Source organism: Canis lupus, chromosome 8 (assembly GCF_048164855.1).
Source record: "Canis lupus baileyi chromosome 8, mCanLup2.hap1, whole genome shotgun sequence".
In the NCBI taxonomy this organism is placed as follows: Eukaryota; Metazoa; Chordata; class Mammalia; order Carnivora; family Canidae; genus Canis; species Canis lupus.
The window spans coordinates 46,358,643-46,419,716 of NC_132845.1; the positions used below are offsets into that span (position 1 = coordinate 46,358,643).

General features: G+C 49.4%; 1 protein-coding gene across 2 annotated transcripts; it reads right to left on the reverse strand.

Annotated features, from left to right (window-relative positions):
- Positions 1-7,777: 7,777 nt before the first annotated feature.
- On the reverse strand, positions 7,778-38,172 carry LITAF (lipopolysaccharide induced TNF factor). Of its 2 annotated transcripts, none has more exons than XM_072835808.1 (4): positions 38,070-38,172; positions 17,153-17,377; positions 14,031-14,187; positions 7,778-10,252 (listed from the first exon to the last, which is right to left on the reverse strand). In XM_072835808.1, the coding sequence occupies exons 2-4, from the start codon at positions 17,370-17,372 to the stop codon at positions 10,144-10,146; spliced, it is 486 nt and encodes a 161-aa protein (XP_072691909.1). In that variant the 5' UTR covers positions 17,373-17,377; positions 38,070-38,172; the 3' UTR covers positions 7,778-10,143. The 2 variants fall into 2 exon arrangements, with proteins under 2 accessions (XP_072691909.1, XP_072691908.1); XM_072835807.1 differs by lacking the exon at positions 38,070-38,172 and adding an exon at positions 32,738-32,830.
- Positions 38,173-61,074: the final 22,902 nt, after the last annotated feature.

Here is a 61,074-nt window from a genome sequence, read left to right on the forward strand (position 1 = left end):
TCGCCTGGGTCTCAGTTACATCACCCACACCTGCTTGCAGCCCCGCCTCCTCCGGACCCAAGCACACCTGTCTGGTATTCTAGTCACACCAGCTGCCGGGCCCTGCAAGGTAATAAATGAGCTCCTGCGAGGACTGTACAACCCACGTCCAAGCATTTCTTCATTCCTGCTTCCAGGGAATGGGCTCCGTTAATCATGACCCGAGAAAGAAACACCTTCCTTGAGGTCCATGAATGCAAAAGAGACGTTCCAATGATGGCCTTTGCAGACTGCAGGGGAAGCGGCCCCCCAACACCTGTAAAGGGATGTGAGGGCCTCCCAGTGACCTGCAGAGGTGGCCGCTGGCTCCGTCCTCACGATGCAGAGACTCACACTCGGCAGTCGATGGTGGAAAGGGGACCCACGGGGTCAGTTCTTGTGGCCGAGTCTCACCTGCTTGGCTATTCCAATCCTGCTCATCAAAACTGAACACTGCCTGGTCCTAATGGAGACTTACTGCTTGGTGCTGAGCATGGGTCTTGGGAAGTTTCCTACCTTGCCCCTGATAGGCCGAGAGCATGTTCCAGCCTGTTCTGGAATGTTCCATAGCCTTCCCCTGGACCTGCTGCCCATTCCCCAGGACAGACTCTTAGAGCTGGAAGGATCAGCCTTTTTCTTTTTAGAGAGGAGAGGAACTTGGCCCAGGGAAGTTTAAATGACTTGCCCCCCAAAAAAACAAACAAACAAACAAAAAAATGACTTGCCCCAACCACACTGCACATCGTAGGCAACTCAGCCTATAATGGAACTGATGGAACTGCTGCTTTCATTTCTTTTTCCTTCTAAAGGTCAACAAGCCTGTACTACCCCCCTTCTCTGCACTGTCCTGGTTCCAGAGACGCTAGTACAGAGGTCCTTGCTTTTTACCCTTCACTTTCCAATATTATTGATTGTATGTTATACTCCTATTATACTTTTTAATGGTTATGACCTCACTTAGATGACCACTTTAAAAAAAATTATTTATTTGTTTGTTTGTTTATTTATTTATTTATTTATTTATTTATTTATTTATTTATGAGACAGAGAACAAGCAGGGGGACTAGGAGAAACACACTCCCCGCTGAGTGCAGAGCCTATCTCACAACCCTGAGAGATCACGACATGAGCTGAAATCAAGAGTTGGATGCTTAACTGACTGAGCCACCCAGGGAGCTTAGAAACCCCGCCCCCCCATGTCTTTTTTTTTTAAAATGCATACTCCTGGGCAGCCCAGGTGGCTCAGCGGTTTAGTGCCACCTTCAGCCTAGGGTGTGATCCTGGGGACCCAGGATCAAGTCCCACGTCAGGCTCCCTGCATGGAGCCTGCTTCTCCCTCTGCCTGCGTCTCTGCCTCTCTCTCTCTCTGTTGTCTCTTGTGAATGAATAAATAAAATCTTAAAAAAAAAAAAAAAAAGCATACTCCTGAGCCCCTCCCAGGCCTTCTGAATCTGAATCTCCAGGCAAGAGGCCCAGGGATCTGTATTTTAGCCAGCGGGAGATAATTTTAGGACCAGAAGGAGTTGCTCGTTATGGATTGTTCAGTGGCCCCGGATAAATCACTTAGTCTGTGTCTCCCTTACTGTATCTGTAAAATGGTGATGAAGTTTTTCCTTTGCCTCTGGAAGCATGCTTGGCAGGATCGGTGAAGACAATATGCAAAGAAGTATTAACCGATAAGATAACCTTATAACATGCAAAGCGATCCTAAAATGATAGCATCCTTATTTAAAACCCCAGGAGCAAAGCAGCCTGCATCTGTTTGCTCCTGTGTCCCTGGAACATGTTACACATCCAGTAAGCACTTACTGAGTGAAAGAGGCACGACAGAGTCTATCACACCAATGATAGAGCTTTGAAACTAAAACCAAACCCTAGACCAGGGTCTGTAACCTGAGAGCACACGGAAGCCATGTGCAGACATCACTGGGCTCCTCCCTTCATAAAATTATATCCAACAGTATATTTGGGGGTGCCTGGGTGGTGCGGTCCGTTAAGCATCTGACTCTTGGTTTTGGCTCAGATCCGCTGAGAGTTTTCTCCCCGTCTCCCTCTGCCCCTCGTGCTCTTGCTCTCTCTCTCTAAATAAATAAATCTACTTTTAAAAAAGTGCATTTTAAGACTGCCTTGGTAGAAAGAGGAATATAATCCAGGTCGGATTCATTATTATGTATTCATTATTATTTGCAGGCTTTTCCCTTCTGATTAAAGAAAAATAAAATCAAAGCATTCCCTGAGCCCCTACAAGTATCATGGGCCCCAGTGGGGAGGTGACTGGAGGCCTGGTTGGTTGTACCCCTGGAGATTCTGATTCAATTGGTGTGGGCTGTGGCTCAGTGGGGTGGGGGGGATTCTGAGGGGCAGCCCCCCGTGTGGGAGGTGGTGGAGCACAATCGCCAGGGCTGGTCCCACTGTGGGGGTCTCAGTAAGAGTCTCTCCCCACTGGAATCCCCAACCTGAAGCCTAAGAGGCTAGCGATGGACGAGGCCCCAGGCCAGGGAGGCCAGGAACGTCCATGCCCACACCATATTCCAAAAGGCTTAAATATAGGGAATAACAATCATTCTGGCCCTTTAGTCCTCAAGATCCCCCGACTGGGGGTGGTTGGTCTGAAAGTCCTTGCAGGGCTCCCAAGCTAGAGGACTAAGGCGCATCCAGGAAGCCAAAGCAAGGGATGGGTTCGGGGGTTGGGGGGCAGCTCCACAGTTCCTCTTTCCCTGCCTACACCAGGAGACACACTCAGAGCCAGACACAACAGCTGGTGGGACACCCAGATGCCACCCTGCAAACACCACAGACATACCCACCCGTGCACCAACACACACATACCCAGACCCCAAGCACCCTCATTGAGGCATGCACACTCCCATGCACTCACATACACACACTCACACAGGCACGCACGCACAGCACATGCATGCACACACATGCAGTCTGGTCACTGATAAACACCTGACCTGATCTAAGTCTTTAAGAAACAAAGGTAGCATGATGACAACGAAGGAGGTTTCCAAGTTAGAAAAGCAAAAAGGGGTAGCCTGGGTGGCTCAGGGGTTTAGCGCCGCCTTCAGCCCAGGGTGTGATCCTGGAGACCCAGGATCGAGTCCCGCATCGGGCTCCCAGCATGGAGCCTGCTTCTCCCTCTGCTGTGTCTCTGCCTCTCTCTCTGTGCCTCTCATGAATAAATAAATAAATATTTTTTAAAAGAAAAGCAACAAAGGAGGGGCGCCTGGGGGACTCAGTAGGTTAAGCATCCGACTCTTGATTTCAGCTCAGGTCGTGATCTCAGGGTCATGGGATTAAGCCCCACATCCTTGAGCTCCCTGCTCAGCAGGACATCTGCTTCTCCCTTTCCCTCTGCTCCTCCCCCTGTGCTCACTCTGTCCCTCGAATAAATAAAGTATTTTTCAAATAATTAATTAACTTTAAAAAGCAAAAAGGCAGGGAAAGTTAACCAGTACAACCACAAAGAAAGGCTCTCAGTGATATGGGGAAAGAATCATGTAATTACATGGTAGAGATGCCAGCACATGCACACACACATACACACACACACACACACACACACACACACATACACGGGAGCTCCATGCTGTGCTAGCAGCTTTGGGGTTGAGAAGGTGCAGAAGGGCGAGACCCCAGCCCACAACCTCTCCACCAGCCTCATGATGAGGATTTTTTTTTCTACCATTTTAATTTCAAACATGAACAAGAAAGGTAAAATATAGTTTCGAGAGCTATCTTAGGGAGGCCTGGGTGGCTCAGCAGTGGAGCGTCTGCCTTCAGCCCAGGGCGTGATCCTGGGGTCCTGGGATCGAGTCCCACGTCGGGCTCCCTGCATGGAGCCTGCTTCTCCCTCTGCCTGTGTCTCTGCCTCTCTTTCTCTCAGTCTATGTCTCTCATGAATAAATAAATAAATAAATCTTTAAAAAAGAGAGAGAGAGAGAGAACTATCCTAAGATGCTGTGTGAGTTCTTACCATACATGCCCTTCCCTCCTCTGTCAGCCTGGGGTGTGCCGGGAACAAAGCAATAGAAATCCCCCCCTTCCCCGATGGAAGTTGAAAGTGGTCATCAAATGTTTCCCACAATGTCTGAGGATGGCAAAGTCTGCTCTGGTGGCCCAGCTTCAGGGGGAAGTCCCCACCCTCAGGGGCAGACACCTAGGAGAATGTTGCAGCCCTGTGGGCATGTGTCCCACTTTCTGAGGACCACAGGCAGGTGGGCAGAGCCATGCCCCACCAGAAGCCACCCCATACTGGAAGCCGCACAGAACAGCAAACTTTCAGGCCCCTTGGGCATAGAAGTCCAAAGGCAGGGAAACATCGGAGGGACTTGACCTCTAGAGGATGAGGCACCCGCCCCCCCCCCAGCGTGGGCCTGCACTGTTTCCCCGGCCTTCTCCCTCCTGGCTTCAAACAGTTTGCAACGTTAGGTTCATTTGCTGTCTCTCTGTCCCCTTCTGTGGTCAGCTGCACAAGGGAGGGGACAATGCTCGGCTTCACTGCTGTATCCCAAGCAGGGCGCACAGGTAAACAAGTGACCAACAGCACCTGAGAACTCTATTTTGGAACCTGTAGCATCTTCTCAAAAGAGGGTCCGCTGAGGGGCAGCACCCACCCCTCCTCATTTTTCCAGGCTTATCGAGAGCCCCAGAAGGCCTGAATAGGGTTCACATCGGCCCAGGAGTCGGGACGGGCCAGCCCGGGGTGCAGGTTGCTCCGAATCCAGGTTCTGTGGTCACCGGGCTGCTCCAAATGGCTCTTGCAGCAGAAGATGACAAAGTTCTCCACGCCAGGTTGGTTCAAAATGGGGATCTTTGGCTAGATGCAGCTTTGCAGTAGGAGACAGTGCTTTTTTTTTTTTAAGATTTTATTTATTTATTCATGAGAGACAATGAGAGAGAGACAGAGACACAGGCAGAGGGAGAAGCAGGTTCCACGCAAGGAGCCCAACGCGGGACTCGATCCCGGATCCCGGGATCACGCCCCAAGCCAAAGGCAGATGCTCAACCGCTGAGCCACCCAGGTGTCCCTGTAGGAGACAGTTCTTTAAACCAACTGAGAGGTTCCTCAAAAAAGTTACAGGGAATTCACATAGCTCAGCAATCCCACTCCTAGGCAGATCCGCGGGAGAATCGAAAACCGCCGTCCACGCAGAAACCCACAAACGTGAACGCCAGCTTCCGTGGTTCATAGCGGCCCGAGCAAAATGCGGAATAATAGCCCCATACCACAGTGTTTCTCAGCCAGTAGGAGGGTGAAGGGCCGACACATGCTACAACCTGGATGGCCCCCCAAAACAGGAGGCCGACTGACAGAAGCCAGACAGGAAAGGCCAGAGATCATATGACTGCATTTATGTGAAATATCCCAAAGAGGCCAATCCAGAGGCACAGGAGGCAAATTAGAGGCTGCCACATGCCGGGAGAGGGGCGAAGGGGCGTGAGCGCTTCACACAGTGTGGAGCTGTATGTGGGGCCCATGAAAATGTTTGCAAGTTGGAAGGGGCGATGGCTGCGCAGCACCGTGGATGTTCTAAATGGCACGGCATTCGACATTTTAATGGAGGAGAATTTCAGCTTAAAAAAAAAAAAAACAGGGGATCTCTGGGTGGTCCAGAAGTTTGGCGCCTGCCTTCGGCCTGGGGTGTGATCCTGGAGTCCCGGGATCAAGTCCCACGTCGGGCTCCCTGCATGGGGCCTGCTTCTCCCTCTGCCTAGGTCTCTGCCTCCCTCCCTCTCTCTCTCTCTCTGTCTCTCATGAATAAATAAATAAAATCTTTAAAAAAAAAAAAAAAAGAGGAGGGATGCCTGGTTTTGCTCAGGGCATGATTCTGGGCTGGAGTCCCAGGATGGAGTCCCATGTCAGGCCCCTTGTGTAGGGCCTGCTTCTCCACCTGCCTGTGTCTTTGCCTCTCTTTCTATGTTTCTCATGAATAAATAAGATCTTAAAACAAAAACAAAAACAAAAAAAAAACAACAAGCCACCAGAAATATGGGCAGGGCCGTGCTGAGCCCACCACTCACACTTAACCAGGCAGGGCTGTGTTTGGCACCCCAGCTGTACGAGGCCCCGGGTACAGCAGGTGTCGATCCATGAGAAACAAGGCCAAGACCACACGTGGCAGACCAGAGACTCCCAGATGTTGCCCTTTGTGCTCACTTTGAACGGTGACCCCCCCCCCCACACACACACACAACCCTACAAACAGGTTCACCAACACTGTGCTATTAGAACGCAGTCACTCCCCACGCCCCCACACCAAGCTGATGCTGCCTATTTGGGAAACAGCTTGTGGCCACTTAGGGACGCTGCCCACCAAGAGCTTTAGACCCCCTCGAATGTGTGGTACATCCGCACAATGGAATACACTCGACACAAACGAGCTCTCAAGCCATGAGAAGACAGGGAGGAAGCTTCAATGCATAATGCTAAGAGCAAGGAGCCAATCTGAAAAGGCTCCGTCCTGGATGATTCCAGCTCTGAAACACTCTGGAAAAGGCCAAGCTATGGAGACAGTGAAAGGATTCACGGTTGCCAGGGGTTAAGGAGGAGGGAGGGATGAATCCACAGGATGGATGGACCACCGGATGTCCAGGGCTGTGAAACCAGTCTGTAGGATCCTTCAAGGGCAGACACATGGCATCACATTTTTGTCCAAACCCATAGAAGGTGCACCGCCAGGAGTGCACCCTGTTGGAAACCCTGGACTTTGTGTGTTGATGTGTCCGCACAGATTTATTCTTGGTAACAAATCCCCTCTGCGGAGGGGGCGGGTGGGATGGGTAGGGGACAGGGGGTGCATGGGAAATCTCTGTACTTTCTGCTCAGATTTGCTGTGAACCTCAAACTGATCTCAAATAGCTTATTTCAAAGGGAAATAAAGGCACTTAAAAGCATGAACATTTTCCTAATATTGTGGAGACTGGACACAAAACGGTTAAACACGCAAGCCGGTACACTTGGCTGTTAACTGTGTGTGTGTGTGTGTGTGTGTGTGTGTGTGTGTGTTAATCTGAGCCTCAGAATCTTGTTTCTTTAAAATTCTTAGACTGGGGAGAAAAAGAAAAAAAAAAAAAACACCAACTGAAAAAACTCCTGGTTTCTCTCTTTCATCGCCTGGCTGGATCTACTTAGAATTCTCTCATGCGCCTATGAAAAACAGACGGCTCATTGTAAACATTTGAGTCATACATGCAGGAGATAACTTTAATAGGATCAAAAATGCAAATCAGAATTTGGGAAGTAAAAATTCTAACATCTACATTTACTCCCAACGGAGATCTTTGAGCCCAGAAAGTCAGAGGAGGATTTAACATCCTGCACATGAGACACTGTCGCTGGGGGAGAAAAGCAAAGCCAAGCTGTGTGAGTATGAAGCTGCACTGATGAATAGCTCGGCGCCCAACAGAAGAGCTCTCAGTAGCAACTGGGAAGCCAGTTGTCCCAGAGAAAACATTTTCATGGGTAGCGCCGTGGTCAGCCAGGAAGCAGTCATGTGCTTCCAGTTGGCTCTAATAGAAGCTCTGTCTGAATACTTTTTGTTAACGAGACACAAGCCACCACTTCTGGAGAAGCCCACCTCTCCCAGACGGACTCACAGTAGGAAAAACAGGACACACAGCCATTTGAGGCTTAAATTGGTAACCCTCTTCGTTGAGGTCCAAGTAGGTATAAAGGTCTTGCATCACCTGAAAGTGGTTCCATGTTAACAAACTTAACTCTGAAAGCCCAGATGAACAGAGACTAAACAAAAGATCCTTTTTTTTTTTTTATTTCCAAAAGATCCTTTTGATTTGCAACCATATAGGAGTAAGCCTGCATTCTCAACAATACAAGGGAATGATAAAAAATTAAAAAAAAAATACAAGGGAATGAAGGATGGAGGCTTCCTACTCTGGGCATCTGACTTTATTTTTAGTTCCACAGAGTAGGTTTTATGGTCCTTGAAATAGGGCTGTTGTTTTGCAGACTCTGCATATGTAATTAATAACAGCTTGAGACCATTTGTATACCCCCATCTGAGCAAAACTGCTAAATATGCATGGCCTTCATTTTGTCAAATGAAAAGGAAAAAGACACAAACAAGATCGGGTGAGCGGCAATTTTGGGGGGACTGTGCAAGTTGGGGTCTAAATGACAACGTTAGCCACACCAAGATGATGGTCTTCTCCTGTGCCTTCTGAAAAATGAAGCTTTATCGCCAGGTAGGAAAAGGATTGATGGCATTCACATTCCCGGCCAGTTACAATGCCCCCTTCTAGCATCTCACAACTGCCCCGGATCAATTAACAAAGCATGTTTTGTTTGCAGAATGAATGAGGACCGCTTTCTTCTGTGCATTTTCTCAAAACTTGAAAGCTGTGGCCTGCTGCCATAGATGATGCCTGGTGGGTTCCAACAGCCTAACGTCCCAGTCGGACTCGCTAGCAATCCACCCGAATCAACATCGGTCATCTTGACATCGAAGGATATTCAGCGAGTCTGACGTTTTTAATCACGAGAGGTTTTCTACCCTTATGGAACAAGTAAAGGTTCTTTGTGGCTGGAAAACACAAGATTTCCTTCACATCATAAGAACTTATAAATAGTTCACCGAGTGAACCAAAGATTTTATTTTTTAATTTATTTTTTTTAAGACTTTATTTTTTAAAAGCAGGTAACACCAAAGGACTATGTCGTATCCGTATTCATTGCAAAAATAATTACTGGGACTTTCAAAATATCAAAAGAATAAGCTGGATCACTGGTTACAACTATAATTTTCGGCCAATATACACATTTGTGTGTGTGTGTGTGTGTGTGTGTGTGTGTTCCAGGTCTAGGCTTCCTTTCTATGTATTATTATTCATGTGCATTCTCTGTGTCTATTATCATCAAAATGGGGACACTTGTAACTCGAGCCCAGTTTTATCTTGATTTCAAAGCTGATGCAGCAGCTAAACGATAACTCTGATTTGCTGATTGAGTCCTAGAAATCATGTCTTCTGATGTCATACAACAAATCGTATCTCTGAAAAATAAAGTCAGAATTCAAACTCCTTTGAAACAGGTAAGTCCCCAAGCTCTCCAGCACCATGGTACCTGGATGCTCACACTGTGCTTTCCTCTGTTTCTCTAAACACACCACTGGGAACCCCAAAGGGGTCCCACTTGAAGAGTTCCATTATAGAGGTTTTTGTAGAACTGCACTAAACCCACATAGAGGCTATGGATAAAAATCATCCATTGCTTTTTCTGTTAAGAACCAAAAAAAAAAAAAAAAAAGAGTGCCTTCCGTGGGAAGTAGGAAAGTAGTAACAATCCTACAGTTAAGAAAAATGGTTCTATAAATCCCTCCTTCCAAACTTATGTTCAAAGGTGTTTAAGACCCAAAGGGGGTCATAAAAATGGTGAATATAAATGACTCCCCTACTAGAAAAAAAGCCCTTCGTGCAAAGTGGCTGAGGGTCTGGTGCGGAGAACCAAGGAAAAGATCCATGGTCAAGACCCGACCCTACATGTTTCTAGCATGTATTAATGATCTCAAGGGTGTAAATGTGGTGGGTGTGAATTGTTCCTCCTTATGCTGAAAGAAGGAATGAAAAAATCAAAGTGAATTTGTGTGCTAACGAAAAGGCTCTGAGAGGCAAGCCCTTTGTTTCTAAGGCAAGAGTTTTGTCATCGGAAGTGGGAACAGATGCACATGGTGGCAGGCACTGAAGGTGGGGCCGGCCGTCTGCGGGCCAGGACAGTCTCAAAAATAAGGCAAGCCGCAGCTTCTCGGTTTGAGACCACCCCCAGGAAGGCCCACGGAGGCCAGTAAACGAAGCTGGCCCATGGCAAACCACCCGAAGATATTCAGACAGGGGCGACAGTCACAGTTAAGGTGGGGTGCCTTGGGGTCACGGCAGGCGGGAACCAGCATTCAAGGTGAATGTCTTTGCATGTCCTGCGCACGACTCCAAGCAGCAATCTCTGGGGTTTTTGGAGGTGTGTTACTTTTTGCGATATATTTTTTCCCCAAAAAGAAGACACGAGGGTGGAGCCCCTGGAGAGATGAGGCCACCAAGGTGGAACGGGGCCGGGTGAGGGTTGCAGAGCACTCTGGGCAGCACGCAGCTTCCTCCAGGTCTGGCCGAGTCCTACAAACGCTTGTAGGTGCCCAGGAGAGCTTTGCAGTTGGGACAGTAGTGGTCCACGTCCTGCAGGGCGTCCACACAGAAGGGGATGAAGCAGCAGCCCGCGATGCACCTGAAGAATAAAAAACAGCCACACACGGAGCGTGTTACTCTCTGTAACAGTTTCAGATGGTGGCCACCAAAAAGATAGGTCAGGTGTCCTGACCCCTCTGAACCTATGGCTCTGACCTTACTTGGACTCAAGGTCATTGCAGGTGTCATGAATGAGCTCAAGACGGGATCCATCCTGGGAGGTCCAGGTGGGCTCCCTCAACCCCATGACTGATGTCCTTCCAAGAGGAGGGGACACACAGAAAGACAGGAGGGGGCAAAGAGGCAGATTGAAATCTGGCAGCCAGGAGCCAGGGACCACCCAGGCCACCGGAAGCTGGGAGCAGTAAGGAAAGGATTCTGCACTCCTGAGAGCCTTCAGGGGCAGCGCAGCACCTTGCTTGGGACGTTTGGCTTCCAAAATCCGGAGAAGATAAATCTTGGTTGTTTTAAGCCGCCAGGATTGTGGTTTTTGGGAATGGCAGCCCGAGGAAACGAAGCCACCAGCCAATGCCAGGACTGCTCTCGGATACACTGCCCTCGGTGTGTTTTCAAATCTTGGGTCATCTGAGCATCTGTCACTCTTAGATTGGGGTCAGTGACCTTCTTGCGTAAAGGGCCAGCTAGTCCACATTTTAGGCAACACAGGCCTTGTTTTGCCGAGGCCTGCACACTGCCATAGATAATCTGTAAACAGATGGTGCGATATGTTCCCACAGAACTAAAATGGGCTGGAGTTTACTAACCCTGGTGTCTAGACTGATCACTCTTCCCGGTGTAGAAGCTGCTTCTGACAGCAACGACGGAACAAAATTCCCCAAATGACTTCTCTTCATCTAGTAACCCACTATCAACACACCCAGGCAGGACCTGCAGGTGGCCTGTGGTAGAAGACAATAGATCTGATCTTTGTCCCCAGTTCCCAGGCAATTAGTTCCAAAAAACTCTTGGAATTTCCTGAGCTGACAGGTGAGCCTTCTGTTATTCAAACCAAACCCCTTTCAATTACACCTGATTTTATGCTAATAAGGCCACCAGGGCAGAGGAGAGAAAATGAGTGGGAAAAATCAGAGGGTAACACAACATGAGAGACTCCTAACTCTGGTAAACAAGGGGTAGTGGAAGGGGAGGTGGGCGGGGGGTGGGGGTGACTGGGTGACCGGCACTGAGGGGGGCACCTGATGGGATGAGCACTGGGTGTTATACTATATGTTGGCAAATCGAACTCCAATAAAAAAATACACAAAAAAAAAAAAAAAAGGACAGGGCTGGTCACCAGAAAGACCCTTGGTTCACGGTGGTTCGAAGGTTAGAACTTTCAGCCCCAACCACAGACCGCAGGGAGGGAACTGGGGCTGGGATCGGGTTATAAACCCTCTTGAGCAACTGTATTCGGACAGCTTCAGGATTGGTAAACACATCCTTATGCTAGGAGAGTGGTGCACCCCAACTCCACGGCGACAGAAGTACCTGCATTGGGGACCCCTCTGGACCTCGTCCTATGTATCTCTTCATCTAGCTCTTGTTTTATTTGTATCCTTCATAATAAACTGATAAATGCAAGGAAAGGGTCTTTCTGAGTTCTGTGAGCCATTCTAGCAAATTATCAAAGGTGAGGAAGGAATAACAGGACCCTCCATTTATAGCTGGTCATCAAAAGTGTGGGTGACCTGAGGCTTGTGACTGGGGGCACCCCCACAGCCTTATGACCAATGTTTGCCCAAATTTTTTAAAAATCAACATTTTAGGGGTGCCTGGGTGGCTCCATCATTTAAGCATCTGCCTTTGGCTCAGGTCATGACCCCAGGATCCTGGGATCAAGCCCACATCTGAGCACATATGGGGCTCTCGGGCTTGCATCTGGCTCCCTGCTCAGTAGGGAGCCTGCTTCTCCCTCTCCCTCTCTGCCTGCCACTCCTCCTACTTGTGCTCCTTCTCTCTCACTGTCAGGTAAATGAATAAAATCTTAAAAAAAAAAAATCAACATCAGCCTAGGGAGTATAATCAATAATATAGTAATATTTATATGGTGACAGATGGTAATTAGACCTATCATGGTGACTTCATAATGTATAAAAACATCAAATAACTATCTTGTATATCTGAAATTGATAGAATATTGTATGTCAATTATAATTCAATTTTTTTATTATAATTCAATTTTTTAAAAATCATCTATGTACAGGAAGACATTGATTTACAAAAAGCAGAAACAGGATGCAGCCTGACCAGGAAACAATCTTATGAAAAGAATTTCCTCCTACTGCCTAAGTTTACCCAAGTTCAAGAAAGGGCAGCCACAGTGCCTTAGCACTAATCCTTACTTGGCTCTCCTGCATTACAAACACAGCTCCATGATACCTCCAGCTTTCAGGGGAGGGAACTGGAGCACAGAGAGCTGAGGTCACTTGCCCAGTCACACACCAGTGAGAGGTAGGATTAGAACCCACAATACCATATTTAAGGAAGAAAAGAAGGGAGGGACAGAAAAGCTGCCTCGATTTGAGAGCTGGATCGTTCAATAGTTCTGACCCTCAATAGCTCTCATCCTGTCCTTCCCCAGTTTTCAAAGATAAAAATGAGTTTTAATACAAAAATGTCCCAGGACGATGAACTTTTATTTCACATTTCCTGCCCAGGGGCTGAAGAAGTCAGCCATCACTGCAGTCCCGTGGGCAGGACGGGGAAACAGGTGCCAATAAACCTGTTTGGTCTCCTTTCCACCCCACTGAACATGTGTCTTCAAGGAAGCTAAGCTCTCCAGGGCTTTGAGCCTCTCTCTTCGAAATGAGGAAGAGAAACACCGTTCCTTCTAGAGCTAAGCCACCAATGAGGAACACGCCAGTTGTACAAGAGGCCAGGGCTCCTAAAAAAAAAAAGATGCACAGATACCGTTTCCTTCGAGGGAGAAAAATAGAGCCCATGTGGTTTTTCTGAGTGACTCCCAGGCCAGGAATAAAGAGGCTGCCTTTATCTGTTTGTTTGTTTTTTTTTTTTGGGGGGGGGGCGGATAATTAAACTGCGTTCCCTCAAATCTCTCCAGAACAAAAACCATAATTTCTTGCAATATACTACCCTTGGTGCAGACATAAACATACACTTTCCCTGTGTAGACAATGCGAAAAATACTTGGAGTCATAAAAAGATAAGTTTCAAAGAGAGGGGCGCCTGGGTGGCTCAGTTAGTTAAGTGTCTACTTTTGACTCAGGTCATGATCCTGGGGTCCTAGGATGGAGCCCCATGCCGGGCTCCTCACTCAGCGGGGAGTCTGCTTCTCCCTCTCCCTCTGCCTGCAGCTCTCCTTGCTTGTGCTCTCTCTTTTTTTTTTTTTTTTTGTTGCTTGTGCTCTCTATCAAATAAATAAAGTCTTAAAAAAGAAAAAAATTTCAAAGAGATCGCTATCAAGTATTATAACGTGCACGTTGTTCAAAGCTTCTCTCAGAGTCAGGCAAACATTATTATCATTAACTCGGTTGTGAAATCCTTCCAAAAAAAAAAAAAAGACACTGCTCAGGGTATCACTCGACAGATGCAGGGGGCTGCTGTGCTAGGCCCTGCACGCAGGGAGTGGTCTGAGCAGGCAGAGGGGGGACAGCAGCTTCTAGGTGCTGGTGGGCTCAAGAGCAGTGGTTCCCAGAAGGGAGGGGTGGGTGCCCTGGGCATCAACGGCAGAGGTCAGGGGGTGCAGCTTGCCAACCTGCGGTGCTGGGGACAGGGGTGGGGGGGCAACACAGATAGATGTGATACAGATTGAGAGGAAGGAGGAGGAGCCTGGGGTCCGTGAGGGCCCCGGGACTTACCCCAGCAGGCACAGGCTCCCGCAAGAGAGCCAGGTGAGGGCACCGGCATTATAGGACAGCTGGGTCACAATCATCTTGTTGCAGGAAGGACAGCACATCTGGATCGGACGGTCAAAAAAGGAGATGGGCTGCTGCACGTAGACGGTCTGCACGGCGACTGGCGGGACAGGTAGAGGCGATCGGTGAATGGAGAGAGCATCCGCTAGACGACCCGGGATGGGGGGGGGCTGGGTCCCCACGGGGGCTGGTGCGCCCACCACTTGCAGGAGCCAAAGGGTGGACGCCACCCAGGTGCCCGCGGACAGGTGAGCAAATGGCTAAGCACAATGGGATCTACCCACGCGGCGGAGGCTCGCTCAGCCTTAAAAGGACACCCTGACCCGCGCTCCAACACGGATGAGCCGTCAGGATGTTGTGCTGAGTGCCACGAGCCAGGCATAGGACAAGGCCTGCACGATTTCACGTATGGGAGGCACCTCAAGTCATCCAATTCACAGAGGAGATGGTGGGTGCCAGGAAGGGGTGGGGGGGGCAACGGGGAGCTGCTGTTTACTGGGTCTGGAGGTTCAATTTTACAAGATTTAAACATTCTGGTTGGGGGGGGTGCTGGGTGGTTCCGTCCTTGAAGCACCTGCCTTGGTTTGGTCATGGTCATGATCTCAGCATCCTGGGATCGGATCGAGTCCCGCATCAGGCCCCCTGCACAGCAGGGAGCCTGCTTCTCCCTCTGCCTCTGCCCCTCCCCCTGCTTGCGCTCCCTTTCTCTCTCCCTCTCTCTCTGATGAATAAATTGTAAAAATAGGGGGATCCCTGGATGGCTCAGCGGTTTAGTGCCTGCCTTCGGCCCAGGACATGATCCTGGCGTCCTGGGATCGAGTCCCACTTCGGGCTCCCTGCATGGAGCCTGCTTCTCCCTCGGCCTGTGTCTCTGTCTCTGTCTCTGTCTGTCTCTGTCTCCCATGAATAAACAAAATCTTTAAATAAATAAATAAATAAATTTTTAAAATATCTTTAAAAGTTCTAGAAAGAGATGGTGGTGACAGTTTCAAGACCACTTCAATGTGTTTAATGCCATTCAACTGTACACCAAGAGACACTAAATTTAGGTGACAAATTTACCTTATGTGTGCTTTACCAAAACAGTGGCAGATTTCCAGCATTATCATTTGGGGGGCTTGCATGCCCCTGACCCCCTTGCCACATGAGATGGGGAGGAGTTCCTGGAGCGGGGGTCTGGCTCAGCACGACCAGGCTTTCAAACTCACTGACCACAGAATCGGGTGGGGAACTTACTGCCAATGTTGCCAATGCAGGTTCCTGGGCCCTATACCCACCCCCAGCCCCTACCGCTGAGACAGGCTGAGTCAGCAGGTCTGGGGCAGGGTCCCCAGAAGGCTCTTTAAGCTCCCTGTGTGGTTCGATAAAGGTGGTCTGCAGATAGTAATTCCAGAAACAGTGATATTATAGGGTTTTAGCCTCAATTTTCTTCATCCATAGATTAGTGGTTGCCAGGGACTGGGGGGATGGGGAGGGGTGGCTAATGGGGACGGGGTTTCTTTCTGGGGTGATGGAAATATTCTGGAATTGGCGCCGATGCTTGCACTGACACCATTGCATCAGACACCTTCAAAGAGTGAACCCTATGGAGTTAATGGGAATTGTATCTCAATTTAACTCTTTTATTTTTTACAACTGGAAGTAACACGGTTGCTGCCAGGGTCCCATGAGAGAAGGATAGTAAAGAACCTGACACTCTGGGTCACAGCGAACCCAGATCAAACCCTCGATGAAACACTCCCCTCCTTTCACACGTGGCTCCGGACTCCTTAATAGGTCCAATAGGACAGGGCTGGAGTTGGTACCAAGCCGGGGAACACTGGCCCAGGCTTTGCAACGAGTCCGGGAATCGAGCTGATACATGAAACAAAGATATAAAATAGTGCTAAAAAGAGCAAACTATGTGAAAAACATGTACAGGCGTTCCCGGTTACCAGAGGAGAGCCCAGAGTGATATAAATCATGAAGTCCTTAAGCATTCAGAATGTTTTTGCGTTTTGGCAAAGTTGCTTAAGCTCATATTTCTGTCAGAGTGACTCCCTTCTGTTCCTCTCTGCGGTGCTGAAATGCCGTTTCTATAATCTGTGTATTAGGGGAAATTAATTATTGTACTAGCTCTCAGAACTTAATTGTCCTAGAAAGACCTAGGAAGTCTTTCCTTCCAGAAAAAGCAGTATTTGAGCATACTATAACACCTACATGTAAACTGTGTAAAAGTCTTTTTTTTTTTTTTTTTTGGTACAGAATGAATTTTTGATCAGAGCATGATCTGAAGTCACTTGTTCTCTTCTGTGTGATAGCGTCAAAGTTACTCGAGCCCGGGGACAAGAGCTCACTTTTATCAAATGACTCCTCAGAGAACTTCATTTCATCAGAACAACCCACTGAAGGAGTTACCTGATGAGCCCTATTTTACAGGAGGGGAAACTGAGTCACCAGGCAGTTAGGTGAATCCAGGCAGTCTGACCCACTGGCCTAGTCTCTGAGCTGGCTATTCCCTTCTCGGTTGCTTGTGATACTGAATCACCTATGCACCTGGGCGCACCTGGGCGCACCTGGGCAGCGGGAAGTCCCCAGGGATAAGGCCATGAAGAAGTAGCTAGAAGGCAGGGAAGCAGGCTGGGACAGCACCTGCTCAACCATTCCTAACTCCCAGTTGTTTCTGCTCCTTCTCCCACTCCAGCCCTGGCCTCGGGGCAGGGTCTGTCCCAGGGAGTGTCAGCAGGAAGGGTAGGGGCCTTTGAACGCAAACTCCCATTCCCCAATTCCTCTGGGATGACTGGTGGGCAGTTAGCACCAAAAGATCGGTTTGTGGCTGATGTGGGAAAGCTCATAAACTGTGCTTTATTGGGGAGAAGACATGAGCCCCCCACCCCCACCCCAGAGGTGGAACCCAGAAGACTAGAAGTGACATTCCAGGGCGAGGGGTCAGGCCAGACTGACTGGCACTTCACTTGGACTTTAGGCAGAGTCACCTCTGTGGCTCCCCTGATTCTCGCAGGGGCCCCAAGGCCAGGGTGGAGGGCGAAGAAGACAGGTAAGGGGGCGCGGGAGGTGGCACGTACTTGCATTGGCGTTGGGGACGGGCACTGGCTGGGTGTAGTAGGCTGGCGGATTCATGCCCTTGCCATCCGGGCCCGTCACCAGCCCCGTGGTCGGCCCTGGCGCAGGGGCAGGAGGCATAGGGAAGTAACTATTGACGGCCACCGTCTCTTCATAGGATGGCGGCGCAGTTGGCACCGAGGAAGGCCCAGCGGCCGCCTGGTAGGATCCTGGAACAGACATTTTACCTAAAGCAAAAGCAGAAGACACCAGATCAGAAATACAAGTGACACCTCTCTCTCTCTCTCTCTTTTCCATACCAATCTTCCCAATTTCTACCAAATGGAAAATAGGAAGAAATGGCTCGCGTGCAGCCTTGTCCAAAAACCAGAAAGGGAGTTAGCATCCCTCCTAGACCCAAGCATTATCACCGTAACGAAGGATTCCCTAAATAAAGCTAAAAGGTAAACAGTTACAACCAAAAATCATCAAAACCTAGAAGGTCCCAAAGGCACACATCGCCCCAATCAGAGCAGACGCTTCTCTCCTGGCGCTTTGAAACTACCAACCAACGACGGCCCCGTCTTTCACATCGAGTGTCGTCCTCTCCTCTTTAACCACTGTGGGTTTTTTTTTTTTTTTTACTAAAAGCATCTTAGGTGCCGGAAAAGACAAAGGTGTTCCAAGTCAACCACAAACTATGTCACTGTATCTGCGAATATAGTGGGGGGCGGGGGGGCGGGGCAGAGGAAGTCAGAGGGCAGAGGCACCCGGTGGGATGCCATCTACACCCAGTTCAGAAGCAGGCGAAATGAGTCATGAGCCACCAGTCAGGAAAGCAGTTAAATCCTGAAGGGGTGGGGAGTGGTGGCTGGAAGGGGTGGGGTGGGAGGTGGGGAGGGGGGGTGGGGGGTGTTCTAGGGGTTGGCCCTGTTCTTATTCTTCATCTGGGGGTAGGCTTGGGTGGTATGCACACTATGTGAAAATCCAAGTGACGCAATGAAGATGTGTGCACTTTTCTGCTTATATGTTAGTTTTTGAAAAAGTAAACACACACACCACACACACCACACACACACACACACACACACACCAGCTCCCATTTTGCAAAAGGAGTATCAGAGCAGCTAGGCACGTATTTCCTTCTATGAGGCCAAAGAAAGGGCCCCCTCGCCACTGCCTTTCCCCCCACACACACTCTGGGGTGGGGGGCAGAGCTGATGCCCGCCTAGAATTACGTGGCCTGTACCCAGGGTGTGTTCCTGTCTGCAGCCCCGTGCTCAGCAGCCCCAGGGCAGCTGGAGAAGGACACAGTGCTGCCCTTTGTATGGCTCTGTTTTTCTAAATGGGCAGGGCTCACGCTGCCTTAGAAGATCCATTCAAACCTGCCTCAGGAGAAATAGGGAAATGAGCTCCCAGGGCGGTGTGCCATGGTCCATGGTCCGGGGACTTAGGCAGGCCTCTTCCCCCACATGCTGCCCCCGTGGGAAGCGGAGGCAGCAATTAACTCTGCCAAGGGAAGAAGGAGAGACTCCTTGGAGGAAGCTCTGCCTTTAAGCGGAGACCAACAAAGGAGAATGAGATCTCCAGGTGGAAAGAGAGGTTCCACCTCAAAGGGGAAGGAGAAGCATGGGAAAGTGGACACATGTAAAACAAAGTCAATAAATAAAGCTAGACAGGTTGGGGCCGGGTTGTAGAAAATTTGAAAGCCCTATGGAGGTGTTTAGGCTTTATCGAATAAGCCTGCCAGATGGAACCTTCTGGAAGGATGGAAACCTTCTCCATTTGGGCTGTCCAATATGACTGCACGCGCACACGTCTAATACTGCATGCAAACTGTTAGAAAACTTACATAAATTGACAGAAACTTACCTAAGTTTTCCCACATCTCCAAAGGGCACCTTGGCTATGTGAATCTACTTTTCCAAGAGCAAATTTAATGAGCTCTGAATCTATATCAGGCGTCTCTGACAAAATATTAGCATCCAATTTGGGATCTGATGTCAACACAAAACACACCCTGGATTTTGAAAAACTGTAAGACATTCACGTGAAGTACTTCATTCATAATTTTTTATACTGACTGTAAGTGGAAACGATGATATTCCAGATAGGTGGGGTTAAGTAAACTGTGTGTCTATGCACTTTTTAAAATGTGGCTACTGGGACGCCTGGGTGGCTCAGCGGTTGAGACCCTGCCTTCAGCTCAGGGTGTGATCCTGGAGACCCGGGATGGAGTCCCACGTCAGGCTCCCTGCATGGAGCCTTCTTCTCCCTCTGCCTGTGTCTCTGCCTCTCGCTCTTTCTGTGTCTCTCATGAATAAATAAATAAAATCTTTAAAATAAATAAATAAATAAATAAATAAATAAATAAATAAATAAATAAAAAAAATGTGGCTACTAAAAAATTGTTAAACTGCCTCTGTGGCTCACAGTTTCTGCTTCTACAGGTCAGCAGCACTGTGGAACAAGGGGAGCCATGCAAGGTGATAGAGAAGAGGAAAGGTCTGACCCAAGAAAGTGTAGATGGAGCAAGTCTGTAAGAGAAGCGCGAAGCAAACCTTAGAAGGCCCCTATGCGTGGGTGGAGGGGATGGCGGGTGGCGGCTACGTTCAAGTCCAGAAGAGACCGTTAATCAGGAAGGCAGAAGGGCAGCTAATGAGATTGCAGGGCATCTTTGTGCAAACGGGTCCGGGGTTTAAAAAAAAAGAATGATTGTGAAGGGGCACGTGGGTGGCTCAGCGGTTGAGCATCTGCCTTTGGCTCCGGGCCTCATCCCAGGTCCCGGGATGATAGGTCCAGCATGGGGATCCCCATGGGGAGCCTGCTTCTCCCTCAGCCTGTGGCTCGCTTGCTCTCTCTGATGAGTCTCTCATGAATAAATAAATAAAATCTTAAAAAAAAAATGATTGTGAGAAGCGGTTATGGTATGTTGTCAGTTTCCTCTGACACATGGGAACAGAAAAGCAGAAGGAGGAAAGGAGACGAGCACAAACAGCAGCCCGGGACACTTCGTTACCAGGTTCACCCCCCAAGCTGGATGATGTTCCTTCCCCTTGAGCTCCAGGAACCATTTCCTCCTCCTCCGCCTCCTCCTCCCCCACCTCTCCCTCCTCCTCCTCCCCCTCCTCTCCCTCCCCCCCCCCCCCCCCCACTCATCACCACCACCACCCACCTCCCCGCAGCTGCTTCTGGGCCCGGCCTGCGTGTGCAGACTCTGGCTGGGGCCCAGCAGGCCGCCTGGGTGCTCTAGAGGAATTTGCGACCTCACCAAACGTCAAGGACTCGCTGTCCCTTCCTGTCTCAGGAAAGGCAGACAGACCCCCGGCTGCCTACACAATTTATTACAAAAAACTGACTCACAACAGAAAACCGCAAGAGCCGAGAACACCGGTCGGACAGAAGGCCTAAAATAGCTCGGTGTGCCGCGGTTTGCAAGGGCGGCTTGCAAGGGGAGCGCTCCGGGAGGGGGAGAATGAGGTCCTGGGGCACCCTGAATTGTGCAGAAAAAAGTTTGGGTTAAACCGCTTGGGAAACCATGACTCAACCCATGCCTCCACTTCAAAACCTTTGCTCCCTCCTCCCAAAGTGACCAAAGGCAGCCAGAAGCTGTGTTGTCAAGAGCCAACGGGGAGGGTTTGGGGGTGGGGACCTCCTCTCCTCTCAAGGAAGGAAGGGCCCTCGCTTCTGGAAACCCAGGCTGGCCGGGTTGGCCGGGTTATCGTGCAGGCATCACTGGTCTCCAGGCCGCGGCCTAGTTTCCGAGCTTCAGGACGCTGCCTCTTGGGAGCATTGCTGTTGTATCCAACAGCCACGTCAACACGCTTAGAACTCTGAAAAGGATACAAGAGCAACAGGGCTGGGGGAATAAAAGCAAAACAAAACCCATAACCAGCTGGTCTGAAGGCTTTCTATAGAAATTCCAAAGCCTCCCTGCCCCAGGCCCCAGGCCAGGAAATGCCACATCGCTCGGGCCTATTTCTCTTTCTTTTTCTCCCAAAGCTCCCCCATTTCTTTTTAATTTGGTTTCCCCAGGGGGCAGGAGGCCCACCCCGTCAGTGGTAAAGGATCCGATCAAGATCAACCTGCCTCCACCTCCTGGTCCTCACCCCCCAGCGCTCTCCTGGCAAGTCTCTCACCGCAACACCCACACGCACAGACACGCACACCGTGGTGCAAGACACAGAAATAGACTACACGCGCGCACACACATGCACACGCTCCCCAGTCAGCACAGAACCCTCCAGATCAGGCCACCTAAGTGCTGCGGCGCGAGCACAGTTCCATCTAATACCCTGTGGGACAAACACCAAAGCATCTCTGGGTTCCACACAAGAGCCAAGAGCGGGGCCACAGCTCCGCCACATAAAAGCACAGCCTTGAGAATGCTTTTGGCGACAGTGGCCCTGGGAGGTTGGGGCAGTGTCTGCGGTGCCAGGTTGTCATGGTTACTGGGAGCCTGGGGGGGGTGGATAAAGGAGCAAACGAGGGGCTCTCCTTCCTCCCTCCCCACTTGGGTTATTAGGCCCCTGAGTGGCTTTTCTCTACTGCCTGCTGGAAAGGACACATGGAAGGCGATCTTCCACCCAAGTTCTCCCCACCCCCACCCCCCCAGTCCCCCCAGAGATCAAGGAAACGCTCAGGGTTGGGGAGCTGCGCGATGCCCATCTCTGAATGGCTCTGCCATTAGCCACTTCCAAGTGCTTCCAAATCCGCAGGCAGGCATTCCAAACCCATTGTTTGAACCGGAAAATATGACCAGGGCTGCCTCCCTGGGCTTGTAGCCTTTGCAGCACCAGGCGACCCGGAGACAGGGCTCAGCCCATGGCTCTGCTGCTACCTTCCTGAAATTCTCAAGACTTAGGGAGCTGGGCCCCCAGGTCACGCAGCCCAGGGTGACCGCAGGGCACAGGAAAGAGAAAGGAGGCACAGGTGATGCACGAAGATGCATTCCTAAAGGCGAGACGGGATGCGGACCTGGAAATCTCACGATCCTGGCCCCCACCTTCTCACCTGTAAATGCGCCCCTTGGAATCCCAGGGTCCCTAGCTGAAAATTCCCTTTGCTCCAAGTCTCCACCATTTCCTCCACGAGGGAGCCTCGCTCTTAAATGGGCAGCGAGGGAGAGACGGGATATTTATTCCTGGGCTTTCGGGACCGAGACTGGCAGTTGCTCGTTCATCCAACCCAGGTATATAGAACAGGATTTCTCCGTCTTGTTTTCATTATAGCTGCCTCCACCACCACCACCACCCCCCTTTGCCCCTGAGGAGAAAAATTAAATTATATTTAAATTTAATTAATTAATTTAAATATAATTTAATTTCTGCCTAACAAGAGAAAATGAAATACTAAGAAATGAGATTTCGTTGGAGAGGGCTGAGTTTGGGAGGGCCACACACCACTGTCATCTCTAAGACTTCTTCTTTCTTTTCTTTCTTTTTTTAAATTTTTTTTACCTCTCTCCTAACCCAAAACTGACTTTCGCTCCCCTGGGTCCCCATTGAGAATGGGAGAGGGAGGTAAAGGGGATGAAGTATTTGGGTGCCAGGGAGTTTTTCAAATCACCATCCCTTAGTATGCCCAGAACGTGTCTCTCCTTGATGTCATAAATGCAGTTGTCCGAACAAATTTTAACCTTTTACTGACCAAGTCCTGAGGTCCCTTATACTCGTATGTTCTTTTCCGACTATGCCCAGCTCACTCACAATTTAACCTAATGGGCCGCAACCAAGGGAGGTGGGCAGGGGGAAGGGGCCCAGCCCGGGGAAGACGCGCCTCTGCCTAACGGGCCCACGCAGGATCGGACTGGCCGGTGTCCACTCCCTCTGCAGCCAGCGTCCTCTGAGTCTTGAATCCACATGTAACCTGCTGGATCCTCACGCAGGAAGAAACCGAAGGGTACTACGGGTACCAGATAACCAGGCTGTTTGTTTTTTTCTTTTTTTAAAGATTTTATTTATTTATTCATGAGAGACACAGAGAGAAATGCAGAGACACAGGCAGAGGGAGAAGCAGGCTCCCTGTGGGGAGCTTGATGTGGGACTTGATCCTGGGACTCCAGGATCATGCTCTGGGCCAAAGGCAGGCACCAAGCCGCTGAGCCAACCAGGCTGTTTGAACCTTCCTTGAGACTCTTGGGAGTCCAGAGGTCCTGGGGTGAGCAAAATCCCCTACCCATCAACTACTCCCCACCCCTGCCCCCAGATTCACAACTGTGTTAAGATGAACCGGCCCCAGCTCTGTACTTCACACCCTCACATGCGTCACCCCACAGTCCTCACACCACTGAGCGAATCACTGTTAACATCCTCCCATCTCACACACGAGAAAGCTGGGAGGTCAAGCTGCTTGTTCAAAGTCATGCAGATGGAGGAGGGAGGGCTAGGGTTTGAACACCTCCCAGGTCGGCAGACACAGACACAGTCAGCAGCCTTGTTTTGCACACCTTACCCCCAAATGAAACATGAAAATGTTTGATCCACACATTGGAAGGCCTTCCTCTCTCTCTCTCTGCCTCCCTTACATGTGTAAAAAGATGCATTTACTGCAGACGTTCAAGCCAGGGTGAAAAAATACCTATTGTGGATTCCAACTGATTTTCTCAACTGATGACAGGTCATGATCTCAGGGTCCTGGGATCAAGCCCAGAGTTAAGCGAGGAGTCTGCTTGAGATTCGCTTTCCCTCTGCCATGCACCCTCCCCGACCCAACAAAAAATAAATCTTTAAAAACAAAACTAAACTGCTTCTTTAATAAGACCAGGGAACCCAGGACCTTAATATCAACCAAAAGCAGATATCCACAAAGCTCTTCCTTCTCATTCTGGAGGAAAGACAGACAGAAGGGGAACCTCCCTGAGATACAATGCAAGTCCGAAGCTGCATAGTTAAAGGACCTTGTGGTGCCAGGCGTCGCTGCCACCTGCTGTAACATCCAGGTGGGAAAGGCAAAAGTCCCTTGCCAGCAGAGTCTCAGAGCAGCTCAGTCCCAGCCTTTTTTTTTTATTTTTTTTTTTTAATTTTATTTATTTATTCATAAGAGACAGAGAGAGGCAGAGACACAGGCAGAAGGAGAAGCAGGCTCCCAGTGAGGAGCCTGATGTGGGACTTGATCCCAGGGTCCTGGGATCATGACCTGAGCTGAAGGCAGACGCTCAACCGCTGGGCCCCCCAGGCACCCCAAGCCCCAGCCTTTTAATATGGCTCTGTTGAAAGAGAAGGAAAGTGCCCTCAAAATCCTGGAGAGAAGCCACGCTGTCAGGCCCTGCGATCCTCACATCCTGAGCTGAGATGAATGAATCGCTCCTGAGACCTCATGATACTGAAATAAACCCAGAGAGGCCTCGCTTTCAGCTGCAGATCTCTTCCTAAAAAGTTCAGCCTGAACGGTCTCGGAATTCCCTGGAACACCCCACCCCACTGGGGGCTGCTATTGTAGGTGTCCGCCACTGCTTTGGGGACCAACCTCCTGGTTCTGTGCCCGCACAGATGTGTGACCCATGTTTGCGGAGGTGAGCCCTGCAGTGCTCTGCCTGGAATCCTAAATTCCCAGGGAAAGGGCTGCCCCCTGGGAAGTCTCTGACCTCTGGGAAGTCTGGCGACAACCAGCACACCAGCCTTTCCGCTGCAGACTCAGCCCCGACAGATCGCCGGGCGAAAACGTGATGCCAAAGGACAGAAGCCAGATGCCAAGATCACACAGGGTATGAGTCCATTTCCATGAAATGCCCAGAACTGGACACCCAGAAGGTCAGTCGGTGCTGGTCCGGGGCTGGAGGAAGGGTGTGGGGAGGAAATGGGGGGGGGGGGACTGTTAACGGGCATAGGTTAACTGGGGTGATGAAATGTTCTGGGGGCGCCTGGGAGCTCAGTCGGTTAAGCAGCTGCCTTCAGCTCAGGTCATGATCCTGGGATCGAGTCCCGCACTGGGTTCCTTGCTCAGTGGAGAGCCTGCTTCTCCCTCTGCCCCTCCCTCATTGTGGGCTCTCTCTCTAAAAATAAACAAAATCTTTAAAAGAAAGCTCCTGGAACTTGAGAGAGGTGATGTTTGCACAACAATGAGAGCGTGCGTGCTGCAGGCCACTGAACTGTACACTCTGAGATGGTGAATTTTATGCAATGCAAGCTTAACCTCAGTCGAAAAGGGGGAAATAAAGGCATTGCTAGAAACCTCGAGCCGTAGTCCTCACAAGCCAAGGCCGAGCCTCCAAATTCACCACCAGGCTTATCAGCTCAGCCCAGCCTGTGGTTCCATTTACCTAAAACCAAAACCACTGGGGTCTTTCGGACGTGCCCTGTGCCCCCAAGACTAGAATGACCGAAGATCCTGAGTTGCCCGGGATGGAGGGGGTTCCCAGGGCACAATGAACCCCCACCCCCAACCCCGCCTCCCACTTCACCACCCACGATGCTGCACATCTTTGATGCGTCTGCAGCCTGGCTTCGACGTCCCCGGGCACGCTCTTGCCACTGCCCTGGCTTTCCTTCCTTCCCGGGGCGTTGAAAATTCCTCTCCACTGTCATCCTCCAGCTTGCACATCACCTCCCCGGAGAGTTGATCTTTGGCCTCCCCAGGGGAGAATTAATTCCTGCTTGAACCTCTCCACCATGTAGAGATCAAGGGTGCCAGACTGCATCTGGTCAGATGGCATGCCTCACGGCATGACTTTGGTGCCTCAGTTATCCCATTCATAAAATGGGAACACTGGTAGTGTCTTAAGGCTCATGGGAGGATTAAATGAATCCACTTATAAAAGCACCCAGAATGGAACACCTGGGTGGCTCAGTGAGTGAGCACCTGCCTTTGGCTCAGGTCGTGATCCCGGGGTCCTGGGATCGAGTCCCGCATCGGGCACCCCGCAGGGAGCCTGCTTCTCCCTCTGCCTGTGTCTCTGCCTGTCTCTGTGTGTCTCTCATGAATAAATAAAAAAGCACCCAGAGCAACGAGCGGCACGGAAGCACTGAGTATGTGTTAGCCGTGACTAGCACTTTGTCACAGAGCACTGTGTTTGGCTTGTCTGGCTTCCCGATCAGTCTGTGGGTCCTATGAGGACAAGGATTGAAATTTCTTAGAATCTGCATCCCTAGCACCTAGAACTAGGCTCAAAACATCACAGGTGCTTTTATTGAGTGACCCACGGGGATGGAGGGGTTTCCTTGGATATGGGATTTTGGTGCTCACCCTGGGAAAGTTCTAGACAACTCAAGACAAGCTGCTCACCCTGACGCTTCAACAGATGTGAGGAGAAAACAAGACCCATCTTGGATGGCATCAAGACTTGGAAGCAAATGTAAATGAGAGGCTCTTATCCTAACACCTCCGCTTAGAAGCCAAGAACCGTTTTGCAGGAAGATGTTTATACAATGACAAGCCTCAGTAACAGATGGTCTCCTGGTTCAGCTCAAGGTAACACGAGTATTTGGCCAAAGTGTCACCAAATACGCTCCAGAAGTGGAGTCACTTAATTGGGTCTGAAATCCTTCATTTCCCCCAGGATTCCTGAGGAGAGTGGTGTTTCTCAACAGGGCACCCCAGGATGTCAAGGCGGGAGATCGAATCAAGATGTGGGTGGAAAGGGAAGTGTGGAGGTGTGCAAACATGAACAAGATAGAATCAGAAAGAGAAAGAAAGAAAGAAGAAGAAAGAAGAAAAGAAAGAAGAAAAGAAAGAAAGAAAGAAAGAAAGAAAGAAAGAAAGAAAGAAAGAAAGAAAGAAAGAAAACCCCACAATCTCTGAACCTCAAGATGGGCTCCTTTCTACTCCTTGATGCAAGTTTATGACGCTGCTGGCATCCGCGCTCTGCAGCAGGTGCCCTGGTTTGTGCCGATATCTGCTCCTGGTTCTGCTCGGGGTTACCGAGGAGGGTGGGGAGGGGTTCATCCTGCGACAGTATCATCCATTCCAAATCCAGATTCATGGGCAGGCTCCTCACTGCCATCACCCCAAACTCACAAACACCTGTCCCTGCATGTTCGTTACCTGCTCTTTGGTGTGGCTCTAGAGCCACTGGGTCTAAATGGATGGTGTGTCATCCTTTCTCCAGAAATGACAATCTGTCTTTTGTCCACAGTGTCAAGAAAACTCAGAGGCCCTAACTATCCTGTGCCCCAAGATGTCATAAATGTCAGCAACCTCTGCTGCTGCATGTGGACAGGAAAGCGGGGGACAGAGGTCACACCTGTGCTGGCATCTCCATCCCCAGGGCATGTTTATAACCCGGATACTCTTGGCAGATGAGGGACTCACAGAGTCTCAGGTCACTTTCCCTCCCTACTCCTATCCCTTTTTGAGATTTTATTTATTTGGGAGAGAGGGAGAGAGAGCACAAGGGAGGGGAGGGGCGGAGAGAGGGAGAAGCAGGCTCCCCGCTGAGCAGGGAGCTCGATCCCAGGACCCTGGGATCATGACCTGAGCCGAAGGTAGATGCTCAACCCACTGGGCCACCCGGGCACCCCTCCCATCCCTTTCTGATGAGATGACCACCAGGCAGCCCCAAAAGCAAAGAAGGACGTGAGGCCCGATACTAAGAAGTGTCATTGGGCAATGGCGCATCACGGGCTTCCCTGCAGAGTCCAGGCCTCGGAGGCCATGGCCAGCACCGAGCTCAGGGATGGGACAGAGAAGCCTGGTGCCCTGGATACAGTCACGCGTGGGGTTTCCAGAAACACCTGCATGCACTCCCCAGTCATTTGCAGGAGTGGGTGGGTCACTAGGCAAGGCACGGAAAGGAGACCAAACAGCTCAAAAGAAAATCGATATGGTGGAATTCATTTCCTTTTTTTTTTTTTAAGATTTTTTTTTATTCATGACACACACAGAGAGAAGCAGAGACACAGGCAGAGGGAGAAGCAGGTGCCCTGCGGGGAGCCCGATGCGGGACTCGATCCCAGGACCCTGGGATCACACCCTGAGTCAGAGGCTGATGCTCAACCACTGAGCCACCCAGGCGCCCCTGGAATGCATTTCTTTTAAAATGATGCAATTTAAAGGCCGGTCAAACGTTGGAGAGCAAGAAACTCTGGAACTAATAAGCTCCTGTGGTTCGAATGCCACAACTCCGCCACTTCTGGGCGGCGTGAAGTGGGGCAGTCACTCAGTTTCTCCATGCCTTGGTTTGCCCATCTGGAAAATGGGCTAACAGTCCTCATACCTCAGAGAGGCACAAGTGGGTGTGCTCAGAACCCCGGGCACGAGGAGGACTACAGAAGCGTTAGTGCTCGTGACTCGGGGAAGCAGACAGGGACCGGGGAGGGGACCGCTTGGCCGCGGTGGCACAGAGGTTCCCACTGCCAAGATCCAAGCGCAGACCCCACTGCACCACGCGCTCCTGTTCTGGGGCCACTACCTCCATGGCTTTCCATGTTTGCCTAACCCCCCCACCCAGAATAGTGCCCCCTAAAGGTGTCCACATCCTAATCCCTCAGAATGTGTGAATCCCTTAAGAGGGACTTTGCAGCTGTGCTTGTTAAGAGAGGAGGAGGAGGCTGTCCCCGAGTACCTGGGGAGTACCTGGTGGGCCCAACGTAACCACGAGGCTCCTCTTAGGAGGGAGGCAGGAGGACCTGAGAGGAGAGGAGGTGCTCCCCTGCTGGCTTTGAAAGTGGAGCAAGGGGCCATGAGCCAAAAAACGCAGATGCTTCTGGAAGCTAGGGAAAGGCAAGGTGATGGATGATCCCCGGGAGCCTCCAGAAGGAACGCCAGCTACACCTTGATTTTAACCCCGTGACACCCATTTTGGATTGCTGACCTCCAGAACGGTGAGCTAATGGATGTGTGTTACTGTGGCCACTGAGCGTGTGGTAATCTGTCCCAGCAGCCGTAGGGAATGAACACACCCACCTCACCACTGGGTCGCCCAGATTCCCCACCTGTGGATTCTCGAGGGGGCTCCCCTCCCTCCCACGCCTCTGCCCCCCTGCAGACCTGACTCCCTCAACCTCCCATCCTAAGCCCCAGGCATCTGTCCACCTGCCCTCAATTCACAAGCAAGCGCTTCTCTGACTCAAACTCCACTTAACCGTGTGAGTGTGGCCACCCTGGCATGCCTGCCATCTCTCCGGGGACCCTGCTCCAACAGCCCCCTCCACCTGCCAACCCTGCTCTCAGCTGGCTCCTCTCCTAAGAGCTCTTTGATGGCTCAGGTCTTCCAAAATGTAAAAACATTTCTGGCTCCTCTCCCTCAGCCCGGGTGCTCAGCCCCTCTGGCTTCCTGCTTTTCTTCCCCATCCTCGGGATCACCCTCCACCACTACCCCCCAGCCTCATTCCTCCCTCAGCCACGACAACACTAAACCCACTTCCTATTTCTTGTCCTCTTCTCCCCAGGCTGGAGGGCCTTCCTCACTTGGCCCAGGCTTGCACCTCTGTCTCCTTCTCCATCAGTTCTCCCCCAAAAGGTCCCCAGGGACACAAGAGTGTGCACCCACTCCTCAACTGCACACCAATCAGGTTGACCCTGGCCCATCCAGGACAACTCCACTGGAGTTGTCATCACATGCAAAAAGATGCTATCTCACTCGAGGAGATGCAGTTAAAACGGTGCGGAGACAGGCCGTCAAGATTGCTATCAGTGAGAAATCACATGGACATCACACACTTGCTGATACGATCAGGGGCAAAAGTATGTGTCAGCTCTGTGGTCTTCCTCCCCCAACCCCTTGACCTCAGGCTCATCATGAGAAAACAACAGACAAGCCCAAAACCAGGAGAGTACTCCCCAAAACTGCCAAGGTCACGGAAAATAAGGAAAGTCTCAGAAACGGTCACAGACCAGAGGGGAATGAGACAGAACAACGAAATACAATGTAGGATCCTGGATTAGATCCTGGAAAAGAATCCTGTAGGAAAAAAGGTTTTCCTCTGAGTTCGAATAGTCTGAAGTTGGTTAAGAGGCAGGTATACCAACGCCAGTTTCTTAGTTGTGACAAATAACCCTGATGTGAGATGTTTGGGGGGGTGGGAACCGGATGGGGTAAGTATGTGACTTCTGTACTAACTTGACAACTTTCTTGTAAATCTACAATGGAAGGATCTACCAAAAGGTAACATGCAGGAGACCTTCGAGCCAGCAGTTCTTCCTCTAGGCATCTGTAGCCAAGATACCCAATGCATGGGTGAAGTGACAAATGACGAGCACACAGGGGTATTCACTGCAGCGTGGCCAGAAACCACCTAACTATCCATCTGCAGGGGACCGGGCAGATCGGTGATGGCCCGTCTATGTCCAGGGAATAGAACACAACCACCAAAACAGAACAAGCAAGAGTTTTATGTGTGGAAATGCATCTCTCTAGACATATCACTGCATGAACAAAGCCCCAGAGTGTTCACAGCAGGCCATCATTTGGGTGTAAGGAAGGAGGATATACATATCTCCTTATAGGATAGATAGAAAATGTCTCAAAAGGATATATAAGAAACTGATTAACGGTGGCTTCCTGTGAGCGGGGACAGGGCTGGACTGGGAGATGCAGGAGGAAGGACGTTCTTCACCTACACTTCCCTGGTCTTCTGTTTGTTTTTTTGTTTTTGTTTTTGTTTTTTAATATTTTATTTATTTATGAGAGACAGAGAGGCAGAGACACAGGCAGAGGGAGAAGCAGGCTCCATGCAGGAAGCCCGATGTGGGACTCGACCCCAGGACTCCAGGATCACGCCCTAGGCCAAAGGCAGGCACTAAACCGCTGAGCCACCCAGGGACCCCTGGTCTTCTGTTTGTACACTGAGCCACAGCAATATTACATAATCAAAAAATTAAATTAAGAAAAAATTCAATATAATAGGTTTATTCATTATAGCTTATTAAGTTTACAGGACTCAGTATTTATTAATCATAACATATTTATAATTAAATAAAATAAAAATTAACCCATATCTGCCTCCCGTGTACTCCCACCTGTGGGTGAAATTATGTCATCACAGCCCTTTGTCCCGTGAACCATCTCACGTCACTGCCCAGCACCTGGCCTTTAGCTCCTCCCTGAGTGTTTGCAGAGTGATTAAAGCTTCTGATTACTTCTATTTGGTGAGGAGATATGTAAACTACTATTCTCACTGTATCATCCCCAAATTTGTGACAACAATGTCCTATTTACCAACATAAAGTTCTTTCTCTTTGAATTTTGTGCTAGGACCCATTTTTTTATGCAGGGGGTTCTGAAGGCTGATGGTTCATATGAGACTAGGGAGACACAGACCCTCCCTTGCCAGCCTTAAGGAATCCCTCTGGGGAGGCAAAGTTAACTAACGTGGGGGAGATATGGGAACAGATCCAAAGGGGAAACTGAGTCCAGATTCTGAGCCAAGTGGAGGGTCTAGGGGACACAGGCAAAGGCAGGTCGGGGCGTGGGGAACAGCGTGGCTGGACGCACAGAAGCAGGCACACCTGTGTCCTATGGGGAACATAGCAGTTGGCCAGAAGGGTGGGGTCGGATCACGGGAGCCTTCCCATGGCCAAGAATCTGGCTCAGGCTGGACCGTTCACAGGGGGTCCCCAAACAAGGGTTCTGTTTAATTAACCAGCATCCCAAGAACAACATGAAAACCCCCTAGAAGTATCCAACTCCTGCCAAGAAGGAGGGTTAGATTCTAAAAATAAGCCTCAAAACCTAGAATACCAGGAGAAACCAACCACAGCAGAAGCCACGCAGCAACTGTCATCAGTATAAACACACATCAAAGGCCCAAGAGCCCAAAGCCAAGGGGGTCCCTCTCCCCACTCACGGCTGAACACAACGAAAACTCCAGCCTCGTGACTTCTGACACTGCTTCATTCTGACTGATGGCTTTCTTCAGCATCCCTCCCCAAAAAGCACCTGAACTTTTTTCTAATATCGATCCCATATTTCTCTCTGCTTCCTTAAAGTCTACAAAGAATAAGAAGATGACGATGCCTGGGTCGCATCTGGTGGTTCTGTGCTGTCCCAGACTGCAGAAGGTCCAGCCTGCGGCTGCTGGCAGCTCCCACCCACCCCTGCCTTTGCTGTGTCAAAGCCTCTGAGCATGGAAAACCCGCACCCACAGTGTAAGAACTCTATGTAAAGTAAGAGTTACGAGTTTTCCTTGGGTGTCTCCTATGAGTAAGGTAAACAGACTTGGGCGTCTGTCTTGATGATAAATATCTGTGTTACTCGGGAGTCTCATATTTGCTTATTTCCTCCATTCTGGCTATATTCCAGTTGACTGCTGGAATTATAACTGTCATGTCTTTGAAAATTATGGGAAACATCCACCTCGCCTTTAGCAAGCCTTCAGGTGAGAACAGGGTGGTAAACGTTACCTACTGAATTCCCTTAAAGACTGCCCCCGTATGCCTGGCCTCACCTACACAATCCAGCCCTCCACAACATATGCCGTCCTCATGCGTCCTAATTGTTTCCTGTCTCCCTAACTGGACCACATTACACCCCTCCAGGGAAAGGACTGGGTTCTACACTTCTCCCGGGTTCCCAGAGGGCTTTGGGAGAGTGATGCCCACACGACATCCTCGTAGAACAGAGATTTTATGCACATACACAGCATCTACACCCCATATACGATGGCGAGATCTATCATGCAAGCTCTTTACAAGTGTGTATTTATTAAATATAGAAGACAAACCGTCCTTACAGAAGAATTCCAAATGGTGTGTGTCAATACCCCTCCCTCTCTCCATTCCTCTCTCCTGAGTGTGGGCTGGATTTAGTATCTTGCTTTTAAGGGACAATCTACAAAAAGACAAAGATAGGAACTTGGCAATGGGCAAACCTGGCAACCACCACCTCAACCTAGTGAGGAAGGTTCACATTATTAGCAATGTCTTGTGGATATCAGATACCCCCCAGATGTCAGGAGAAAGGCATTTCCCCATGCCAATTCTTCACCCAAATCCATAACGCCAATGCAACCAGGAGAAGAACTCCAAGACAAGCCCAATCTGAGGGACAGTCTACAAAATCTCTGACTAGTCCTCCTCAAGAAGTCATGAAAACAAGACGGAGACATTTGTGAGAGCAGAGGATGCTGGAAAAGGGGGTTAAAATGCCATGTGGTACCCGGGATGGGACCTTGGTACAGAAAAAGAATGTCGGGGGAAAACTGGTGAACTCCAAAACAGAGTCTGGAGTTTTGTTAATGGTGAGGCATCAGTGTCAGTTCCTTGGTTTGACGGTACTGTGGGGATGACGTGAGACATTTTTAACAACAGGGACACCAGGCCAGGGGTCCTGGGAACTCCCTGTGCTAACTGCAACTTTCCCACAAACTTAAAACTAAACTAGAAGGTGAACCAGAGCAGGCAGGCCTCACCCAAAGACATTCAAGTTCAATTTTAAAAAACAAAAAAATTTTAAAGGTTTTTTTTTTTTTTAAGAAGCTATTTTTTTTAAGTGTATTTTGGTTAAATGCAAAAGATGAAGTGAACCAAAGTTTCTAATTATTTCTAAGTGGAGAGAAGGAAGGAAGGAAGGAAGGAAGGAAGGAAGGAAGGAAGGAAGGAAGGAAGGAAGGAAGGAGATATCCCCAAATGTAAGTGACTGTACAGGCCTTGAGGTTTAAGGAATCTCCAAAATCCCTCCCAACTGGATGCACAAGGATGCCTGGCCACAAATCTCCCTTAAAACATTGATTTCAAAACTCTCCCAAAGTGGTTTTAAACACATGTGGGTGATAAACTGTTCTAAAAATACATCAGATCAACACAGAAAAGGGCAAGGCCTTCAGAGAAGATAAAGCAGCTTTTTCACCACCAACTTAATCCTCCTTCTTAAAATCAGTTCTTTCAAGGAGAGAAAAGGAAGATTCTCCACTTCTACTCCCTGCCCCCACCCTCCAGCCCCAGAAAAGGAACCCAGAGACCAGTTCCCAATATTCGGAATATTTGCATCACTGAAATCACCCCAGGGGAAGAGGGATTCCTTCAGGAAAAAAAAAAAAATGTAGGGGGGCAGGGGCAAAGGGCGCTCCTGCAAATTGTCAGGATGCCTAAGAAGACCGTTCCGTTTATACCCAATAATGTGAACAGAAGTGAAACCTGATTATAAAAACTCTAAGGAACTATCTGGCTTGTACACGTATTAAATCGAATATTGCTCAAAATTCTTAAACTAAGGGCCACTAGCTAGCAATCTTGAAAATACAAAGATACTGTGACGCTGTTTTAGTTGTAATGGAATTTAACCTGCCCACGGTTCTGAAAAATGTCCCAGGCGAATGAATGGTGCTTTCTAAACTCTAAATTAGTATGAGGAAGAATTTAGACAAACAAGGAAAATGGGATCTCCAGCCTTCTTCGGGAAAGGAAGTGAGAAAATTGTACTACAGGGCTTAGGCTATTTGACCTCCATCAAATGCAAGTCCAAGCTACCTCAGTAAAAGCACAGAAGCTCATCGGAAATCTCAGAGAAATTATTTTCAAATGCCATGTTCTCTGAATTGTGTCTGTTTACACGGGCTGACATGCCCCACAAATCAAAGATAAAGTTACCACCATCCGAAAGCCAGGTTCGAATATGGTGCAAGTACCAATTACAATGATTTGCGGGATGGAAAATCCTTCTACTGGGGAGGTGGGCTGCTCTCCGGAATCAGAGAGGGCGACTTCCCTCTGGATTCCTGGTGAAACCACATCCGCAAGTTTCCACAGGAATGATGAGTTTTGATGAAGCGACACAATGGGAACATCAGCAGGACTGCGTCGGGATGCAAAATTGTATGTGCCCTGATTACAGCTTCAGAAATAAACAGGCACCACGATAAAAGGCCAAGCCGCCGAACAAGGAAAACTGATGCTAACTCTTTGGTTCACAGGCTGAGATTATGCCCAATCTTCTTCTTTATCTTCCACGCTTTCTGTGATAGTGTTATTTTTTTTATATATAACTTTCAAAAATATCAATGCATCGCCTACAAATAACCCCCCTGGGCTCAGGGTTAAGGCAAGTCAATGCCAAGCTCTTAAATTTATCCCAGGAACACTGTCAATTCTAAAGTTCCATGACCTAAGTAACTGACCTTCTCTATCCTTCTCTCTCTCAACTTAACACCCATAAGGAAGAAAGTGATAAAGGAGGGAGTGCTTCAAGTTTTTAGGATCTCAGCGACTGAACTTCCTACCTCAAACTCTCAATGATTCCTTTCTTCTTTTTTTTTTTTTAAGATTTATTTTTAAGTAATCTGTCCCCCTCCCCAACACGGGACTCGAACTCACAACCCTGAGGTCCCGAGTTGCACGCTGTTATCGACTGAGCCAGCCAGCCGCTCTTCTGTTGGTGTCTTAACTAAAGCCTGTGAAACTACACACAGTTCTACTGAAGTCATGTGCACCCGAGGGACAACTATATTAGCCAAGGAAGTGTTGCCAAAGCGGCCCAAAATACCAATAGGGGTTAAAATAGTAAGAAGAAATTGCAGGGACCTAGGAAAGCACCACTCTGAGCACAAATAACAATTTTAAGGTTAAGAAAACAAGTTCAGAACAGACCAGGGCAGGCCAAGTGGGCACCGAAGACATCATCAACATGTCTGTACTAGCGACAGGCAGAGTTAAGGAGGTCTGTCTACCTGATGAGATGGACCACCTCTCCCACTGGGCTACTGTCATTGCAGTAAAAGCATAAAGAAATACAAGACAGGTTGTACGTGGTGCCAAGGCTCTAGGACTTCCTCTTATGAGCCTTCTTTCTTTCACCATCACTGTAGCTCTGGGTTAATTCATCTTTGGTGTGGGATGCCTGGGTGGCTCAGTGGTTGAGCGCCTGCCTTCGGCCCAGGGCATTATCCTGGGGGTCCTGGGATCAAGTCCCACATCAGGATCCCTGCGTTGAGGAGCCTGCTTCTCTCTCTGCCTCTCTCTCTCTCTCTCTCTCTCTCTGTGCCTCTCATGAATAAATAAATAAAATCTTTTTTAAAAAATTTCATCTTTAAAAAAAAAAATTCGTCTTTGGTGAGAGAATTTTAAGTTCCAGATGGGCACTAGCCCCTTCTTAGAGTGGTATCATACATGCCTCCATTCAGTAGGGGTGGTTAATAGCAAGAGTATGTACTGCTGATCTCTCTGAAAATTAACTTAGGTTGGGTTGGAAATGCCTTCTGGCTCCTCCCTCCAGTGGTTCCCCTTTTATGGTCCAACCCTCATCTTGTCTGTGCCTCCTCTGAAGCTTTGCCGAGACCCTTCTGTGCCTCTGGAATGCTGCTCCCCATATCCACCTGCCCCTTCTGCCACAGAAGCACAGGCCTCAGCTTTGTTACTAAACCCACTGTGACTATCCTGGCTCCTTGCTCACACCTCCCTCCTTCCCACTCCCCTCAAGATCCTTCCAGGCATTAGAAAGCACTGAATTTCTCACCTGCATGTGTCTCCATTTTCGACCCACAGTGTAGACCCCTCAGGGCCAGGAGCCATTTCTCCTGTGTCTTTTAACGGGCAAGGGTAGCACTTTGTTCCCCCACAGCCAGCCCATAAAAGGGACCGAAGGAGCAGAGGGAGGTCCACTCACCAAATTATCTAGTATTTTAGAGATCTAAGAAATTGATCCTCTGTCTCAGATCAATCACCCAAGTCACTTAATCCACAATAACACGACAGGGATACTTTTCCAAACACGAATGAAAGCACCTATTCTTGATGCCTTGAAGTAACAGGAAAGAGGGAAGATGGGCCTCCTCCATACTAGGTATTTCTTAGAGAGGCTGGTGCACATTCAGATCCCAGACAAAGGCCGGCTTAGAGTTAAGCCAAGTGCGGCATAGGGTGTTTCCATGCCAGGTAGAACCAGTCACCTGCTCTCTGGATTCTGATCCAACTATGATAAAACCAAACACGGTGGTGGAGTCCCAGATACCAGCTCATGCCTCCCTTTACAATGGCAGCCCGGTTCGTCCTATTTTAAAAGAAGTACCCTGAAAAGGCTGGGGGTGGGGGTAGGAAGGTAAGCGAGGTAGTCAAGCATATACCAACACAAGCCATGTCTTTCCTTACAAGGGCCCCAGGGGAACTGCAGGGCTAACCCGCGTTCCAGGCAGCCCCTCAACCAGCACCAGGCTACCAGGCTACGAGGCCAACCGGAGGGATTTACCCCTCTTGGGAAGCCGGGTGGGAGAGTCTAACCTGACGGGTTAGGAAGGGGAGGCCGGTGGCTTCCAGAACCCAGGTTTCCCTGAACACCAAATGTCAGTCCAAAAAGTAATGACATCCGCCCCATGAATCAGAAGCACAAAAGTGACCAGAAAACCAGTGAAGGTCCAACTGGCCTGATGCCTGGAATGTACCGCCCTTTCCAGAATATGCCCATTTCCCCATCTCCTGACCTTGACCAGGAGGTGCGGACACAACACCAACCCCACTGCCCAGGTCTGACCTGCAGAGCAGAGGGGAGCAGCTCACCTGCCAGGCCTGGCGGGGGAGGGGTGACGCCCACCTCTGCCACGGGTTCCCCAGCCCCCAGCCCGTGCCGCCAGCACCCAGCCGACCCCGGCAGCGGGCGGGCCTGGGCCACCCCTGCACTCACCCGGGGCCCCCTGACCCGCGGGGAGGCGGGCTGGCCGGCGCCACGGCTGCCTTCGCGCTCGGTCCGCTCCCCCCGGGGGCTCCCGAGGCGCCCGCGCGCCCGCAAAGGCACCGGCTCAGGATGGCGGGGGCGGCCCTTAGAAGCCGAAGGTCTGAGGCCGGCGTCCGGGAACTCTCCGGGACGATCCCAGCGCGGGCGACCGGCCCACTCGGGGGCGCAGGGCGGGAACCCAGCCCGTCCCGCGGTCGGGGAAGCCGGCGCCGGCGGGCCCCGCGCGGAACAGCTCGTCCGGACCCCTGCGCCCTCCAGCCCGCCCCGACCCCCGGGGCCCGCGCGATGCCCCGGGTCTCCCGGCGGCGGCTGCTCCCGAGCCCGGGGCCAGGGCTCACGCCGCCGAGCCCGGCCCCCGCCCGCGCCCCCGCCCGCGCCCCCGCCCGCGCCCGCGCTGCACTCACCGCCGCCCGCGCCGCCAGTCGAGCCGGGAGGTCTGAGCGCGCGGTGCAGCCGAGCTGCGGGGCCGGCCGAGCAGGGGGCGGGGCGATCCCAGGCTGGGGGCGGGGCCTGCCGCGCAGGGGGCGGGGCTAGTCATGGCCGGGGGCGGGGCCGGCCGAGCAGCGGGCGGGGCGATCCTTGGTTGGGGGCGGGGCCTGCCGCGCAGCGGGGCGGGGCGGGGCGAGCAGGGGGCGGGCCGGGCCGAGCCGAGCAGAGCCGAGCCGAGCCGGGGCCGGCGGCGGGGCAGCTCCGGCTCCCGCCCCTCCCTGCTCCTCGCCCACCCAGCGCAGCCTGGCGGGGTCCCTGCCCGAGGTTGCCCACCCTCCGGGTTCTGCCCCTCCCCTCCGCCCCTCGGGACACCCCGCAGAGTACACCCCGACCCGGCTCACTCCCGGGACGCCCCCGCTGACCTCGGAGCCCCCCATCGTCCGGTCCTGGGTCGCCCCTTGGGGATTCCGCTCCTACAAGTCGATCCCCTCCCCTCCGCGTCCTGATTCCCGCCTCCAGCTCTCCCCGCTCCCCTAGGCCCCCCATCTCTGGCATTCCTTCCTCCTCCCTACCCTCAGGCAGCGGGGGCCCATCAGCCTCCAGTCCCAGGTCCAAGGTTGCCTGCCCTCCGCAGGGCGGCCTTTCTCTCCCCAGTGCTCAGTCCTGCACATTCAGACGCATCCACACAGCCCGAAATACTCCGTGTGCCTTTGGGCAAGTCACGCACTCCTCTGGGCCTCGGTTTCCTGTGTATAAAATGGGCATAACAGTACCTGTCTCATAAAGTCTAAGAATGCACCGAGAAGGGTTTAGCACAGATTAGGTCTTAAATAAAACCAATCTGCTGTGCTACTACTTCCTAGGCCCCCAGGGTGGTCCACCACCCCTAGGTACTTTCTCCCTGGCTAAAAGCTCTGGAAGTCTGTATCTGATCCTCTGCCCCTAAATGGGTGCTGCCTGCCTATTTGACCAGAGCCTGCCTGCTAGAGTATTAACAGCAGCCCTGATCCAGCAGGGGACTCTGAGAAGTCCTCACCAGGCATTAAGGAGCCTGTGTGGCTTTCAGAGTACAAAGTCCTGGAGATGCAAGGAACCCTAATACGGCCATCTAGAGAAATGCCACTTGGGTGAAGAGCCTATGAGCCACTCGAGAGGGATTCATAGACCTGGATCCTACTGGACCATCCTCCAGTGATAGAATCCAGCTGCCTTTACAGTGAGACCCAGACAGGGAGAGTGACTTGCCCAAAGTCCCACAGCAAACTGTCCCCTCTGTCCTTGTCCAAAGCTCTCACCACCTTTCACCAGGTGGACCCAGCCATTATCAGCTGTGGACATATTAGTCAATTGGAGGAGGGGATTTCAAAGTCCTCCCAACCATGATAAATTGCCAGGCAGGTGTTATTAGTGAGGCCAATCTTTTATTTTATTTTTTTTTAATTTTTTTTTAATTTTTATTTATTTATGATAGTCACAGAGAGAGAGAGAGAGAGGCAGAGACACAGGCAGAGGGAGAAGCAGGCTCCATGCACCGGGAGCCTGACGTGGGATTCGATCCCGGGTCTCCAGGATCGCGCCCTGGGCCAAAGGCAGGCGCTAAACCACTGCGCCACCCAGGGATCCCTCAATCTTTTATTTTAAAACTATAGAAGAAGCTGAGTTATGCCCAACCTCTGCCATTCTCCATTTTCAATGTGGGCAAGAAGACCTGTTGTCCTGACCTGAAGCCAGAGTATCACAGGCTGCCACTAGCAAAACAAAAGCCTTAGAGAAACTCAGAGCAAAATGTTTTAAGAAATGGCCCTGTGGCTCCTCCTCCCTTCCTATCCTTCCTTCCTTCCCTCCTTCCTGCCTTCCCCTTCCCCTTTCTTTCCTTCTTCCTTTCTGCAGGGGAAAAGTAATTGCACAACTGAATTTACTGCTGTCTTTTTCTCAATGTTACTTCCTTTTTCTCCTCGCAACTGCTAAGCACAACTGGAGCTGGCTTTGCTTTTTCATATATCCTAAACACTTAACTGCGCCTATGAGTTTTTGATTATTTATGGGGAGAGCTGTAAAGCTGTGACTCTTTTTTTAATCCCTGAGAAACCACAGAGATTGAATTTCCAGCCCAGTGCTTCAGAGAAGGGGAGGAAAATGAACCAGGCACACGATCATCTCACTAGATGCTAAAAAAGCATTTGGCAAAATCCAACACCTTTTCATGAGAAAAACACTCAACAAAGTAAGAATAGAAGGAAACTTCCCACAAGCTGATAAAGAGCGTCTACTGCTAACATCCTCCATGGTGAAAGACTGGAGACGTTCCCCCTACCCGCCCCCGGAAGTCAAGAACAAGTAAGAATGTCTGTTTTTGCCACTTCTATCCAACATTGTACCAGAAGTTCTAGCCAGGACAATTCCACGTGAAAAAAAATCAGAAGCATCCAGATTGGAAAGGAAGAAATAAAACAGTCTCTGCTCACAGACAATATGATTTTATGTAGAGAAAATCTTAAGGAATCCACAACAACAACACCTATCAGTGCTAATAAACAAGTTCAGCAAGGTGGCCAGATTATTAGATCAACATACAAAAATCAGTTGCATTTCTAAACACTAGCGAGGAATGACACAAAAATAAAATTCAGAAAACAATTTAAGGAACTTTGACTTGTACATTGAAAACTACAAAATATTGCTGAAGAAATTAAAGACCTAAAAAAAAAAAAAAAAAAAAAAAGAAATTAAAGACCTAAATGAATGGAAAGACATTCACCTAGTGTATCAGAGTTCTATTAGAGAAACTGTACTTGAAGGAGAGGATAGATAGATAGATAGATAGATAGATGATAGGTTGGATGGATAGATGGAAAGATAGGTAGATAGATGATAGAGTAGATAGAATGGATAGGTAGGAAGTAGACAGGATAGGATGGAGGAGGGAGAGAGAGAGAAAGAGAGAAAGAGAAAGAGAGATGAAGCTCTCAGGCAGGAGCAGAAGCAGAAGCTCTGGCCCATAGGTATAATTCTTCCTCTGGGAAATTTCAGTTTTGCTCTTAAAGCCTTTTAACTGATTGGATGAGACCCAAATTACCCAAATAATCTCCTTTGCTTAAAGTCAACTTGTAGAAGTTAACCCCATCTAAAAAAAAATCTTCAAAGCAACACCTAGATTAGTGTTTACTTGAATTACCGGCTACTGTAGCCTAGCCAAGTTGATGCGTAAAACTAACCATCACAGATGTGGCTGCCCAAACTGATGTACAGATTAATATGATCTCTACCAAAATCCCGACTGCCTTATTGGCAGAAACAGAGAAACAAATGTCCCACTCTGGTGGGGAATGTTGATAACAGAAGAGGCTGTGCATGCCGGGGTTGGGGGGGCACAAGGGGTATGGGAAATCTCTGTACCTTCCTCTCAATTCTGCTGTGAACTTAAAACTGCTGCTTTTTTTTTTTTTTTTTTTTAAGATGTATTTATTTAGGGATCTCTGGGTGGTTCAGAGGTTTAGTGCCCGCCTACGGCCCAAGGCGTGATCCTGGAGTCCTGGGATCGAGTCCCACATCGGGCTCCCTGCGTGGAGCCTGCTTCTCCCTCTGCCTATGTCTCTGTTTCTCTCTCTCTCTCTCTCTCTCTCTCTGTATCTCTCATGAATGAATGAATAAATAAATAAATAAATAAATAAATAAATAAATAAATAAATATTTTTAAAAAGGTATTTATTTCTTTGAGAGAAAGAACACAAGCAGGAGGGGCAGAGCAGGGCAGAGGGAGAAGGAGAGAGAATCTCAAACAGACTCCACACTGAGCACAGAGCCCATGTGGGCAGGGCTCGATCTCACAACCATGAGATCACAACCAGAGCCGAAACCAAGAGTCACACACTCAACTGACTGAGCCACCCAGGCATCCCTTAAAACTACTTTTTAAAAAATAGTGGTTTTTTCTTTTTTTTGAGATTTTCTATATTTATTCATGAGAAACACAGAGAGGCAGAGACATAGGCAGAGGGAGAAGCAGGCTCCCTGCGGGAAGCCTGATGCAGGACTTGATCCCAGGACCACAGGATCATGACCTGAGCCAAAGACTCCAACATTGAGCCACCCAGGCATCCCTAAACTATAGGTTTTTTAAATAAAATGTTCTGGAGCTGGATGGTGGTGATAGTTGTACAACATTGTGAATGTACTTAATGCCACTGAACTGTACACTTAAAAATGATTAAAGTGGGGAGTGCCTGGGTGGCTTAGTCAGTTAGGTGTCTGCCTTCGGCTTGGGTCCTGGGAGCAAGCCCCACATTAGGCTCTCTGCTCAGTGGGGAGTCTGCTTCTCCCTCTGCCTCTGACTCTCCTCTCTGCTTGCGCTCTGTCTCAAATAAATAAATAAAATCTTTTTAAAAAATTTTTAAAGGTTAAAATGGTAAGTTTTAATGTTATTTATATATTTTCCCATAAGAAATAAAATTCAGTTAAAAATAGGCAGAGGACATGAGGAGATGTTTCTGCAAACAGCCAAGAATCACAGGAAAAAAAATGGTCCCCATCATTAATCATCAGGCAAATCAAAACCACAATGAAAAAAAAAAAAAAAACCACCATGAGATACCACTATGGTGGTCATAGAAAAAAAAAATTTTTTTTCAATGGAAAATAACTGGTATTGAGACAGACGTGAAGAAACTGAAACTCACACATTGCTGATGGCCATGCAAAACGGCACAGCTGCTGCTCCAGAGCTAAATATATACACAAAGTGATTGAAAACAGGTATTCAAACAAAAATGTACAGAGGAACGTTCATAGTGGCAATACACCAGTCAAAAGTGGAAATGACCCAAATGTCCATCAACTGATAAATGGGTAAACAAAATGTTGTGTATCCATATGATGGAATATCATTTGGGCATAAAATAGAAAGAAGTACCGGCATGTGCTACCATGTAGATTGAAAATATTGTGCTTGAAAACATTAAGCTCATTGAAAGAAGCTGAACACAAAAGGCGTCCCATTGTCATATGATTCCATTTGTATGAAATTTCGAGAATAAACAAATCTATGGAGACAGAAGGCTGACCAGTGGTGACCCTGGGGCCACGAGGAGCTGTGAGTGACTCCTAATGGGTATGAGGTTTCTTTCTGGTTGTGCTACAAATATTCTGGAAGTTGCTCATGGGGATGGTTGCACAATATTTTGAATGTACTAAATGCCATGGAATTGTAGGGTGCAAAATAGTGAAATGTTAAATTTTATATTATGTGAATTTTATCCCAATTAAAAAAAAAAAAAAGAGTAAGGGCACCTGGTTGGCTCAGTGATTGAGCATCTGCCCTTGGCTCAGGACATGATCCTGGGGTCCTGGGATCGAGTCCCACATCAGGCTCCCTGCATGGAGCCTGCTTCTCCCTCTGCCTGTGTCTCTGCCTCTCTCTGTGTGTCTCTCACGAATAAATAAATAAAATATTTTTAAAAAACAAAAAACAAAAACGAGTCTTCAGAGAAGGAACTCAGTCCCCAGAAACACCCCCCCCAGACTGGTCTCTGCTGCTTCTGATGACAAATTCTGGTAACTGATGTTTCCATAATACCTCTTCCGTTTGCAAAACACGGTTCCTGCCTATGTCACACGACTCATCCTCCAAGAAACCCTGAGCAGAGATTCTTACTGCTGAGTCAGGCAGACAGGGAATCTGAGGGGGGCCCTGTGCCCATTTCCTAGCCCTGACAAGCCCTTTGTTTTTGCTGCTGCAAGATGGAGCCAGAAAGGGGTGAGCTGGGGGGGTGGGGGGTGAGGAGGTGCTGGAGAGAGGCCTTGGGAGAGCTGCCAGATGTAGCAAATCAAAACACAGGGTGCCCAGTTAGGTGTGAATTTTAGACAAGCAGCTAGTGATTGTTTAGTGTACGTAGGTCCCAAATATTTGGGACCCAAATATTTCCCAAATATTGCAGAATTATAATGTATTCCCAATGTTGCATTGGACATACTTAGACTAAGGGGGGAAAAAAACCCCAAACACTCCTTGTTTGTCTAAAATTCACATTCACCTGGGTGTTCTCCTTTTTTTTTTTTTTTTTTTAGATTTTATTTACTTATTCATGATAGACACACAAAGAGTGAGAGAGAGAGAGAGAAGCAGAGACACAGGCAGAGGGAGGAGCAGGCTCCATGCAGGGAAACCAACGTGGGACTCAATCCCGGGGCTCCAGGATCACGCCCTGGGCTGAAGGTGGCGCTAAACCGCTGAGCCCCCCAGGGGTCCCTGGCGTTCTCCATTCTATCCGGCAATGTTACCTGCCCAGTCTGCTGGGGCCGGAGCAGGAGGCCCTGGGCCGGGAGCAGTGGCACCTGCAGCCAGTGCCCAGATGGAGGCCCAAGTGAGCTTCCCTGTCATTATGCGGGTCACCCCCTCCTGACCCCCCAGGGGTGCAGACCTGGCCACCCTTCTGTCTTCACCAGGCCCTGGAGCTGCAGGTAGAGTCTTTCCTGGTCTGCTCAGAGTGAGGATCAGGTTACCTGTTGTGGGGACCCCCCAAGCACAGGGAAAGGTGTCCTCGGGATGAGAGCCCAGACCCCCCTTCATAACGACACCCAGATGTCGCACTGCGTGTCCGTGTTTCTAGTCAACGGGACACGTGCCAGCCAGTGCAATTGGGAAAGCATGCAGAATGCTCCCTCCCCAAAGTCACCACTGGCTGCCGAGCCCTGGACAGAGCGCTTTGACCTTCATTCTCTCATTTGCTCCTTACAAAAGTCCTTGTATCCTAGAGCGGGGCACACTGAGGCCCAGAGGGGTTCAGGTGGCACCAGAGCTGGCAGGTGGTGGAGACAGAGGTCCAAGCGGCAGAGGGGCTCCCTGGGTGCCCCTGGCGAGGGGAGGAACCTGTCTGGAGATCTCGGCTGGGCCTGGGGTAGTTGGCAACGGTTGTTCCCTGTCACACTGGGGAGGGCAGGGGCTTGCTTCAACTCACACAGAACTGCTTGTCTCTGTTTTGTGGGTTGGGGCTCTAAGCTTCTATGGCCCGAAAGGTCTAGACCATCTGGAAGGCTCTAAGCTCCAGGAAGCTCTCCACAACATGGTGGCTAAACAGACTGGCTCCAGAAGCAGCAGCTGCTCTTACCAGCTGTGTGACTTTTGGCACCTTGCTTAACCTCTCTGGGCCTCAATAGCCACATCTGCGAAGTGGCAACGATATTTCGTCATAAGGTTTGGGGAAAGCAGCACCTGGTGCACCATGTGACTGTGTGTTAAATAAATATGATTCTGGGGTTTATGTCCCCCACACCCCCACCCCCCACCTCCAGTCCAGGGCTGTGGAATGGATGTGTCTGTCCAGGGCTTTCCCTCTGGCTCTCCAAGGGACCTCCTCATCTAGGGCTTTCTCCCAGGCGCACCATCACTGGCCTGTTTCCGCATTTTCTGGAATTTGAACCTGAACACCCGTGTTGGCACATCAGCTCTGGGGCGCCTGACCTGAACTGCAGAATGTGGTTCAAGGCTGGTTTCTCCTCCAACCGGAAGGAGAAGCGCAAGCTGGGGGCTGTGCTTGTGGGTCCCAGGAAGTCTGGGATCACCCCACCTCCAGAGGCTCTGACCAGGGCTTGGGGACAGGGGGGTGTGGGGGGTGAGGGGGTCAGGCTCCTCCACTTTGAGGAAACGGGCAGTGATGACTTCAATTCTGGCATGAGGCCTGGGCCAAAGTTCCCTGTTGGCTCCGTCCCAGCAGCAAGACCTCAGCTGGCCCCTCCCTCCAGACTCCCCCAGTTTCTCAGCTGTCCCACCGGCTCCCAGCATGGTCGTGACAGTGAGAAGACATCACGAAGAGAGCAGTGAGGTGCCTTGCCTGGCACATACGAGGCTTCCGTCCTTAAGCTCCCCGTGCATCAGAAACAAAAACCCGCAAGGCCTACGAACGTGCCTCCCTTTGCTTCTGGGATCACAGTTTTGTTGCTGTTTTTTTGTTTTGTTTTGTTTCTTACTTTTTAATGAATAGATTTTATTATTTAGAATAAGTCAGAATAATCGAACAAGTAATATAAACAGTTTCCCTATATCTCTATTCCCTGGCAGAGAATTTCCACAATTATTAAAACTTGCATCCCTGTGGAACGTTTGTCATGAAGAAGAAACCAGGGAGTGATATTGTTATTCGTTGAAGTCTATCATTTCCATGGAAGTCGGCTCTGTCGTGCCATAGTATGGGGTGTTTTTTTTGTATATTTTTTTTTTTGGAGTTCGATTTGCCAAAAAAAAAAAAGTTCTGTTTAAAAAAAAAAAAAAAAAGGAGTTCGATTTGCCAACATATAGTATAACACCCAGTGCTCCTCCCGTCAACTGCCCCCCTCAGCACCCGTCACCCAGTCACCCCATACCCCCACCCACCTCCCCTTCTACTATCCCTTGTTCGTTTCCCAGAGTTAGGAGTCTCTCATGTTGTGTCACCCTCTCTGATTTTTCCCACTCATTTTCTCTCCTTTCCCCTATAGTCCCTTCCACTATTTTTTATATTCCCCGTATGAGTAAGACCATATAATATTTGTCCTTCTCCGATTGACTCACTTCACTCAGCATAATACCCTCCAGTTCCATCCATGTTGAAGCAAATGGTGGGTATTTGTCGTTTCTAACGGCTGAGGAATATTCCATTGTATACATAGACCACATCTTCTTTATCCATTCATCTTTCGATGGACACCGAGGCTCCTCCCACAGTTTGGCTATTGTGGACATTGCTGCTATAAACATCGGGGTGCAGGTGTCCCAGCGTTTCGCTGCATCTGTATCTTTGGGGTAAATCCCCAGCAGTGCAATTGCTGGGTCATAGGGCAGGTCTATTTTTAACTCTTTGAGGAACCTCCACACAGTTTTCCAGAGTGGCTGCACCAGTTCACCTTCCCACCATCAGTGCAAGAGGGTTCCCTTTTCTCCGCATCCTCCCCAACATTTGTGGTTTCCTGCCTTGTTAATTTTCCCCATTCTCACTGGTGTGAGGTGGGATCTCATTGTGGTTTGGATTTGTATTCCCCTGATGACAAGGGATGTGGAGCATTTCCTCATGTGCTTGTTGGCCATGTCTATGTCCTCTTTGGAGAAATTTCTGTTCATGTCTTTTGCCCATTTCATGATTGGATTGTTTGTCTCTTTGCTGCTGAGTTTAATAAATTCTTTCTAGATCTTGGATACTAGCCCTTTATCTGATACATCATTTGCAAATATCTTCTCCCATTCTGTAGGTTGTCTTTGAGTTTTGTTGACTGTTTCTTTTGCTGCCCAGAAGCTTCTTATCTTGATTAAGTCCCAATAGTTCATTTTTGCTTTTGTTTCTCTTGCCTTCATAGCTATATCTTGCAAGAAGTTGCTGTGGCCAAGTTCAAAAAGGGTGTTGCCTGTGTTCTCCTCTAGGATTCTGATGGATTCTTGTCTCACATTTAGATCTTTCATCCATTTTGAGTTTATCTTTGTGGATGGTGTAAGAGAATGGTCTAGTTTCATTCTTCTGCACGTGGCTGTCCAGTTTTCCCAGCACCATTTATTGAAGAGACTGTCCTTTTTCCAGTGGATAGTCTTTCCTGCTTTGTCAAATATTAGTTGACCATAAAGTTGAGGGTCCACTTCTGGATTCTCTATTCTGTTCCATTGATCCATGTGTCTGTTTTTGTGCCAGCACCACACCGTCTTGATGACCACAGCTTTGTAGTACAACCTGAAATCTGGCATTGTGATGCCCCCAGCTATGGTTTCCTTTTTCAATATTCCCCTGGCTATTCAGGGTCTTTTCTGATTCCACACAAATCTTAAGATGATTTGCTCCAACTCTCTGAAAAAAGTCCATGGTATTTTGATAGGGATTGCCCTGAATGTGTAAATTGCCCTGGGTAGCATGGACATTTTCACAATATTAATTCTTCCAATCCATGAGCATGGAATATTTTTCCATCTCTTTGTCTTCCTCAATTTCTTTCAGAAATGTTCTATAACGTGCCTCCCTTTGCTTCTGGGATCACAGTTTTGATCTGCAGGCAGCAGCCGTGGCTCTGTGATAAGGGAATGGTCCTGTTCGAACAAATGAATTCGGGACACAAAACACCAACCACTCCCCAACCTGAGCTCCTGACTCAGTTTCCTCACAATCTAGAGCAGTATCAGGGCCCTCCCTCCTCAAGGCCTCAAGAACTCTAGATGATCTAAGCCCCATTCTTCTCTGCCCTCATCTCCAAACACCTTGACCTCACTTACTCGGCTCCAGTCACACTGGCCGAGCTAGCACAATCCTGCCTCAGGGCCTTTGCACTGGCTGTTCCCTCTTTAAAAACATTATCAGTGGGGATCCCTGAGTGGCTCAGTGGTTTAGCACCTGCCTTTGGCCTAGGGTGTGATCCTGGAGTCCCAGGATCAAGTCCCACATTGGGCTCCCTGCATGGAGCCTGCTTCTCCCTCTGTCTGTGTCTCTGCCTCTCTCTCAATCTCTGTGTCTCTCATGAATAAAAAAATAAAATCTTTAAAAAAAAAAAAAAAAAACAGTATCAATGAGAAAGCAATCCTGGTCAAGTGACCGGGATTTGAATCGAAGGTAGGACTACGAATAAATTCACCTGTTAACTGCTCAAATTCTTATTCCAATCCACTGCAGCCAGGAGCCCCCATTCCAAATCATGTGCTTGTGCACGTGCAGCCAGCTTTTCCCGCCTGGGAAGTGACAGGCCAAGTCACACCACACAAGAGCCCCAAGGCCCCTGGCCAGAAAGGCCGATGGCATGGAAGAGCTATGGAATCGGGGCTGAGGAGGGTCCCCTCCTCCAAAGCCTTCCGGGGACGAAAGAGGAAGTGAAGGAGGAGAAAGGAGAAGTGAGTGCGGGCCTGTCTCATTTCTCACACCAAAGCGGGTACTTCCCAGCATCGTGAGCAGGCTTGGAATGAAACAGGAGTGAAGTCCTGTGTAGTCATTGAAGGCAGGCTGCCCTGCAGGGAGCAAACAGTCCTGCCCCCCAACCCCCACCCCAGTACACCCCGAGGAGCCCCTCTCTAGACCATTCCCGGCTGCCATCCATCGAGGTGTCTGAGAGGGGCTCGCTCATTGACCTGGGGGTTCTGCTCTGAGAACTCAATCCACCGATGTCCTGATGTCCTCGCAGCTGTGCGCACAGGGGACATCCCACAGAGCCTCGCTGGTGACAGCCCATTGTGACCAGTCACTGCAGAGGTTCCTCTGCTGCTGTTCAGGAGGAAAAAAACTGTTCCAGCCCCGTAGGCCCAGTTATGGAGATCAGGCTGTGAAATCCTCAGATGGGAAAGGCAAGTTGTAGAGCAAGGGGGAGTAAGGGGTGGGGGGTGGACAGTTGACCTTGAACGTTAACATCTACAGCCTCTGTTTCCCTGGAAGTCACAGCCAGCAGTGGGGCGTGAAACCATATGACTGGGTTATGACCAGCCGCCTTTGCTCTTAATCAGAATGGGATGGGATGGGATGGGATGGGATGGGACAGACAGGACAGGATAGGATGGAAGAGACAACCCCAGACAGCATTTCTTATAATAAGCAGCATTACATAAAATTTCCAGGTAGTTATACGCCAGTGTCTGCGTGTACTAAGTTACAATGCAAAATCTATTTTTTTCACTGTGGCTTGGAGCTAAAAAAAAAAAAAAAAAAAAAAAAGTCTGAAAACCCTTGATACAGAAAAAAATTAAAGAAAGGACCCAGACAGCTGAGGTTGGCTCCCTCTGGAGAGAAAGTGGTGGTGGGCGGGAGCTTTATTTTATACAGCTCTGTACTTTTTTTTCTTTTTAAACAATGACCATGTATTGCTTTTGCAATAAAATAAAGAGCTTTTAAAACCTTTGAGAAAGAAACAAACGTGCATGCCTCAGTCTCCGGCAAAGAGGCCGGCCGTTTGAGCTGTCAACAAGTATTTGATGTTGAAAAAGGCTGAATCCCTGTCCGGACGGGTGCTGCCTCCCCGGAGGCTTCAAGGGCCTCCCTGGGTTTTTCCATTCATCCTTCTCTTTTCCCTTCCAGAAAGCCACAGGATCCTCCAAAAAGGAAACATGCCTTAAGATGCCAGACTCCGAAAATGGAACGGGCGTCCCAGGGGGAGCCCTAGGGATGCAGCTGCCCACTGGGGAACAGGGCTGGGATCGCCCCATCCATCCCCCAAAGGCCATTGGGTTTTCTGCTTAGCATTAAATCATCAGTATTTTCCACGTGGATAAAAGAGCCCTCCTGACTCCTTTTTTAAAAAGCCTATTTACAAATCCACCAAGGGTTACAACACATTGGGTGCGCCCAGCGATTTCCTATTATAAATGTCGCTGCAGTAGATACTACCGGGTATGTGGCCTTTCTTTTCTTTTTTTAGGATTAGTTCTTTCGGGCAAATTCCCAGAAGTGCGATCACTGGAAAGCAAAGCACAGACCCTTTCTGGGCCCCTGAAACACTCTGCCAAACTGCTTTCAAAAAGATCTGGGACTCCTACCTTTTCAAGGAACTGATGCTGGGGTGGTTAGGTCATCCCCACCTTTGTCCCCTGGCGTGAGCCATCTGTGACCCAGGGGCCCATGTCAGGGAGCCATGGCAATGCGGGAAAGAGCATCTTCCTCTCTGAGCTGGGCCTCCAAGGGCTCCGGAGGGCAAGGAGAGCATCCCCTCCTCGCCTCCCGCCGTGGAAGCGTGGCACCCCAGCTCTCAGCACCCTGAAGCCAGGGCGGGGAGGATGGGCATCTTTTCTCGGTGGGCTGCCTTGTGCGCCATGGACCCCATCCGCGGGTCGTGACCATGAGGAATGTGGCCTAGAGCATGTGATGCTGGGCGTCTCTGTCTGTTTGGGTTGCTGGGATACAACACCGTAGATGGGCTGGCTCGGAAACAACCCAGATTTATCTTTCATGGTTCCAGAGGCGGGGAGGACCAAGGTCAAGGTGCTGGCAGGTTCAGTGTCAGTGAGCCCTGCTTCCTGGGTCCCAGACAACCATCTTCTCTCTGTCCTCACGGGGAGCTCTGTGGAGTCTCTTCTCATGAGTGGGCACTGATCCCACTCATAAAGCCTCTGCCCTCATGACCTAATCCCCTCCCCAAAGCGCCACTTCCTAACACCATCATGTGGGTGACTAGGTTTCAACATGTGAATTTGGGGAGACCCAGACATTTGGTCCATAGCACTGGGTATACACCCCACAGAGATGGCAAGAGCCAACAGTTGTTCAGATGGGACAGCTGGGGGCACAGCTGGGTGCTGGCGTTGCCTCCAGGGACACCCCCTCCCTGCCCATCCCATGGACCTCCAGGAGGTCTGGGGTTCTTCTCCCTAAAAAGCTGAAAAGCTGCTGCTTCCTGCTTGCAAGAAGGGCTGGGAGGAGGGAGAAGAGGTTGGCAGGTGCTTTCTCTGCGCCCCTCGCCCCCACTCCAGTGTGTGGACCTGGAACCACCCTCCCCCGCCCAGTGAGAATCAACACCAAACTCCCACAGGGCCTTGACTCAGGCCCCCACTCCTGGCTCCCCATTTTCTCCTTAGGGCCTTGCTCACGCATGGTGTGTAATTATCCAGTTAGTTAAAGGATCAAATTTTTGCTAAACTCACCAAGCACTATTACAGCATCAACTTGCTCTCTACTGATCTCATCCACCTTCCCCACGCCCCCTCTGCCACTGAATTTTTTTTTTTTTAATAAACTTGTTTCAGGGAATTATTTCATTTTACGGACTGCATTATTTCGAAGCAGACCCCTGACATCAGCTCATTTCATCTGTAAACACATTCATTCGAGTCTCTAAAAGACGAAGACTCTTTATAAAAATATATCCGCAGAACTACGACGTGCTGGGGGAAAAAAAATAAAATGAACACATTTCTGAATTCCATCCAATGTCATCCAGTCTGGGTTTACATTTCCCCGGCTGTCTCATAAACATTTTTGAAAGAATCTGGTTTATTTGAAACGGGACCCTGTTCAGTCTGTCTCCAGGACCTGGCACTCAGCTTGTCTGGCACATAGTAGGTGCTCCATAAATTCTTGCCAGATGAACAAATAAGGTTAAAGAATTTTCAAGACATGGCTCACATTTTCAGAGTAGTTCTCAAGCTGGGCAACCTGACAGCCGTGCTGAGAGGGAATGCCTTTGGTCGTCCCATTTTACAGAGGATACGACTGAGGCACATGAAGTTGAAATGACCTGCCCAAGGCCACACAGTGAGGCGGTGATGCCTGAATGAACAGGTAAAGAGGGCGTGGGGCACCAGCTCAGTGTGCTAGGTGCTCCACGCTACCTGGCAACAGCCCTGAGTCTGCAGGTGAGGCTGTGCTGGGTGGGCCTTACCCACTCCCAAAGGCTCCCTGGAGGCATGAGGACAGACGGGCACAGGTTCCAGGGCCAGGAGTTAATCCCTCTTATAGACAGACACCCAGGGTACCCTCGTGGCACCCTGCAGAGCATTGCCTGGTCCGCTTTCTCTCCCCCGGGAGGACTCCAGGAACATCCTCCTTTGAGCCCCAGAAGGAGAGACAAAAGCATCCGAGGCTACCCCTTGTCCGTTTGGTCATGCAGCAGCTATCGAGTGATCATCACAAGATGCCAGCTGCTATGGTGAGCCCTGGAGACCAAGTAATGGCCAAGACCAAGTTTGAGTCCGGTGGGGAGATAGGACTTAAAGGAGACCATAAAATGCATTTATAATGGCCAGTGGGAAAGGGGCACAAAGGAAGGACGTAGAGGTTCTAGGCGCATCAGGGTGGTGTGGTCAGCGAGGGCTTCCTGGAGGAGGTGAGGCCAAGACTGATGAATGTGAACTCCTGAAGCTAGTGGCTGAATCCTCTTATTTATTTTGAACAATTCCAATTAACAAAATACTATTAGTAATGGTAATTATGAACAAGAATCGCGACGGCTAGCAATTACTGGATTATGTTGTTTTTCGTGTTTGTTGTATACATACTTCATCTCCTTTAATCTCTTCAAGAACCCAACAGGTAGAGACTGTTGTAAACCCCATTTTATAGAAGAGAAAACTGGGGCTCAGAAAGGTGAAGTCATTTAGCCAATTCACAGGACTCAGTGGGTGGGGGAGCTGGGATTTGAACCCAGGCCGGCTGGATCATGGGATGCCTTCTTTTCTGTGAAGAGGACCTCCTGCCCTGATGGACTGCTGGCTGAACCCAGGCCTAGGGCCTCATGGGATCATTTGAGGTTGTCTCTTTTCTCCAGCTGCGACCCTAGGCCCAGCCCAAGATGACTTCAGAGTCACAGGCGCCAACAGTACGCAGAGCCCAGCTGCTGCCTGCACCAGCTCTGCGGTCAGTGGGGAAGGATCTGAATTCTACTCTGGCTCTGGGGCATACTAGCTGTGGGACCCGAGGCAAGCTCTGCAGCCTCTCTGAGCTGCTGCTTCTGCCCCGGAAAAGTAGGGATGACGACAGCTTGACCTTGGGGGCCCTTTGAGGCAGGAGGAACAGCAAGGACAAGGAGGTGGGGGCCCATGGGATATATTTGGGGGATTCCATTGCACCACCCCCGGGACCCAGCACATGGAGGTGGGGAGGCGGAGGATGAAGTTGGAGAACTTGGGATGCCTGGGTGGCTCAGTGGTTGAGCGCCTGCCTTCAGCCCGGATCATGATCATGGAGTCCTGGGATCGAGTCCCGCCTTGGGGTCCCTGCAGGGAGCCTGCTTCTCCCTCTGCCTCTGTCTCTGCCTCTCTCTGTGTGTCTCTCATGAATAAATAAATAAAATCTTTAAAAAAAAAAAAAAAGAAGTTGGAGAGTCTCTGTTGGGCCAGTTGACTTCACTTTTGCTGGGTTTGAGGGCTGCAGATGCAGAGCCCAAGGGTAGGGATTTTTGTCCATTTCACTCCCTGTTGTAACCCCAGGGCCTAGAACAAGGGCTGGCACACAGTAGGCACCCCGGTTGTTGGACCGATTGAATCAATGAGTGGATGTCCATCCTGGCAGCATTCCTAGAGATATAGCTGCGGAGGATGTGAGGCAGGAACCACTGTTCTCTGGGGGGTAGTAAACTCAGCAAAGGCTTTTTAAAGGGGCTGATGCTTCAGGTAAGTGCTACTGTCTGAGCAAGGCCGGGGGGCGGGGGCGGGGAGAGCATCCCAGGCAAAGGACACTGCGTGGTCAAAGGCCTGGGAACTTGACAATTGTCTAGAGTCCAGAATGACGAGGTCAGAGGATGAGGTGGGTGTAGGGCAGAAAGGTTGGTGGCAAGTCAGGGATGAGCCCCAAGGGTCTGGGATAAAGCATTTGAAGGCTGCCCTTCTCTGATGAGGAATCGGAGAAGATTTTCAGAACGAGTACAGCAGGGTCAGAACTGACCGTGTCTGGCTGCGGGGATCTCCCCCCAGCCAAAAACCTATATCCTTTCACTGCAATCCAGAGCACGGCTGGATCCCAAATGCATACACCCCCACCCCAAAGGCTGCCTCTTTCATTACTGGTAACAAATGCAGGTGTTCCAGAAATATTTACCGAGCACCCTCCATAGCACAAAAACAACAGCTGACACGGATTAAGCATTTACTTTTGCCAGCGCTGGAGTCAGCCTTGGGTACATATTATTTCATTTAATTCTTCCAATAGCCCTGCGAGGTAAGCCATATTTCTGCCTCATACGATCCATAAGGAAACTGAATTCAGACATGTTTAGAGAATGGTCCAGGGTCACACAGCTGCTTGAGAGAAAATCTGGGTCCTGACTCCAGGCAATCTGGATCCAGAGCCCCTGTTCCTGTCATCATCCTGAACTTCCTAAAGCACAAGCCCTGCTTTCTGCCAACAGGTTGGGAAAATAAACCACCATACTCAGGCCAGGTGCTTGAAAAAGGGCTGTATTTGCTGAGCTGGCCTCAGCCTTACATTACAGTCCTGCTTTGGAGAATGTATGACATTCACTATTGTATAAGGGCTGTCGTCAAGGACAGTGTTGTCAGCTCTAGCACATTGCTGTGGCCCCTGTATCAAGGGTGGATATGAGAAAAGCCTTGAGTTCTTCAGACCCAGGAAAACCAGACTTCCCTTGAGCTCTTAATTTGTTTTCAATTTTGGAATGGTGAGCATCTTGAAACAGATTATTTCCCTTTTTGCTCTGGCCACTAGGAACCTCAGACCAAATATATATCCCAGCTCTGGAAATAGGAGTGTACTTTAAGATGGGCGCTGTTTTATTTTCCTTTCTTCCTCTTTTTTTAAATGACAGTTTCCCCATTTTAAAAAATCTCATTGTTGGGATGCCTGGGTGGCTCAGCGGTTGAGCGTCTGCCTTGGGCTCAGGTCGTGGTCCTGCGGTCCCGGGATCAGATCCCACATCAGGCTCCCTGCACGGGAGCCTGCTTCTCCTTCTGCATATGTCTCTGCCTTTCTCTCTCTATGTATCTCTCATGAATAAATAAATAAAATCTTTAAAAATAATAAAATAAAATTAAAAATCTCATTGTTTTTTGCTATCTTTGTTAGTTACTTCTAATCCCTTTTGGCAAGGGGCAGGGTCACAAATACATACAGGGATTTACTCCAGGGATGAAAGGATGGTTCAACATCTGCAAATCAATCGACATGATACACATTACAAAATGAAAGATAAAAATCATATGAGCATCTCAACAGTTACAAAAAAGCATTTGACAAAATTCATTATCCATTTATGAGCAAAATATCTTCAACAAAGTGAGTATGAACAGAACATATCTCAACATAATAAAGGCCGCATATGACAAGCCCACAGGTAACATCATACTCAATGGTGAAAAGCTGAAAGCTTTTCCATTAAGATCAGGAATGAAATAAGGATGTCCACTCTAACCATGTTTATTCAACATATATTGGAAATGCTAGCCATAGCAATTAGGCAGGCAAAAGAAATAAAAGACATCTAGCTAGAAAAGGAAGAAGTAAAACTATTTATAGACATGATTTTATATATAGAAAATCCTAAAGACTCCACAGGAAAACTGTTAGAACTAACAAATTCAGAAAAGTTGTAGGGTACAAAGTCAACACGCAAAAATCAGTTGGTTGCATTTTTATATACTAAGGTTACGACCTATCAGAAAGAGAAATTAAGAAAACAATCTCAATTATAACTGCATCAAAGGGATCCCTGGGTGGCACAGCGGTTTGGCGCCTGCCTTTGGCCCAGGGCGCGATCCTGGAGACCCGGGATCGAATCCCACGTCAGGCTCCCAGTGCATGGAGCCTGCTTCTCCCTCTGCCTGTGTCTCTGCCTCTCTCTCTCTCTCTCTGTGTGACTATCATAAATAAATAAAATTTAAAAAAACTGCATCAAAAAAGAATAAAATACCTAGGAATAAATATAATCAAGGAGATAAAAGACCTATACGCTGAAAATTGCAAGACATTGATGAAAGAAATTGAAGATACAAATAAACAGAAAGATATTCCATGCTTATAGATTGGAAGAATTTATGTTGTTAAAATGTTCATGCTACCCAAAGCAATCTACAGCTTCAGTGCAATCCCTACCAAAATTCCAATGGCATTTTTCACAGAAATAGAAAAAAATGATCCTAAAATGTGTACGGAACCACAAAAGATCCCAAAGAATCAAGCAATCTTGAGAACAAAACTGGAGGCATCACACTCCCTGATTTGAAACTGCTACAATGTTATAGTAATCAAGAATGTGGCACTGGCATAAAGACGGACACATGGATCAATGGACCAGAACAGAGGATGCAGAAATAAACCCATGCATAGATGGTCAACTAATTTATGACAAAGGAAGCAAGAATATACGGTGGGTAAAGGGCAGTCTCTTCAATAAATGGTGTTGAGAAAACTGGGCAGCAATATGCCAAAGAATAAAACTGGACCACTTTCTTACACCACACACAAAAATTAACTCAAAATGTATTAAAGGCTTAACTGTAAGACCTGAATCCAAAAAACTCCTAGAAGAGGGACACCTGGGTGGGTCAGCGGTTGAGTTTCTGTCTTTGGCTCAGGGTGTGATCCTGGAGACCCGGAATCGAGTCCCACACCGGGCTCCCTGCGCGGAGCCTGCTTCTCCCTGCCTGTGTCTCTGCCCCTCTCTGTGTCTCTCATGAATAAAAAAAAAAAAAAAAACTCCTAGAAGAAAACATAGGTGATAGGCTCCTTGACATCGCTCTGGGTGATGGTTGTTCTGGAGCTGATTCCAAAGGCAAGAGAAACAAAAGCAAAAATAAACAAGCAGGACCACATCAAACTAAAAGGCTTCTGCACAGGAAAAATAAAAAATAAAAAAACGGTCAACAAAATGAAAAGGCAGCCTACCGAACGGGAGAAGATATGTGCTAGCCATATACCCAATAAAGGGTTAACATCCAAAAAGAAAGAATTCATACAACTCAATAAAAAAAAAAAAAAATCCAAACAATCCAATTTTAAAATGGGCAGAGGATCAGAATAGACTTTTTTTTTCCAAAGAAGACAGACAGATGGCCAACAGACACATGAAAAGATGTTCGACATCATTCCTCCTCAGGGGAACACAAATCAAAACCACAATGAGATGTTACCTCACACCCGTCGGAACGGCTAGTATCAAAAAGACAAGAGATAACAGGTGGTGTCAAGAATGTGGGGAAAAGGAAACCCTCGTGCACCGTTGGTGGAATACACACTGGTGCAGCCGCGCTGGAAGGCAGTACGGAAGCTCCTCAAAAACGTTAGAACGAGAGCTACCACCTGATGCAGCAATTCCACTTCTGGGTTTTTACCCCAAGAAAACAAAAACACTAACTTGAAAAGTCATCTGCGCCTGCGTGTTCACCGCCACATTATTCACAAGAGCCAAGACACGGAAACAACCTAAGTGCCCATCAATGGATGGATGGATAAAGATGTTGGACAGATATACAACGAACTACTATCCAGCCATGACAAAGAATGAAATCTTGCCATTTGTGACAACACGGCTAGGCCTTGAGGGCATCCTGCTAAGTGAGAGAAGCTGGACGGAGAGAGACAAATACCCTATGATTTCACTTACGCGTGCAATCTAAAAACAGGACAAACAAATAAAACCAAGCAAAACTCATAGATACGGAGAACAGATTTAGTGGCTGCTGGCTGGGGGGCTGGGGCAGGGGGTGAGGAGGGCAACAGGGATGAAGGGGATCAAGAGGTACAACCTTCTAGGTATAAAATACACAAGTCACGAGAATGTGATCTACAGCACCGTGACTATAGTCAAGAATGTGGTGGTGCGTACTTGAAATTTGCTAAGAGAGTAGATCGTGAAAGTTGTCATCAGAAGAAAATAAGGGTTTTGTAGACTGTATGGTGACAGTAATCAGATTTAGTGTGGTGACCATTTCACAACATGTACAAACATCGAATCGATACATTATACCCTGAGGCTAAGGTAACGTGACGCATCAATTATACTTCAATAAAAAATATTAGTAGATTAAATACATAGACATACGAAAAATGAGGAACAATGCTATCATATCACTGGCCTCCCCCCAGCATATGCCAGTAGCACCCTCACCCCATAGTGACGACTGATGAGGTCCATGGCCAAATGTCCTTGGGTGGTGAGCTTGCACGTGGTTAAGAACGTGTGCTCTAGCCTGAGTTCCTTCGAGGCGGGTGGGGGGTGGCTTAGGACACCAACCAGGGCCTGGATCCAGGCTGGAACTTGGCGGAGTGAGAACCCCGGCTGCAGAGATGAGGACGTGCTCACCCCAAGGCCACATCGCCTGTCTCCAGGCTTCCTGCACTCAGAGTGCTTGCCCACATCAGTCCTCACGGCAGCCCCATGGGATCAGAATTCAGTCCCCACTTCACAGATCAAGGCACCGGGGTCCAGAGAGGCTGAGCGGGTGGCCCAACCTCACAAAGCAAGCCGGTGACAGGGCAAAGGATGCAAACACAGAGCCATCTCCCTGCTTCTTGGGGAAGCTGAGAACAGAGTGACCACAGTGACCATCCAGCAGGGATGTCAGCTGGAGCCTGCAGCGTAGGTCAGATGTGACTGGGCAGGGGGACCCCAGGCTGGGAAATCCCAGCACGGAAAAGCCCACAGAGAGGCACTAGGATGGCTTGCTTTCTTTCTTTCTTTCTTTCTTTCTTTCTTTCTTTCTTTCTTTCTTTCTTTCTTCTTTCTTTCTTTCTTTCTTTCTCTCTTTCTTTCTCTCTTTCTTTCTCTTTCTTTCTTTCTTCTTTCTCTTTCTTTCTTTCTTTTTTTTTTTTTAAGATTTTATTTATTTATTCATGAGAGACACACATAGAGAGAGAGAGGCAGAGACATAGGCAGAGGGAGAAGCAGAAGCAGGCTCCATGCAAGGAGCCCGATGTAGGACTCGATCCCAGGACTCCAGGATCATGCCCTGGGCCAAAGGCAGGCATTAAACCGCTGAGCCACCCAGGCGTCCCTAGGACAGCTTTCTAATGACGAGGGACTCCCGAGAGAACAGAAAGCCTGGCCACAGATGCTCACAGCACCACTCCTCACCATCATCCACATGGAAGCCACCCCAGTGTCCATCAACAGACAAACGCATAAACAGGAGGTCCATCCACATCGTGGAAGAGCATCCAGGGGTGAACGGAGTAGGGTCTATACATGCTGTGACGTGGACGAGCCTTGAAAACACGGTGCTCATCAGTGAGAGCTTTGGAAGCTCTGGCGGGGGGAGCGCCGCTCCCCGTAAACCCTCATCCCAAGACCGGTCCCCCTCCATCTGGGAAGGTCACCCCCTTCCAACAGAGCATGCAGCTTCGGGAGGGACACGCACGGAGGGGTGAGGGAGGAGGGAGCCGCCCCACCCCAGCCACCCGGAGCCGCTGAATCAACCCCGGTGATCGTGGGGTGACAGATGTCACGGCCACATGGCCATCACATCCAGAAACGTGATCCTCAGCAGAAGGAGCCGGACACGGCAGGCCACGTTTTGTTCGATCCTGTGTATGTGAAGTGTCCTGGAGAGGCAGATCCCCGGGGACAGAGAGCAGATGAGCGCTGGCCAGGGGCTGGGGGAGCAGGGCCATCGGCGGTGACAGCTAAGCGGGAAGGGTCTCTCTTCTTTTTTCTTTTTTTCTTTTTTTTTTTCTTTTTTTTTTAAAGATTTTATTTATTTATTCATGAGAGACACAGAGGGAGAAAGAGAGGCAGAGACACCGAGAGAGGGAGAAGCAGGCTCCATGCAGGGAGCCCGACATGGGACTCGATCCCGGGACGCCAGGATCATGACCTGGGCCAAAGGCAGACGCTCAACCGCTGAGCCAGCCGGGCGCCCCAAGGGTCTCTTTTCCAGAGCGCAAGAGCATGCTAAACTGCGATGGCTGCAGAACTCCAGATACTGAAGCCACTGCTGGAACTGTGCACTTGAAAGGCAGAATCGTATGGTACGTGAGCAGTGGCTCAAGAAAGCTGTTTTTTAAACCAAAAAAAAAAAAAAATAGACTCAGGTGCGTGGGGCAGTCTCACGGCTGAGGGTTCAGTCTTCTGTGTTGGCTGCAACCCTGCCTCGCTGTGGGACCACGGGCACCTCGCATCCAGAGCCTCAGCTTCCTTATCTATAAAATGGGTACATCAATGGCCCCCCCGTCTGCTACGGTCGAAGGAAGAGAAGATGAAGGAGAAGCTTGAGACCGGAGCCCACCCTACAAGTGCTTCATAGACATTAGTCACCAGACATCGGACTCTGGATGTGCCTCTTCCTACCCGCTTCTCCCTTGAACTCCAGAAGCCTCGAGAATGCCCGTTCCAGGAATGGGGCGATTCCTTGAAATCTGAAAAGACCACGCAGACTTTCCTGGCTTGGGAAGGGAACAAAAACCTTCACTGTTGTCCAAGCTCTGGATCCTTTAAAAGCACGCCAGCCTTCTTTCCCCTGGACCCAGAGGCTCTCGTCCATCATTTATCGTCTCAAGATACCAAATGACCTCAGCGATGTGCAAAGGGATCCGACGTGCAAAGGGATCCTCACAGCCACTGCCACTGGGGGCCCTCGAATCCGTGCCCCCATCCCCCATCCCCGCAGCTTTTGGGGAA

Bases quoted from the DNA above. Each gene is read 5' to 3' on its own strand.
- LITAF (XM_072835807.1), bottom strand. From the start codon at position 32,783: ATGGAGAGAGGGAGGGGTATTGACACACACCATTTGGAATTCTTCT. The intron at 14,188-17,152 runs GTACGTGCCACC...CTGTCCCGCCAG, and splicing joins CGTCCCCAACGCCAATGCAA to TCGCCGTGCAGACCGTCTAC. The intron at 10,253-14,030 runs GTAAGTCCCGGG...TTTATTCTTCAG, and splicing joins GGGAGCCTGTGCCTGCTGGG to GTGCATCGCGGGCTGCTGCT.